General features: G+C 43.7%; 2 protein-coding genes across 2 annotated transcripts; one reads left to right on the top strand and one right to left on the bottom strand.

Moving 5' to 3' along the window:
• Positions 1–38,421: 38,421 nt before the first annotated feature.
• Positions 38,422–40,382, top strand: LOC138366929 (baculoviral IAP repeat-containing protein 8-like). Its single transcript, XM_069328199.1, has 3 exons — positions 38,422–39,068; positions 39,197–39,361; positions 39,473–40,382. Exons 1-3 carry the CDS (start codon positions 38,702–38,704, stop codon positions 40,156–40,158), a joined length of 1,218 nt encoding a protein of 405 aa, XP_069184300.1. The 5' UTR covers positions 38,422–38,701; the 3' UTR covers positions 40,159–40,382.
• Positions 40,383–44,762: 4,380 nt separating this feature from the next.
• Positions 44,763–60,018, bottom strand: LOC123760807 (uncharacterized). Its single transcript, XM_069328469.1, has 6 exons — positions 59,950–60,018; positions 48,164–48,559; positions 47,775–48,035; positions 47,190–47,642; positions 45,592–45,885; positions 44,763–45,557 (listed from the first exon to the last, which is right to left on the bottom strand). Exons 1-6 carry the CDS (start codon positions 60,016–60,018, stop codon positions 44,763–44,765), a joined length of 2,268 nt encoding a protein of 755 aa, XP_069184570.1.
• Positions 60,019–72,089: the final 12,071 nt, after the last annotated feature.

A 72,089-nucleotide genomic window follows, 5' to 3' on the forward strand; every position in this document is an offset into this window, starting at 1 on the left:
AACACAAAACAATGAGTATAAATGAGCGTTAGTAACAAGACACTGGATGACTAAGTTAATTCCCCAAATTAGAAGAGGATGACTAAGTTAATTCCCCAAATTAGAAATCTTTCATATGAAGAAAGATTAACAAAGCTTAAGTTGCATTCACTGAAAAGGCGAAGAGTTAGGGGTGACATGATAGAGGTTTACAAGTGGATGAATGGACATAACCGGGGGGATATTAATAGGGTATTAAAAGTATCAACACAGGACAGAACACGAAACAATGGATATAAATTGGATAAGTTTAGATTTAGGAAAGACTTGGGTAAATACTGGTTCAGTAACAGGGTTGTTGATTTGTGGAACCAATTGCCGCGTAACATTGTGGAGGTGGGGTCCCTCGATTGTTTCAAGCACGGGTTGGACAAGTATATGAGTGGGATTGGGTGGTTATAGAATAGGAGCTGCCTCGTATGGGCCAATAGGCCTTCTGCAGTTACCTTTGTTCTTATGTTATGTTCTTATGTTCTAAATTGGATAAGTTCAGATTTAGGAAAGACTTGGGTAAATACTGGTTTGGAAACCGGGTTGTTGATTTGTGGAACCAATTACCGCGTAACGTGATGGAGGTGGGGTCCCTCGATTGTTTTAAGTGTGGGTTGGACATGTTTATGAGTGGGACTGGGTGGTTATAAATAGGAGCTGCCTCGTATGGGCCAATATGCCTTCTGCAGTTACCTTGTTCTTATGTTCTAGACGTGAACCCAGCGATAGGTGACGTAAAAGGGGTTTTTGATGTGGATTCATAACATGCCCTATTTAAAAATATTCTAACCAAAGCCCAGGAATGTGGTATACTATATAAATTGAATAGATCGAATACTACTGATCCAAAGTGGATAACAAAGGATCTGAAGAACCTTATAGGTAAAAAGAGAGCGTGGTACAAAATGATTAAGAATGGGGAAGTCTGTTTTGAAAAGAAATTCGTACAACCGGTTAGAAATACTAAAAAAGAGATAAGGAAAGCAAAAAGAAACTATTAAGTTCGCATAGCAGAACAAGCAAAAACAAATCCTAAAGGGTTTTTCCAATTACACCAGACAAAGATTAGGGAAAGGATAGGTCCATTAAAAACTGAGACAGGTCAAATAACAGATAGTGATGAAGAGATGAGTAGTATTTTTACTAAATATTTTATATCTGTATTTACTAAAGAGGAACTTGTTACGAACCAAAATTTCTCACCCGAGCACGAAGCTGTGAAGTCTTTCACGGGTTTAGACTTTCCAATCTATTTGACCCAAAAAATTTCTTAGGCTATTGAAATCAGCTTTTCGAAAATCAGGCACTTTAACAGAAATTTCTTCTACAGATCTATTCCATTGAATGCTAAATCTGATTTCTGTATGATCACTGTTCCCTAGTTCACTCCCTATTTCGATGTCCTTAATTTGTGTTTCCCTGTTAGTTAACACTAAGTCTAAAATATTATTTCCCCGCGTTGGTTCCTTAATGTGTTGCGTAAGAAAGCAATCGTCAATTAATTCTAGAAAATCTTCTGCTTCATTATTCCCTGTTTTGTTCAACCAGTTTATTCCACTAAAATTAAAGTCACCCATGACATAAATACTGCTAGATCTAGATGCTCTAGATATTTCATCCCATAGATGCTTTGCTTCCATTCTGTCTAAATTTGGTGGCTTATGTATAACTCCTATTATAATGTTATTTGCTTTTTCGTTTAGTTCTATCCAGCATAGTTGAGGCAGTTGATAGTGGTAAGGATTGTGATGTTGTGTACCTTGACTTTAGCAAAGCTTTTGATACAGTGCCACATGAAAGACTAATAAAAAAAATAGAAGCTCATGGTATTGGGGGTACTATATTAACTTGGATTAGGGCATGGCTATTCCAAAGGAAACAGAGAGTTAGTATAAATGGGGTTAAGTCAGAGTGGGAAAATGTTGTTAGTGGAGCACCTCAGGGCTCTGTCCTGGGACCTCTGTTGTTTATAATATATATAAATGATTTAGATTCAGGTTTGAGTAGCAACATTTGCAAATTTGCCGATGATACGAAAATCGGTAGGGAAATTAATTCGGAGGAGGACTCACTATCACTTCAAGTTGATCTAGATAGGGTTTTGAAATGGTCAAAGGATTGGCAAATGCAATTTAATGCTGATAAATGTAAAGTTCTGAGGCTAGGTAATGATGATAGAGTTAGAAGATACGAGCTAGATAGTTGAAAGAACAACGAGAAGTAACGAAGGAGGAGACCAGTAGTAAAGGGACCTCTTCTTGGAGAGTTGTGAAAGACAGGGGCCTTAAGAAGACTTTGATAAAGCCGCCTTCAAACGCCATAGCAACTTCTAATTCATTTGACGTTTTGGAGGACGAGTGCTGTGGTGAGACTGCGGATCGCGCAAAAGCAACGAAGAGCAAGGAAGCGCAGGCCCCTCAGAGAGTAAAGGAAGTACCTAAGCAAACCTTAGTTGTGGGAGATTCCCAGATAAGGTATTTGGATAGAACGTTTTGTGCTAGAGATAGGGGGAACAGGTTAAGGGTTTGCTATCCCGGAGCTGGTATTTGTGATATTATAAACAACATGAATGATATTATGGCTGGAAATGGGAACAATCCCATTATTTGCATTAGCGTGGGAGGAAATGATGTTGGTGAGTTAGGAGTGAGGAACTGATTCAGAGGTATAAAACAGCCATAGAATTAGTTAGGAGCAAGGGAGGAATCCCGATCATATGTGGCATTCTTCCAAGAAAGGAAGTGGGCAATGAATGGATATCGAGGGCACTTTGTGTCAATTGCCGGCTGGAAAGATATTGCAAATCAAATGCAATATCTTTCATAGACAACTGAAAACACTACTATGGAAGAAATGAAATGTTAGCTCGTGATGGGGTGCATCAATCGAGAGCTGGGGTTGTTGCTGTTGCGAACTCGTTGGAAGAAGTGGTTAGAGGTGTTTGTTTGGGTTTAAACTGTTAGTAGATAGAGGTATGGGAATTGATTTGGAGGAAGGAGGTAATAAAAGTATGTGTTTGTGGGAGAAAGGAATTGGCAATATGATCAGGGAAAGAGAAGGGCCTCAAAATAACAATTCACTTAGGGTATATTACACTAACAGTAGAAGTCTAAGAAATAAAATTAACGAATTAAATGCTCTTGTCTGCACAGAAAAAATAGATATTATTGCACTTACCGAAACGTGGATGAATGTAGAAAATAGAGAACTATTAGCTGAATATTAAATAAATGGATTTAAACTATTTCACACAGATAGATATATTAGACGAGGAGGTGGAGTAGCCATATATGTTAGGGACAATTTGAAATGTAGTCTCAAAGAGGGAATCAAAACTGAGCCACACACAGAAACTATTTGGATAGAATTAAACGAAAAAGCTAATAATATTATAATAGGAGTTATATATAGGCCACCAAATTTAGACAGAATGGAAGCAAAGCACCTATGGGATGAAATATCTAGAGCATCTAGATCTAACAGTATTTATGTCATGGGTGACTTTAATTTTAGCGGAATAAACTGGTTGAACAAAACAGGGAATAGTGAAGCAGAAGATTTTCTAGAATTAATTGACGATTGCTTTTTTACGCAACACATTAAGGAACCAACACGGGAAAATAATATTTTAGATTTAGTGTTAACTAACAGGGAAACACAGATTAATGACATCGAAATAGGGAGTGAGCTAGGGAACAGTGATCACAAAGAAATCAGATTTAGCATAGAATGGAATAGACCAGTAGGAGAAAATTCTGTTAAAGTGCCAGATTTTCGAAAAGCTGATTTTAATAGCCTAAGAAATTTTTTGGGTCAAATTGATTGGAAAGTCTTGGGTATGGGGTGTGGGCCGGTCTTGGAGCGAGACATGAACCCAGCGATAGGTGACTTAAATGGGGATTTCGATGTGGATTCAATATATAACTTATTTAAGAATATTCTAAACAAATCACAGTAACGTAGTATACCATACAAATTGAATAGATCGAATACTAATGACCCAAAGTGGATAACAAAGAATTTGAAGAACCTTATAGGTAAAAAGAGAGCTTGGTACAAAAGGATTAAAAATGGGGAGGTCACTTTAGAACAGTAATTCATACAACTGGTTAGAAATGTTAAAAAAGAGATATGGAAAGCAAAAAGAAACTATGAAGTTCGCATAGCAGGGCAAGCAAAGACAAATCCTAAAGGGTTTTTTCAGTTATATCGTACTAAGACTAGGGAAAGGATAGGTCCATTAAAAACTGAGACAGGTCAAATAACAGATACTGATGAAGAGATGGGTAGTATTTTTAATAAATATTTTGTGTCTGTATTTACTAAAGAGGAACTTAACAATATGCCTTCAGCCGTGCAAGTCTATGTGGGTGGGGACGAGGACAGGTTGACGAGTTTAGCAGTTACCTGGGAGGATGTTCTTAATCAAATAGTAAAACTCAAACCAAACAAATCCCCAGGGCCGGATGAAGTGTTTGCCAGGGTGCTTAAAGAATGCAAAGAGGAGCTTTGTGACCCACTGTCAACCATATTTAATAAATCAATAGAGTCAGGCAGAGTGCCAGAGTTTTGGAAAGTTGCTAATGTGATACCAGTTTTTAAGAAAGGAGATAGATCACTTGCGTCTATCTATCGACCAATTAGCCTAACGTCTAGTGTGGGAAAGTTACTCGAATCTATAATAGCAAATAAAATTCGTCTTCATCTTGAAAAACATAAATTAATAATTGAGTCGCAACATGGTTTTATAAATGGCCGTTCATGTTTAACAAATTTGTTATCTTTTTATTCTAGCATAGTTGAGGCAGTTGATAGTGGTAAGGATTGTGATGTTGTGTACCTTGACTTTAGGAAAGCTTTTGATACAGTGCCACATGAAAGACTGATTAAAAAGATAGAGTCTCATGGTATTGGGGGTGCTATATTCAGCTGGATTAGGGCATGGCTATACCAAAGGAAACAGAGAGTTAGTATAAATGGAATCAAGTCAGAGTGGGAAAATGTTGTAAGTGGAGTGCCTCAAGGCTCTTTCCTGGGACATCTGTTGTTTATAATATATATAAATGATTTAGATTCAGGTTTGAATAGCAACATTTGCAAATTTGCCGATGATACGAAAATAGGTAGGGAAATTAATTCGGAGGAGGACTCACTATCACTTCAAGTTGATCTAGATAGGGTTTTGAAATGGTCAAAGGATTGTCAGATGCAGTTTAATGCTGATAAATGTAAAGTTCTGAGGCTAGGTAATGATGATAGAGTTACAAGATACGAGCTAGACGGTGTTGAGACTGCGAAGTCGGATTGCGAAAGGGATCTGGGAGTTATGATTAGTAAGAATTTAAAACAAAAGGACCAATGCATGAATGTTCGTAATAAGGCGAATAGGACACTGGGATTTATTAATCGAAGCGTTAGTAACAAGACACCTGGTGTGGTTCTTAAGCTATATCTTGCTCTGGTTAGGCCCCATTTAGATTATGCAGTTCAGTTTTGGTCGCTGTATTATAGAATGGATATAAATTCACTTGAATGTGTCCAACGTAGGATGACTAAGTTAATTCCCCAAATTAGAAATCTTTCATATGAAGAAAGATTAACAAAGCTTAAGTTGCATTCACTGGAGAGGCGAAGAGTTAGGGGTGACATGATAGAAGTTTACAAGTGGATGAATGGACATAACAGGGGGGATATTAATAGGGTATTAAAAATATCAACACAAGACAGAACACAAAACAATGGGTATAAATTAAATAAGTTTAGATTTAGGAAAGACTTGGGTAAATACTGGTTCAGTAACAGGGTTGTTGATTTGTGGAACCAATTCCCGCATAACGTGGTGGAGGTGGGGTCCCTCGATTGTTTCAAGCGCGGGTTGGATAAGTATATGAGTGGGATTGGGTGGTTATAGATAGGAGCTGCCTCGTATGGGCCAATAGGCCTTCTGCAGGTATCTTTGTTCTTATTTTCTTATGTTCTTTGTTGCTTTCACAGGTTGCAAATTATTTGACACTTGTTCTATTAAACCTTTTAACATTTTACTCTTTCTCTCCCTCTGGGAGATGTAGGAAATTCCACTCATCATGTTAATATTATTATTATCTAAGGAATGTATTATTTCATATCATATCTATATAGCAGAATCCTGTTAGATTCATTATCTATTGATCACATGTACTGTATCTACATCAGCTTCCTTCATGACCATTAGTAAAATACTCCATTGGGCTTAATGTCTATATAATATTGTAGATGTGATCACAAGAATCTAGAAATTTCCATATAATCAAAAACATTATTGGATACAAAATAAAAGCTTCCAATGACGTATTTTCAAAATCCTTAATAATGAACAAATTGTACTACTCCTGTACTGTTAATAATCTTCAAATCCACTAGGCAATTATCATGTGATAGAACTTTATCACAATAATCAGTCTAAATAATGAAATTAATCAATTTACAAACATTGCTAGCACCTTGACTAACGCCGGTGGGGCAGAAACGCCCAGAATCGAAAAGTACCTGTTCATCTTGACACCGGAGTGTCGTGCAAGTGTGCAGTGTTGATAACATTTCAACGGACATTATCGCACTGACTACTTATCTAATTACCAGTGTTAACTTTCTGGATACCAGGGAAGCCATTGATCTATAATCTGCTCAGTAATCTGATATTAAGAACTTTTATCAAGTGGAGTAAAGCGAACTCATGTATCCAGAGTCTTGCCACGTTTTCTCCATTAAAATCCTCATCCTAGCAACCGCTATAGGAAGCCTTCCCACAGCAAACGCTACCAGAGACATAACCAACATCAAGGCTGCCAAATTACCCTAAAAAATATAGAATCTGGTCTCAGCAAGAGACATCATTTGGCTACTATCAGATAGCCTGTGGGTCTCAATTTCAGGATAAATTATTAAGTGATTAAGAGTGTAGATTGGCCAATTAGCATGCTTTATAACATTAATACATCCATATATAAATTGAGAATCGTTAGGCAGCGAGGCAACGCCTCATCATCTAGTAAGTGCTGACATAATCTTTTCAGTGAATGAACATCTTTTATTGCTGAATATTTGTATAATTTTTTAATGCAAATTTACATACACCTTGTGTAATTATACTTTGTGTGCAACAGCACAGATGAACAAATCCACATGGACCATGACGAGGGTTCGATACTGCATTCGAGAGCATCCCAGACGCTGCCTTAATCGGCTGAGCTATGACACGGTCAAAAGGAGTTGAAACCGAAGATCTACTGAACTTACTGGATCCTGCAGCCTCTCCGAGGCACAAACCAGGGTTTTACACAACTCCCCCATGCACTCGAGCTATGTTAATAGGCCGTTCTCCCTCTTCGCCCTTACTTCATTACATACAGAAATCACAATTGCGTGATGCATCAAATGAACAAATCCACAAGGGCTGTGACGAGGATTCGAACATGCATTCGAGAGCATCCCAGACGCTTCCTTAAACGACCGAGCTACGACATGGTCAAGAGGAGTTGAAACCGAAGATCTACTGAACTTACTGGATCCTGCAGCCTCTCCGAGGCACAAACCAGGGTTTTACACAACTCCCCCATGCACTCGAGCTATGTTAATAGGCCGTTCTCCCTCTTCGCCCTTACTTCATTACATACAGAAATCACAATTGCGTGATGCATCAAATGAACAAATCCACAAGGGCTGTGACGAGGATTCGAACCTGCGTCCGAGAGCATCCCAGATGCTGCCTTAATCGACTGAGCTGTAACTTAATCGACTGTGTAATGAAGTAAGGGCGAAGAGGGAGAACAGCCTATTGACATAGCATTGACAGAGAACACAAAGGCACACACAGAGCAGCTACAAATATAACAAGCCAGCAGCACAAAAAAAAAAATGTAAAATAACACAAGGGAAAAATATACATGAAGCAAGACTGATAAAAGTACCCAAAAGGGCAACACACACAAGGCATAAGCCCACACAAACAGGAGCACAGAACCGGAGCACAGGAACCGGTGAAACAAATGAAAAGATACACACGCAGACACATCACAACACAAGGACTGGCGCACACAGGAGTCAGATGCAACAAAACACCCCACACACACAAACAGGATGAAACACCAGAACGCACGGGAACTGGGAAACAAGGTCCAGAACCACAGCCAAGCACACACACAAAGAAAAAACACTGGAACACACAGGATCCAGCAAATGAACACAAAACACACACAAACCCAAACAACAAGGACACATACGCAAGGAGCAACACAAAAACACAACACAGGCAAACACACAAAACTCACAGCCGAGGAAGCCCTCAGGTGGGCAGGGGGAATACATACAACCCAAACGCCCAAATGACCCAACAAGCCCTCCCTCCAAATCCACCGACACCTCACCAATACACTAAACAAACCCCCGACCCCCCACCAACCCCAAAGCATCACCCTGAACATAAGCGTCAGTGAACCAATCGGCAAACTTCACTGGACGCCTCAACCACCACCACGTGAAACACAAACGCCCCCGCAGAAAACCCAGAATCCGGCAAACCCCGTAGCTCTCCAAACGCCCAACCCACACGCAAAACACATAATCTACAATCAAGACACTCAGGGTGTTCCGAAGCCGCCTGGAGCCCTGAGGAAACGAAAGAAACAGGAACCGTAAAATATCCCCCCGAAACCCGGGCCCACAAAACACCGCAATCACATCACGCAACCAAGCAACTAAGCCCTATACCCTCTCACAAAAATAAAACACATGTAACTGCGTCTCAACCAATCCACAATGTGCACACATCGTGGAAGAACGCAACCCAAGCATACACAAACGATCATTCAACGGCAAGGACTCGTGCATCATACGAAAGAGAAACTCCCGCTGCTGCAGAAAATGCCGCCCACCCAAGACCGACCAAATCCCCCCCCCCCCAATCCTAACATGGAAACAAACCCTCAACCCGATGGCTCACACAACGAAGGAGAGCCCCATAACCCCCCCCCCCCCCGACACGACAGGGACAAAAGCCCAGGAACACAACATAGTTCCCGCAGAATTCCAACCGCCCACGAATACACAGCATGCGTACAAAAGGCGACCTCACACCCAGCCCCTAACTCAAGCAAATAGCTAAACCGAACTGAACAGAAATAAACCCCAAGCGCATTGAGGACCCCCCCCCCCAAATACTGACGCAACGACACCCAAAACAAAACCAACGCCTTGGTAAAAACATCAGGGATGCCAACATCCCCCTCCTCAACCCGCAAAACCATGGAGAAGCGACGAACCGGATGATACTTCCCACACCACACATACCGATAGACTTTGCACTCCAACCTTTGAGCACGCCGCCGATCCAGAGGGAAGCACCGAGCCAAAAACCACACCCTCGAAAGAACTTTACTAGTAACAACAATCGCCCCCTGATAAACCGTCAACGGACGCGAGGATAACAAACCAACCGCTAACCTTAACTGACCAAGACACCACATCTCAATTCCACTCCAAGGAATGGTCATACGAGCTAAACCAAGTAATACCAAGAACCCGAAGCGACCTGACCACCGGAAAACACGACCCTGCCCACACTGAACGGGAGGCCCAGCTCCCCAGCCCCATTAGACAGGAATTATCCCTATTAACAAGGGCCCCAGTGGCCAGCTCAAAACGCCAAACAAGGTCCTGAACCGCAACCACAGAGCCATCGGTCGTCACAAACAGAACCGTATCGTTAGCATACTCACAGATCGGTAAACAGAGACCTGCGGGCAGCCTCGGAGGAACCACCAAAGCACAGGACTTAACCGCACGAAACAAAGGCTCCTGAAAAAGAACATAAAGGAGCATAGATAAGGGACACCCCTGCCTCACCGATCGGCGAACAGCAAAAGGGGCACTAAAAAAAACATTAATGCACACACGATTATGACAGCAGGCATACAACATACGTACCCAAGAAATAAACAACAGAGGAAACCCGAACCTCTCCATAGCCTGCAACACAAAGCCTATCGACTCACGGTCGAATGCCTTCAACCAATCTAAGCTGAGCATCGCCGCAGGCAGGCGAAGCTCAGAGACACACAGAATCACATTATGTAAAAGAGCATTGCAATGAAGCAAAGACTTACCTGGAATGCCACAAAATTGCTCAACTGAAACCACAGAACCTAAAACATCCCGACACCAACCCGCCAGCAACTTCGAGACAACCTTATAATCAACATTTAACAGGGTGATCGGCCTCCAATTTGACAGAAAACGCAAATCACCTGGCTTCGGAAGCAATCTCACAACCCCATCATAATGTGACGCGTGTAAACAACAGGTCTGGAAACAAAACCGCACCACCTCCAAAAAAGCCTCACCAAGCACATCCCAAAACGTCACATAAAATTCCACAGGGAGCCCATCCGAGCCAAGGACCCTCCCAGAACGGAAAGACCGCACCACACCCCAAAGCTTAGCCGATGACACGTCCCTCACCAAAGCGGAACAACCCGCATCCAACAAACCAGGCGAGCAGTGACGCAAAAAGATAGCAGCCAAATCCTCATCCACCCCTACCTCCTCATACAGCGCCCCCAACTCCTGCTGCACATGCAACAGGACACCATCCTTGTTATACAAAACAGAACCGTCCGGACGCTGGAGACCAGGGAAAAGAACCGAGTCCTGAAGGGCTTTCTCCTTCATCAAACGAAAAGGAGAAAGCCGTTCACCAGACACGCGCTCGTCAACATGAGCCCGCATCCGAACCCGCTCTGCCAACTCCTCCCGCAAACCACAAATGCTCTTCTTACACACAGAAATAGCAGCAAAACAATCAGCCCCACTATTAAGCAATACATACAACCGAGACAACCGCGCTGGAAGAAAGCGCAACAAACCAAAATGCCCCGCTGCCTCACGCTTCGCAACCACAACAAAAAAAGACTTGCATTCCACCTTGCACCACTCCCACCAGTCTAACAGAGACGAAAACTCGCACTTGCGAGCAACAAGCCCCACCCACGAAGCGCCTCACGCACCCAAGGACAATGCAACAACCGACAATTCAACTTCCACCAACCTCTCCCCACACGAACCTGACTACGACGCAACACGCACCACAACCAAACAATGATCAGAAAAGGCAACAGGAACCGTACAAAACGCAAAAACAGAGCCCTCCCGCCCATGAATATAAAAACAATCCAGCCTGGAACACGCCCCTCGCGCAGCAAAGGTGAACTCCAAAGCTCCTCCAAACATGAGAGCAGCATCACGAAACCCACAATTCTGTAAGGTGGAGAAAAATGCCCGAGAAACATTCTGCAGATGCGCACTATTGCAATCCCGTGCTTGAGTGACACAATTAAAATCGCCCCCAAAAACCATGTCCCTTGTGTCATGACGCAAGAAGTGTAACAGCCCACCCTGGAAGAACTCCTCCCTCTCCCTGTGACGCGCCGTGCCAGAAAGAGCATACACAGTCAATAAGGGAATCTCCACCCCGAGGTAGCGCACATGAGCGAACAACACCCGGCCATCTTCATCCATCTCCATGTGAAGCACGGAAATGGACACCCTCTGGGAGAACAGCATCAGCGTGCCCCCAAAGGACATCCTCGGCGGATTAAGCACTACATGAAAATCATCAGTCAACCAAGACAAAGCACTCAAGTCACGTACATTATGCTCCTGAATAAAGGCTACATCTACACGTTGCTCACGAAGCACAGCCACCAAGCCCATCTGCACTGCCAAGTCACGCAACCCACGCACATTCAGCGTCGCACAAGTCAGAGAGGGCCCCATCAGGAAGGCAATGAGGACCCCACCAACCCCACAGTCCCCTTAGAAGGTGGACCAGAGCCCCCCACAGGGAAGGCAATAGGAACAGTAGGCGCACCATCCGGCAACCCTGCAGTGGAGGGCCCCACAGGAACGTTGGTGCTTGCACTCTTCGTAGACTTCGTAAACTTCATAGTCAGCTCATCCCGTCCAGGACCTTCCACACCAAAGGACACCATCCACTGATCAACCACAACCGCTTCTGGGGCGTCACTGCCCCCAGAGGGAGCCCCGGGAGCAACAGACCGCAGCAGGCCACCAGAGGGAGGAGGAGGAGGGGTGCCTGCCACAGCAGCCCCAGTCTTAGGCCCCCCTCGCTTAATGGGAAGACCTTTGTCAGAGGAACGCGTCCGTGCCTCCCGCTTACGACGGGGCAGGTCCGACGTCGCGACTGGGGAAGGCCCTCTAGAGCCACGAGAGGATCGCAGCGCCTCCAGAGCAGCAGCAACTACGTCGGATGCACGGCCACCAGATGAAGGAGCAACACCACACAAAGGACCCGCAGGATCGCCACTCCCACCTGCACACGATGGAGTAGCTTCCACAGACAAAACCCGTCTCCATGTCAGCAATAGCTGAAGCCCGATGAACCTCCACAGTGACGACGTGCACAGGAAGCGAGGGCACCGCATCAGACACCAACGAGCCAGGTGGGTAAAATTGCTGAACAGCCGGAGTAGGACCAGTCGAATCAGACGGCACCATCGACGGGGAGGAGTCGCAGGGGACAATCTCGGTCTCCGCAACACCTGGCTTGGCCTCCCCTACCCCCAAGGGGGGAAAATCACCCTCCTGGAAGAGGGCTGGTTCCCCCATCCCGGAAGCAGTGCAACCGGCCGCAAGATGCCCTCGCAAGCCACGCTGAAAACAGGTGCGTGATTGATCCTCATAGAATACCCGCATGTTAAAGCCGTAGAACTTGACCTGAGAAGGAATATCACATGTCAAGCGCATGCCAAGGGTCCGCACATTGGTCCTCAAGCCCGACAGGCAGCCTGAGCGGAGACAAGTTATACGGTGAGTGAACACAATACCGTACCGAGAGAAGCAGGTGTGAAGGACCTCCTCGGGAAAATCCAAGGGAACTCCATGGATGCTGACAAACGTCGGCGTCACACACCGGTCCGACACCTCCACAGTACCAGCAGAGCCCGGGAGCTGGTGAGAACGCCCAGCAAAATCACTCACAAAGCGCTGTGAGTGATTCTGGAAAACATCCAAAAGCGCCACTTCCACCAACGCCCAATCAGCAGTCGCTGAGAACTCCAATCCTGCGGAATCCACCCTCCGAAACCGCGTCACCGACGACGCCATAACGCCAGCTGCCCCCACAGGCTAGCCAGCACACCACACACCAACAACAGCGACCTGCTCGCACCAGACGTCAGCCAACAACTGAGAGAGCGCCAACGCCGTGACCACACCCTGCAACAAGCAAGCAGCTAATCCTCCTATTATATGTTATGACTGAAAATGGCCACTGAGATCTGGCCCAAATCACATAACTAATTAGCACTAACTACACAAGCATGAGTGGACCACGAGCTGCCGTGGAATGTGGACGTGTTGCCTGACTTCTCCGGCAGTTGGTGGTTGTTTGCCAGTTTGGCCGGTTGGGGGTGTGTGTGTGTCTCTGCCCGCCTGTGCTGACGTGGAGTTCAAGATGGGGGTCCCTCTTCCCCCTGTTGTGCGGGCTCAGTCTATGGGCCTCGAATTTTCCGGACAGGCTGGATACCCGGAGATAGCGCTGGTGTGTGATTTGCTAAATGTCCCTGTGATGGACATTTATGGTGTCGAGTTGGTGACAGCACGTCGGGCGATCATGAAGTTTACGGAGGAGTTGGCAAATCGGGAATTTGTCTGTTGCTACGAGGGGCGGACCTTACCCCTGCCGGATGGTGCGGGCACTGTGACCCTCTCTGATCGAAGTGGTGCCCTCACTTACGTCAGTATCCATGGGGCGCCCTTTGAGTTTCCGGAGGGTGTGCTACGGCGGTACTTCGACCGGTTTGGCGCCATAGTTAGTGTGCATTTGCACATGATTTCTTCCAGTCTGCTCAAGGGTGTGAGAACTAACATTTGCACCCTGGGCACGCGGCTCCGGGCAGACATTTTGTCCTCTGTGCGACTTATGGGATACCACGTTCGGGTGTTTTACGCCCGCCAGCCTCAGACGTGTTATCGTTGTGGTCTCTTGGGCCATCAGGCTGCTGGATGTTCTGCACCTGCCGATGCACCCGTGAACCTATTTAATGAGGAGGATTTTCCGCCACTTCCTGTGGAGGAGGACTTCCACTTCGGTGGAAGTGGACGTCTCTTCAGCTGCGGATGTGCCTCTTGTGTCGACTGTTGCGCCCCCTGTTGTTGTCGCCTCTCCTCCGGAGGTTGTGTCGTCGCCTCGTGATCGTCCTGCTACGGCTGGTGTCCCTGGCGTTTTTCCGGCTGCCTTCTGCTCGGATCCCCCATTTTCCCGTTCTTCATCTGCTGCGTCTGACCCTGTCCCTGCACCCTCGCCATCTGTTCCGGCAGTGTTGAGTGCTGGGGTGGATTCAGCACTTCCTCATGTGCCTGGCCTGGTGCCCCATGTGGTTGAAGATGCTGCCGTTCAACGACGTGCATCGGTTCGCCTGGCTTGTGTTGCGCATGTCTCTGAGTCGGCCTCCGGATCTGATGATGTGCGGCCGGAGCCTAAGAGTTCCCGGCGTTCTTCTTCTGCATGGGCTGACGTTGGTGACTACGACGGTTGTGGATCTTCCGGCGACGGCGGGGTAGCTCCGGTTGCGGTGCATACTACGGTGGTGGCAGAGGTGCATTTGCCTGTGGATGCCGGTGCCGGTGTTTCGGCCTCCCCTTCTGGTGTGTTGTCTGCGGATCCTGCTTCGGGTGCGTCGCCTGCATCGAATGGCTCCGGTTCTTCGTGGGGGGTGGGTCCCCCAGCTGAGGTTCATGGTGAGCGTGGTGGCCTAGTGGTGTTAAAAAAGGCTGCTCGCTCTGGGAGTTCTGTAACCCCTTTCCTCGTTCCCCGTTTCATCGGCGGCGGTCTCGACGCATCTTCCATCTCTGGTCGTCTCTTATGTTTCTCCTGCGGTCTCGGTGGAGGTATTACCATCTCGTCAGCCGTCCCCTGCTCCTGTGCGTTCGGCTGCGCGGCCATCTCGGCGGCCCTCGTATGCTTCTTCGGCGTCGCCTATTTCCTCAGAGGACCTGGTTTGCTCTCCACAGCCTCGTTATGCGACTTGCGTCGGTGAGCTTCGGCAGTGGCCGTTTCCACCTGATTTGGTGATTCCTGAGTTTATGACGGGCCCATGGCAGCAGGGGGGTCCTTCCCCTACCAACATGGAGTATTTGATTGGGGAGGCCTATAAGCGAAAGTGTCCAATGGATTTGTTCCCTGAGAAATATGTTCCTGTCTCTGAGCAATGTATTCCTCGCCCTAATTCCTTTGTATATTGTATCTTATGGGTTGTTTCATTTTGTGTGCATGGTTGTAAGGTGCAGGTCGTGTGTGTGTGTGTGTGTGGGTGGGGCAGGGTTGTTTCCCGGTTCCTGCATGCTCCGGTTTGTTGTTGTGGGTTTATTTGTGTGGAGAGCGTGCAGAGATCCTTTACTGCTAGAATCCACTCAGTAAAACATCTAAATTACTGGGACCGACTAAAGAGCCTAAATCTGTACTACCTTGAGCGCAGGCGGGAGAGATACATAATAATTTACACGTGGAAAATAGTAAAGGGGCTGGTCCCAAACCTGCACACAGAAATAACATCACATGAGACCAAAAGACATGGCAAGATATGCAGAATACCCCTGTTGAAAGCAGAGGTGCAACAGGTACTCTGAGAGAACTCTATCAACATCAGAGGCCCGAGACTGTTCAACACGCTTCCACTACACATAAGGGGCATAACTGGCCGACCCCTCACAGTGTTCAAGAGAGAACTGGATAAGCACCTCCAAAGGATACCTGATCAACCAGGCTGTGACTCATATGTCAGGCTGCGAGCAGCCGCGTCTAACAGCCTGGTTGATCAGTCCAGCAACTAGGATGCCTGGTCGACGACCGGGCCGCGGGGACGCTAAGCCCCGGAAGCACCTCCAGGTAACCTCAAGGTAAGGTGGCTTGTTTGTGTATGTCCGGCTCCTGTGCGGTCCGGGTTTTGTTAGTGTCTGTCTGGTTGTGGATGGCATGCTATTATATTATGTTTTTATGGTTTTGTATTTTTTATGGTACTGATTGTGCGCTTGTTTGTGTCGTGTTGAGTGCCCTTCAGGCTGTTGGCGTGGCCCGGCTTGGGTTTGTTTTCATTATCATGTTTTGCAATTGTGCTTTTCTTTTTGTTTGTTATATAATTGTATTTCCTTTCTTGTTATTTTGTGTTGGTGCATCTCCGTGTGTGGTTGAGGTGCCGGTAGACTTGTTCTGTATATTTATGTATCAGATGTTTTCTTTCTGTATTGTATTCCGCAGTGTTTATACTTTTTGTTGTGTTTTGTTTGTAATTATTGTTGTTTTGTGGTCGGCCCTTCCGGCCGGCGTTTTTGTGTTTAGTAATTTTGTTCCATTGTACTTTTGCATGTTTGTGCTTTGTCATTTTGTACTTTTGCACTCTGTTGTATTTGTTTTGCTTTTATTGTACTTATAAGCATGCTTGCATGTAAAAAAAAATACACAAGCTATAATCCTATCCCTATTTACAGGTAACATTCTTTACATCCTGGTGAGTACTGAGGTGACTGAGTTGTAGTCACCGAATATAAGCATGCGAATAGTCGACAGTACAATTTCTACAGTCAAGAATGTAGCACTCGGCGTATCTTCGACACAGAACAGACAGCAGACTAGGACCGCATCGAGCTACAACGCTCTCCCACATAGAGCTCCGCGACTCCTGCCTCATTCAGCTCTCTGCTCTGCTCCAAGCTCCGTCTCATTGCCTACAACACTGATGTATCCAAGACTAATAAATAAATATGAAAACCCACTAAACACTGTGTATCTAATCCACTCAAAAACGTAACATAATCGTACGTTATGGCTTATTTCCAGTATCAAGGTCACAGAGGAGTGGACTTACATTCCAGCATAGAAACTTTGCATTCCGCTAAGAGCATTTATTTTCCCCTCTTTAACAATAACAGTAATTATTTAATTTTAAATTCATGGTTCTAGTAACCACATTCTTGTTCCTATGGAATTCTCCTTATTTTATCAATCCTGGTATATTCCTCACACAAGTGATGACGACTACGATACTGCCATACAATTGTTAGAAGTCAATTATAGTAACAAAGAGATTGTATCTACTAATAGTTAACCTCTATTATAAACCGAGAGCAATACTAACACCAGAAGGTCTTCAATAATTTAGACTCCAAGTGGAGTCTCAAGTCAAAGCTCTTGCTGCCGAGGCAGATGTGTCTAGAGCAGAATGGATGTTAAATTAGATTCAGAAAGAAAATTCCACAAAGAAATTCTTGCCTCCATCTGTTCTCATTACTGAACAGACATACACTCTGGATGAAATATTTGATGGGTTGATGATAACGGTGACCCAAATGAGACCACACGAGACAATAGTACCAACAACGAGTTCTTCAACTGACAAGTATAAACAGACGAGGTTTGTGCAGGACCCAAATAATAATAGTTATAAAACCAAGAATATAACAAGTATTCCAATTTACTTCTAAACAATCCGCTTCTACGCCAAAGTGGAACCAAGGCAGTGTGGGCACTTACACAGTGGGACACTCCAATCCTACAGTTACTGTGCCACCCAAGGCGGTGACTCCATAGGGTGCTCTTAGCTATGGAACATGTTTGTTCTGCTAAGAGAAACGCTCCATGTACCACTGCACCAATTATTCTAATCGTGACACACGTGTTAAGCGACTCAGAGAATTGCGAAATTGCAAGAGATGCCTCAGAAAACACAACACTAATGAATGTGAGACCCAACTAATCACCTGCAAAAGGTGTAACAAGGGTCAGCGTCATGCAGCATTGTGTGGGAATACGAAAATAAAGTCTCCAAACCCCAAGGTGGAATAAAACATTCCTACTATAGTACAGAACTGCAAGGAGCAACAGAAAATCAGTGTCCTATCGACAAAGTCAAGATATCATACGACTTTACCTACTTCTCAACTTACCATCAAAACTAATGAGGCCAGGGTCCAAACCCGCTGGCTGTTTGACCAAGGGTCTCAGAGAACATTTGTCACTAAACAGGTGGCAGATGATCTAAAATTAAAGCCTGTTACCCCAGGTGACATTAAATATATCGGGATTCCTGACAAATTCAGGACCTCAGGTCTACCAGGTGGTACAACCATTAGTACGTTTAGGCGGCATCATCCGTCTAGTATAAGCCTTGTGGAAGATACAACCCCAACAGACCTACATGTAAAGGGTCCAAAAACTACTGCCACATTTCTAAGAAAATAAGGAATCAAATTAGCAGATAAAATTAAATTTGATCACCTCTCCCGACATAGGAATCCTTGTAGGTGTAGATTACTACAATAAATTCATCTCTAGTCAAACTAAATATCAGGGAATAAACTTGTTGAATTCTGCAGGAGACAAATTACTCACAGGCCCAGTATAAAGCCTGAGAAGGCCTATGCCTGCAAATAAAACATTCAAATAACAAATTTTAATTTGTCAGCTGATAATAAATCTCCAGTAAAAATTATTAGAGAATACAGCTGACTATATAAACAGAGGTTAATCTCTGTTTAAATGATATCATATAAAGCTGAAGATGAGCTCATGAAGCCTCAGTTTCAAATCGGTGACTAGTAGCGTAATCAACTACAAGTCACTACGACCAATGTCACTGATCCCACTGCAGTTTCTGAGCCATCTGTGACTTTAAAGATTGAATACATTCAATCTTCTGAATTAATTAAACCAAAATAAATTACTAATTTTATCAGCAAATAAACGCCAGCATATAAGCACAAGGGAGCATAGCCGACTTCATAAATCTGACGACCGATTTTGATACAAATATTATTTAACCGAGATGTAAATAACATGGGCCACAATGGTTAATCGGTGACCAGTAACCTAAAAAAGCTACAAATCCCTATGACCAATGTAACTGATCCCACTGCAGTTCCAGAAGCATACTTGACTGTAATGATTGATCACATTCAGTCCTCTGGATTAAATAAAATTTAATTAGGCTAGAAATTTAGTCTCACAGCAGGTAGCAGGAAATGAAGTGTCCAGCTAACCCCCCCTGCTTCTCGATCATCTAGCTTCCAACCTTCCAACCCCTGTAAGTCTAGTATGGGACAGCTGTCCTGTACAAACTGATGCACAAATGTGCAATAAACCACTAACATCAAAGTAATATATTAATTCTGCGGAGGAGTATCAGTGTTCGACAATTCTAAACAGTACCTTCGTCCATAAATGGGCAGAAAATTGAACCGGTTTCTAGTGGCATCACTAGGTCCTGGGAGGGAGGAGGAGGACGCCATTGTATATCCAGCAAATCTCTCGTGAGGAAGCATTCTAGGCAGCTATGTAAATACTCGTAACCCGAGCCATCTTTTCGTTCTTCAGCCTCGACATTACGGGAATACCCTGTTTCCGGTTGTCAAATAAATAATATTTTATTACAGAGCTCTCTAATATTATACAAGACAACAGGTAATGAGGCGGACGAACACCGAAAATCGTGAGAAGGTCTCACAATTACTTAACAAACAATAATATTCCATATCTATGATTAGGAGGATATTTGCAGTAGCTGTTTTGTATCCTTCCGGCAGATCTTCTGTGGCAACCTGAACAAATTGACGACATCTACCTGTTGCAACACGTGAGGACGTATGGACACCATAGCCACGAGGCTCAGGCCTGTCTCATTCCCCACGTGTTCCACACTAGTGACTAAATTGAAGCCTTCAAACCAGATAAGGCTATTAGGTATTCAAATTAACCCAAGTAGAATAACCTACTAATCAATTAGAACATTTTTTCCTGTCAATCTATAATTTTCGATTGATAGCTACAACTAATAAGTCCCCTAACTGGTGTTGGGATATGACTTGTGGAAGAATTTAATATCATACAGTCCACTCAATTATTCATACAGTTCATTTAATTAAACTTACAGTCCACAAAGTTAACGTAAGAAATACAAAATAATTATATTATATATTATAAATTTGAATTCATTAAAATAGCTAATTAAATCCCACGAGTCAGAATTCCACACAGGAGTGGCATGAGCACTCAACACACACACCACCAGCAAGGTTATCTTGAGATAATTTCGGGTCTTAGCGTCCCCGCGGCCCGGTCCTCGACCAGGCCTCCGTTTTGTTACACACCCCCAGGCAGCAGCCCATAACAGCTGTCTAACTCTCAGGTACCTATTTACTGCTAGGTAACAGGGGTATCAGGGTGAAAGAAACATTTTGCCTATTTGTCTCCGCCTCCACCGGGGATCGAGCCCGGAACCTCAGCACCACGAATCTGAAGCGCTGTCCATTCGGCTGTCAGGCGCCCCTGACAGCTGGGGTGCCTGACAGGTAATCCCACATGGGAGATGTGTGAGCACTCAACACTCAACACCAGCATGGTAGCCAATACAGGGTGTGGTTGCATACCCCCGCCCCCACCTTTTGAACCCTACTTGGAAATATATATGTATTCTATATCTTCCTAGTGGACTGATTACTACCTATGGCCTCGCTTCGTGCATGGTCGCCGATTAATCCCCAATGGTCCAACTTGTTTGGAACCGCACCTTCATTCCGTTCCCTTATCCCAGCTCCTTGTAATTTTACCCCATATCCCACACCTTGTAATTTTACCCCATATCCCACTCTTTGTAATTTTACCCCCATATCCCGCTCCTTGTAATTTTACCCCATGTCCCAGCTCCTTGTAATTTTATCCAATCCATTTTCTATATGTCCATAAGGCTTTTTCTCTTCATAATGACATAACTTTTAAGTTTTCATGGGTTGATAAAAAATGTCCATGCTACAAGCGGTGTATCGTCTTCTTATATTTACAAAATGATGAAGAGATGCCGTTTCAGTCCGTCCTGGATCACTGTCAAGTCATGATAATGTCCTCACGACTTGATAATGGTTTAGGAGGTACTGAAACGCTTCTCCTCTTCTGAGTTGTGGTTTGATCATCATTTCTTCAGCCACGTTATTGTGACTTATCGTCTGCATACTTTCAATTGAAAGATGTCATAATTAGCATAATATGATGTGTTGCAGTATCACAGCTATACTGGGCAGATGAAATGTGGCTTACACTTTCATCGAATAAAAAAAAAATGCTGCTTAGACTGCAGCACTTAGACTGCACTAAAAGCACTGCTTAGGCACCTGTGACAGGAAAAAAACATGTTTTTGAAAAACAGCACCATCTTTTGGACACAAGAGCAACACACTATTCTAAATATGTTACGATTCCATTTCAATGATTCCGATTGCATTGATAAATTGAATTTTCATAGATTTCTATTTATTTTAATTTTGACTTAATTATTTTGAGTGACGTTGCATTGGAATTGAGCTGTGTTGTTTACCATACCGTTTCTTTCATTATGTCATGTCAGTGACAGGTAAAAACATGCTTTAAAAAAAAAGTGCTATCCATTGAATGTAAACACAACACACACTATCTATCTATATAAATTAAAACGTAAATGTACGTTTGTACAAAGTCGCTAATCTCCAAAAGTTCTTCGCCAATTGCGTTGAAATTTTCACACAACGTTCCATTTGCATCTGAGCGAGTTTTTATATACATACTATATATATGTCACGTCTGTGATGGGTAACAACAAGTTCTATTGAAAATCTGTGTTTTTCAAGTGAGGGAAATCTTCAAAACCTCTTTACCAATTGCTTTGAAATTTTGACACAACATTTCATTTGAATAGGTGCATGCTTTTTTATACCTACTATATACATTCCTCACCTGTGACCGGAAAAAACACGCTTTTTGGAAAAAGAGCACCATCTGTTACGCGCAATAGCAACACATGCTATACTAAATATGTTACGATTCCATTTCATTGTTCCCGATTGCATTGATAAATTGAATTTTCATAGATTTTGGTTTATTTTCATTTTGATTTAATCATTTTGTGTGACATTGCATTAGAATTGAGCTGTGTTGTTTATCATACCATTCATTTCGTAGGTATAAGTACAGATGCCACACATGTGACAGGTAAAAACTTTTTTTTTTTTTTTAAGAAACAGCGCCATCTGTTACACGTAAGAGCAACACACGTTATACTAAATATGTTATAATTCCATTTAAATGTTTCCATTTGCATTGACAAATTGAATTTTCATAGATTTCGATTTATTTTTATTTAAATTTATTTATTTTGTGTGACATTGGGTTGGAATTGAACTGTGTTGTTTACCATACCGTTTATTGTGTGAGTATAAGTATAGATGCCACACACCTGTCACAAGGTATAAACATGCTTTTTTTTAATAACAGTACCATCTGTTGCATGTAACAGCAACACACACTATACTAAATATGTTACGATTCCATTTCAATGTTTCCGATTTCATTGGTCAATTGAATTTTGATAATTTCTATATATTTTCATTTTGATTTAATTATTTTGTGTGACATTGCATTGAAATTGAGCCGTGTTGTTTACCATATTGTTCATTTCATGAGTTCAGTTTATTTTTATATTTTTTCATTGCTTTTCATTTCGTTTTTTAACTGTTTTTCTTATATTTCAGTTATGGGAACATCAGATCATTAGATGGTCCCAATTTTCTGATGGGAATGTCAGATCATTTGGGAATGCATCAGATGAGGGAGTGGCGAATGGTGGGGAGGATGAAGGGACAGGAGTGGGGAATGGTGGGGAGGAACGGGGGGGGACAGGGGAGGGGGTAATGGTGGGGAGGACGAGGGGATGGGAGAGTTGGGGATAGTGGGGACGAGGGAGATAGAGGAATGGAAAATGGTTGGGAGGACAACGGAACAAGGGTGTGGGAGATGGTGGGGAGGACGAGGGAACAGGGGAGAGTGGGTATGGTAGGGAGGACGAGAGGACAGGGGAGTGGGAGATAGTGGGGAGGACGAGGGGATGGTGGAGTGGAGAATGGTTAGGAGGACGAGGGGGAAGGGGGAATGGTGGGGAAGACTGGGAGGCAGGGGAAGGTTGCTGTGGCTCAGAAATGTACATGCATTGCTGAGCCACAGCAACACGTGGACGGGTACAGCTAGTTGCACATAAAAATACAAGAAAAAAATATGATCAACGTTACATTACTTACACTAATAATGGTTTAGTTGGTGTACAATAATAATGGTACAGTATTTTCACATATCCACCAAGACTACCATCACTCAACGAAGCAGGAAGCTGGCGGCGAGTGAAGGAAGCAGTGAAAAATTTCCCAGGAGCACCAGAAGAGAGACTGACTTTTGTAGGCAACAGCAGGACTATATATACGGCTGCTGGTCACGTCACGTCTGATGGTAATTCGATGGTTGACGAGGAACCAGCAAACTAACAAGTAGTTAGGGGCCGTAACAGCTCACCAGCGAGCTGCACTTGACTGAGGGTCACGGGGCTTCTGGGGTGTGACCGGATGGAGGGTATTCAGGTAGATGTCTCGGCGATTGTCTGGTTTTATGGTGTCATAGAGATGGATTGCAGAATGAAGGCAGTGAAGGTGGTAGGAAGAGGTTGCTTTCGACGGCTATGCAGAGGAATTACGTGACAGCTCCTCCCCGAAGCCTCTTTCCATTGCCTGAGATGTTGATGCTTGTAGGATGGTTGAAGTGAAAGGTTCCACTTCATGGTCACCAGATAATGCATCTCCAACTATATTGTCCAAACCTTTGATATAGTAAATCTTGAGATTGTAGTTCTGCAGGTACAGGGCCAACAGAGTAAGCATTGGTTGGAGAAGTGAGCTTGTTGCAGGAACTGAAGAGGATGATGGTCTGAGTTGATCATGATGGGTTGGTATCCTTGAAGATTAGGTTCATTTTGCTGTAAGCACAGTACAATGGTGAGAAGCCTCTTTTCTATAGTGCTATAATTCAGCTAGTGAAGTTTCATTTTGTAGCTGGAATAGCTGACTGGTAAGACGACTCCTTCTCACTGTTGCATCAGGACACCCCCAATGCCAGTGCTATGGCATCGACATTAAAGATGAAGGGTCATTTCACACCTGGCAAGGCGAGAATAGGATTAGAACAAAGTAAAGTTTTTAGTTGTTCGAAGGCAATGGATTGGTATGAGGTCCAAACGTACATTTTGTTAGGGCTGGTAAGGTTGAATAGAGGTGTGGCAACGGTACTAAAATTCTTGCAAAAACGACGGTAATAGGAAGCCAGGCCTAAAAACCGCATAAGTTGTTTACGTGAAGTAGGTTGTGGATATTGTTGGATGGCTTGAAGATGAACGTTACGAGGTGCTATGCACCTACTGCTTATTACATGAACAAGATAGTGCACTCTACCTTTGGCAAAGGTGGACTTGCCCAAATTAATGGTGAGGCCGGCCTGGAGAAGCTTGTAGAACAGACGTTGAAACTGGTGTAGGTGTTCTTCCCAGGTATTGGGAAGAACACTACAACGATGTTATCGAGGTAGGCGTAGGTATCGTCAAGGATATGGATGACGATGCTGAGAAATTGATGGAAGGTAGATGGGGCATTGCAGAGTCCAACGGCAATCGTTTATATCTAAGAGGCCAAAAGGAGTTGTGAAAGCAGAGATGTCTTTAGCACGCTCTGTAAGACTGATCTGGTAATAGCCCTTTAAGGAATCTACTTGAGACAAGAATTAGGCGTTACCGATTGCATCTAAGGTGTCGTCGATGCAAGGCAAGGGGTAAGAATCCTTAACTGTGACAGAATTTACCTTGTGGTAATCGGTGCACTGTCGTTCCTTTCCGTGTGGTTTGGGCAACAGCATACACGGTGAAGCCCAAGGAGACTCACAAGGTGTAGCCAGTCCATTGCTGCGGAGGTACTGTACTTCGGCGAACATGGCTTCCCATTTCTGCGAACTGATTAGGTAGTAAGGCTGACTGATGGGCATCGTATCAGCAGCTGGATGTTGTGTTGCACTAGAGTACATTCCTGAGGAGTGTTTAGAAATAGGTCTTTATGGGTAGGGATTAGTTTGATCATCGGAGCATTATTACAAGAAAGTTGAAGGTACTTGGGGAGATCTTTTAATATTTCACCTTTGGAGATCGCTGACTGAGAGTTATTGCATTCAGGTACAGAGATAGCAGGGTATGTGTTACTGTTGGAATAACTATATGCAAAAGCGGATAGAGACAAAAATACAGGTGGTGGATTACCTAATATGCTTTGAGGAGGTTGACGTGCCAGAGTTGTGTCTTACTCCGCCGATCAGAGTCTCTATAATGTAGTTATTGTTGGTTTTGCATTCTTTAATGTCGTATGAATCTGAAAATTTACTCTGGAAATGAGAGCTTGGGATAGGAAAATATGCCTGGACAAAGTCTCCTACATTTAATTTTCTGACTTTAGTATGCTTATCAAAGTGTCCTTTCATCATACGTTGGGAATTCACTAAATTAGCACTGGCAAACTTATGCACTTGTTCAAGGGTGTGTCTCAAGTTTTTAAGAAACTGAGATACATTAAGAGTATCACTGAAGGTGTTTGACGGCAAAGAATCCTTATAGGTTTTGAGGGGACTACGGCACTTCCGACCATAGAGCATCTCATGAGGAGATACTCAAAGGGACTCATTAGGAAGTCTTCTGAAAATGAGCATGAGAAGGTATAATTGCTTATCCCAATCTTTCTCTGTACTAATACAAAATTTCCTTAGTAGTGACCTAATGGTTTGATGGCTACGTTCTAGAGGTCTCTGTGAAGCAGGATGATATGTGCTACACAAGACTTGGGTGATGTTGAACTCCTGAAGAGTTTTCTTAAATGACTTACTGGGGAAATTTGTACCACAGTCGCTTGGAATCTTCTTTGGAAATCAATACTGAGTGAAGATCTTCAGTAGGTGCTTGACAACTGTAGCAGCTGTGATGTTCTTGATGGGAATTGCTATAGGGAACCTGGTGGTTGAACACATAATTGTGATGATGTATATGTTACCGGATCTAGTTCTAGGTAGAGGCCCAACGCAGTCGATGATGAGCTTTGAGAAGGGTTCTGAAGGCACAGGAATAGGAACCATTGGTGCCTTAGGAATAGGTGCATTAGTTTTACCTGCCATTTGACATGTATGGCAAGTATTATTAACAAAATTCTTTACATCTCGTGCCATGCCTGACCAAAAGTTGCCCTGGAGAAGAGCATGGTATGTCTTGTTGATGCCATAACGAGACATCGGGACATGGGCTAACATTAGAATCAGGGTTCTTAAAGATGTGAGAACTGATTCACGTTAGCCCAGTCATCCTCTGCCTTAAGTTTACTGGGTCTGAATCTATGATACAATAATTGATTATTGTGGATATAGAATCTGGGGATGGAATCAGTCATAATCTAAGCCTGGAAAAATAAGGGAGTTAAAGACGTGTCAGCTTGTTGCAACTTACGGAACTTCAACAGGTTGAGATTCAGTGGGAGGCCTCGCACATCTCGAGGGACAGCGGTGGCTACTGGTGGTGGCTGAGCGGCTTGAACACAGGTAGTCACTTGAAAAGGCTGTGAGATGTCGGCTGGTTCTTCTGTCACCGTTAATTCTTCCTCTGCTGCACACGTCATTGCAGGGTCTTCTTCCGTGTCTGAGTCACATACCTGGGGTTTGACATAGATGATTAGGTTGCAGGAGTCTTGTTGGTTAGCCAAGTCGTTGCCCAGGAGAAGTTGAATTCCCAGCAAGGGGAAAGGTTACTCCAGAATAACGACTTGGACTTCTCCACTAATGAATGAACACTCCACGTAGTGGCGAGCGGGAAAGGTGTGGTTGCAGTGAGGTCGGTGATCAGGACGGTTTCTCCAGTGTAGGTGACTATGGGTGCAGCGGCTTTGAGTAGAATACTCTGTAGCGAAGGTACCTCAAGATGCTCACTTGAATCTTTCATCAGAATCTCTGCCGTCGGCAGAGACAGTTCCTATATACACATGTCTGTTAAATAAAGATCAGTAGCTGGAACATTTACATGTAACACAGGCATAGTAAACTTAGGAGGTTGAGGTTTAGGCTCATGTGATTCAGTGGTAGCTTTACAATGGGGACTGGTACATTTGTCGATGGTGTGTCCTTATGTTTTACAATGCCTACAGTAGAGTGCATAGTTAACATCTTTATGACTTACTTTAGCTGGAGAATACCTGGCTCAAGATGGTTTACTGGAATCTGAATAAAAAGATTTATGAATTAGACTATAAGTATCAGTCAACTGTGCACGTTTAATGAGGTTCGTCTCTCCCTTATCTGCATGATGAAGGCGCATTGGGTTAGGTATACGTCGTATAAATTCTCCCAATAACACATGTTTAATTAAATCAACAAAGGTTGTGATTTGGCCTGATTCCAACCACTACATGAAATACCTAGTCTAAATGTGCACATATTCCACGTAGGTAATAGCACTACTTTTGACATTGTCCCTGAAACGTCGTCGATAACTTTCTGTGGATAGTAGACATGCATCAAGGGTAGCTTGTTTTAATATATCTTAATCAGTCTCAGTGGCAAGAGTACTGAGAGTCAAGGCAGTTCTTCCTGTAAGATGAGCTATGAGAAGTACTGACCATTGGTTCCTAGGCCAGTTGAGTTGATTGGTCAAAGCCTCAAATGAAGTGAAAAATGAATCCACCTTTGCCTCTAATAAAAGTGGCATCATTTGGACACAATGAGAAGAATTTAAACGTACCGGTAAGTTGGCGTCTGCTTCCTGGCGTTGAAAGATGTGGGTAGCTTCAAGTTCCAACTCCTGACGACGGTAATCGAGTGCGGAAGCAGCTTACTCTTGTTCTAAGCGCAGTGCGATGGCAGTTTCACTTTCTCCATATTCTCTCTGTATAGTTGAAATTCTTACGCTAAGTTCTGGAGTCTTTCTGCTCCTCGTTGACGTTGTAAAGCAGCTTCTTGCTCCCGGAGCTTGATTCTACGTTGCTCGTGTGTACGTTGCTCTGCAGTGGCGTCCTGTCTTCTCATTTTCGTTCATCATTCTCGGCTTCTAAACGGGTTAACTCGATCTTAAGCTTCATGAGGGTGAGTGTAGATTTATCAGCTACATTATGTTATTCTGAAGTGATAAGACCATTTTCAGCTAAATAGTCTAGAATCATGTCATGCAGTTCGCTTTTAGTGACCCCATGGGGAGGAGAGAGGTGATACTCTGTGGTTAATGTGAGTAGTTCGGCTTTCGTAGCACGGACTAAGGTAGCAATTACCTGCTCTGGGCTGGAACGGAAACCGGCTAAGCGAAACATGACGGAAATACAAATGCAAATAATAAAATAATGGAAGAAAAATGTAGATGCCTGACAGCTGAGTGGACAGCGCTCGGGATTCGTAGTCCTGAGGTTCCAGGTTTGATTCCCGGTGTAGGCGGAAACAAATGGGCAGAGATTCTTTCACCCTGATGTCCCTGCTCACCTCGCAGTAAATAGGTACCTGGGAGTTAGACAGCTGCTACGGGCTGCTTCCTGGGGGTGTGTAACAAAAAGGAGGCCTGGTCAAGGACCGGGCCGCGTGGACGCTAAGCCCCGAAATCACCTCAAGATGTGCCCTGTAGGCGAAACAATTAGTGAGGATTACCAGGTTGACTAAATGTGATGTGGCAACATGCACGAAAATGGTTGTATATAACTGGCAACACTATACGATCGTAACTTTCCTATAAAGCAACAATAAATTTACAAGATAAATTACTGAAATATATATGATCAATTGAAATAAAAATAAGTTTTGAACCTTAGTAAGGACTTGGAGAAACAAAATAAACGACTGTTTTGAGGTAGTAAAAAATAAAAAAGGTGTAGGGATGTTTATACACTGGTCTCTACTATTGATAAGGGAAAGGGCAAGAGGTGTCCTATTGGAATCCAGGAAACTAACTAGAGAGTTAACATGCCTTGTGCTTTGTAAAAGAACAGTTAACTCCCTACGTGAGTGAGCAGTTAATCGCAGACTTTGAACGAAGGCTTAAGGGTTCGGAGGATGTCAACACTGTGCCGAGAACGGCTGTACGAATCCTGAACGTTCAACACAGACCTGAATGAGAAAAGAACTTTGGCCCCATACTGCCTCCTAAGTTCGTACTGCAAAGTGGAACGTAATAGTTAGATAACAAACCAAAGTGTTAGTACCATTAGTACCAGACGAGGTGATCTGTCTGAATGAGCTACTTCTGCAGGGACACAATTAATATGGGGTAAATAAGATATAGCAAACGTTTAGAAGACTAACTATTACGAGAATGAATTTGCCCATAAAACCTCATGTAACCAAAAGTCAATCTAATAAACAAATCACAAATTTCTACACCTGTAATTTAAATACAGTTAGTCACCAAAAAGAAAATCTCAAATTAGGCTATGAAACGCAAACAAGTATAAAAGCCAAGTAAAACAGCTGAACGCAACATTCAGCAAAGGTTGTTAGGAACAACCCAAATCAACGTGACGTGTTGCAGCATCGCAGCTATACTGGACAGGTGTAATGTGGCTCACACTCTCATCGAATAAAGAAAGTGCTGCTTAGACTGCACTTTGCAGAGTGAAAATTGCAAGATTAAACAATAAACTGACGAACAATTAAACCACTTTACTTTAATCTTAAACATTAATAAACATAAACAAAGGTACTTGAAAATTACTTGGCAATTAAACATAAAAATACAAGAAAAGAAAATATGACCAACGTTACATTACATATATTAATAATAATGGTGACTATGAACAGTGTTTACAACATCACACGTATCTACCAGGACCACCGTCACACGTATCCACCAGGACCACCGTCACACGTATCCACCAGGACCACCGTCACACGTATCCACCAGGACCACCGTCACACGTATCCACCAGGACCACCGTCACACATATCCACCAAGACCACCGTCACACGTATCCACCAGGACCACCGTCACACATATCCACCAGGACCACCGTCACACGTATCCACCAGGACCACCGTCACACGTATCTACCAGGACCACCGTCACACGTATCCACCAGGACCACCGTCACACGTATCCACCAAGACTACCGTCACACATATCCACCAGGACCACCGTCACACGTATCCACCAGGACCACCGTCACACGTATCTACCAGGACCACCGTCACACGTATCCACCAGGACCACCGTCACACGTATCCACCAAGACTACCGTCACACATATCCACCAGGACCACCGTCACACGTATCCACCAGGACCACCGTCACACGTATCCACCAGGACCACCGTCACACATATCCACCAGGACCACCGTCACACGTATCCACCAGGACCACCGTCACACGTATCCACCAGGACCACCGTCACACATATCCACCAGGACCATCGTCACACGTATCCACCAGGACCACCGTCACACATATCCACCAGGACCACCGTCACACGTATCCACCAGGACCACCGTCACACGTATCCACCAGGACCACCGTCACACATATCCACCAGGACCACCATCACACGTATCCACCAGGACCACCGTCACACGTATCCACCAGGACCACCGTCACACATATCCACCAGGACCACCGTCACACGTATCCACCAGGACCACCGTCACACGTATCCACCAGGACCACCGTCACACGTATCTACCAGAGTAGTAGGGAGTAAGAGCCACAGGCAACTTTTTTTTTTGGCGAGAGGACCCCTGTGGACTGTAAGAGCCACAGGCAACTTTTTTTTTTGGGGAGCGGACCCCTGTGGACTGTAAGATCCACAGGCAACTTTTTTTTTTTTTTTTCTGGAAATTCATGTGTAGCGCTTTAGGGTTTTCAGGTGAATTTGGGGAGTCACAGATTTGGAATTAAGGAATTCTTATGAGGAAAATAATTATTGAGATTTTAGAAGTTTGTTAAAGTTCTTATGAGAAAAATAATTTCCGAGACATAGAAGTTTGTTAAGGCCTTATGGGACAAATTCAAGTAACGTATGTAGCTCTTTAGGGCTTCCAGGAGAACTCTACGGACATGATTTACATGTTTTCAACTTACAAAATCGTCTATGTAAGCCTTAGTTATTCATATAAATTTAGAAAAACACCTGTGTAAGTCATGGTTTTCAGGGTTTCGTACATCACACCCCCCTCCCTCCCCCCTTACCTCGCAATCTCTCGCGTCACCTTTATTTACCTTACGCCCGGCCAGCCAGACCTCTTATCTTATCTTCTCCATAATAATATCTGGACCGTCCCTCCTCTCTCTCTCTCTCTCCTTTCATTCAGTTCAACTATTTTCCAACATCGTATGTTTGCTCCTTTTCATTAAGCAAGTCAGTTTTACACAAATAAATCATGTTAGTAAGCATGTTCTAGCTCACGTTCCCCCACCTTAGTCCCCTGTCGTATAATGAATACTATCATTCCAATCCCTCTAAAATTTAAAAATAATCATATTTCAAATGTAGTTCAATACAGTAATTTAGTTACCAAGCTCCAGCGCTTGTCCTCCGCCTTAGCTCTCTCTCGTATCTTCGTTAGTATCAGTCCAATTTCCCTGAAATTTTTACCCTCTGTATTTCGGGCACCGTAAATAAGATCAAAACAGTTACCAAGCTCCAGCTCTTGTCCTCCGCCTTAGCTCTCTCTCGTATCTTCGTTAGTATCAGTCCAATTTCCCTGAAATTTCTACCCTCTGTATTTCAGGCACCGTAAATAAGATCAAAACAGTTACCAAGCTCCAGCGCTTGTCCTCCGCCTTAGTTCTCTTTCGTATCTTTGTAAATAAACCATCAATTTCCCTTAAATTGTTACCCTCTGTATTTCAGACACCGTAAATAAAATCAAGTCAGTTATCGAGCTCCAGCTCTCGTCCCCGCCTTAATTCTCTTTCGTATCTTTGTAAATAACCCATCAATTTCCCTAAAATTAAAAGCAGACATACTTCAAAGTTAGTAAATAAGATCAAGTCAGTTACTGAGCTCCAGCTCTCGTCCCCCACCCTCTTCCACCCTCAAGTCTTTGTAAATAAACCATCAATTTCCCTTAAATTTTTACCCTCTGTATTTCAGACACCGTAAATAAAATCAAGTCAGTTATCGAGCTCCAGCTCTCGTCCCCGCCTTAATTCTCTTTCGTATCTTTGTAAATAACCCATCAATTTCCCTAAAATTAAAAGCAGACATACTTCAAAGTTAGTAAATAAGATCAAGTCAGTTACTGAGCTCCAGCTCTCGTCCCCCACCCTCTTCCACCCTCAAGTCTTTGTAAATAAAACATCAATTTCCCTTAAATTTTTACCCTCTGTATTTCAGACATAGTAAATATGATGAAAACAATTATAAAACTCTAGCTCTTGTCCTCTGTCCAAGTTCACTCCTGTAAATTCATTACTATCAATCCAAATCCCCCTGAGATTTAAACACCCAACTACATTTTCAGACATAGTAAATAAAAACCAGTTCAGTTATCAAGTTACAACTCTTGTGCCCCAGCTTAGTTCATTTGTGCAAGTTCTTTATTTTCCAACTAAATCACCCTGAGATTTAAGATCACCTTATTTTCTAACGTAGTAAAATTAATCTGGACATTAGCCTTAGATCATCAGACATAAATATATTCGATCAAGTCCGTCTCCAGCGTATCTCTTATCCGAGTATACACATAACCCCAACCTGTTTAATTATCTTTCACCCCCTCCCACCTTCCTCCATCTCATCCAAGTCTCATAAATTTAAATGTAGCTGTTAATTTGCGTTCTTTCCCCATTCATAGCATATTCTCTGTAAGTTCAGATCTGTACTTAGTCTTACATATTCTCTAGTTCTTTCCCATTTATACAAGACTTAAACAACTATTACCGTCTCCTCTATCTTATTTAAACATGAGTCATATGTAAATATACTCGACTCTTTCCATCCATTACAAGTCCTAGCTTGTTCACCGCCCAACTCACTACGCTATTTCTACTCTACATGTTATAGCATGTTTTCCGCTCATCTTGGTACCAACCCTTACAATCTCTCTCTCATTCCTTTACATGTCTCAGCATGTTCGCCTCGCATCTTACTACGCTGTCTACTTTACATGTCGTAGCGTGTATTACTGTGTCCCATATCTTATTTAAACATGAGTCATATGTAAATATACCCGACTCCTTCCATCCATTACAAGTCCTAGCTTGTTCACCGCCCAACTCACTACACTGTCTACTTTACATGTTGTAGCATGTTTTCCGCACATCTTGATACCATCCCTTACAATCTCTCAATCCTTTACACATCCCAACTTTCAACCCTTTCTTACAATTTTCCTCCATCCCTCCGCTACATGTTCTTACCCGTTCATTACAGTCCACTACATATTCTCTAATCATCTCTGTACTAATTCTCAAAACTAGTTGTTTCTGTCATTTTAGTAAGTAAGTAAGTAAGTAGATCATCGTTATTAACAACGACAACAACAACAACAACAGTAACATTACTAATTCACAGTAAGTTACTACTGAGCATTTGGTAGTTATCCATTTTCAAATAAGGTCAATATAAATCATTCTAAGACATCTTCGTACAATTAAAGATACTTGCCTGTGCACTAAGTCATTACTTACAGTAGCATCTTAAGGCATTGTTTTCGTAACTCAGTTTTATTAAACATACACCTTCATTAGTCAAAGGAAAACTTTTCAAGTCATTGTATTCAATATTTCCGTTAAACTTACTACATCATGTCATTATTCTGTTTCATAATTAAGTACTTGTTTCAGTCCTCCAATGTAATAAGCAAATTATTCTATTAAGGATAAAGAAATCTTATTTAGAAGAGACATTAAGTTTATTACAACATTTAACGCATACAAGTGTTTTTAGTAGTTATACAGGTATTCAAGAAATCATAAGTGTTCTTAGTAGTTTTACAAGTGTTCAAGAAAATCATATACAAGTAAGTGTTCTTAGTAGTTATACAGGTATTTCAAGAAATCATAAGTGTTCAAGAAGCAATCATATACAAGTGTTCTTAGTAGTTATACAAGTGTTCAAGAAAATCATATACAAGTGTTCTTAGTAGTTATACAAGTGTTCAAGAAATCATAAACACTATAGTCTTATATAGAAATAAACATTTGAATTTATAAAAGAATTATAAGTAAAACATGTATTTGATTTCACACAATGAAACTCACTATCCAGCAAGTTAAAAAATCCATCACATGCACAGCATCCCCCTTCCCCTTCTCCAAAATAGATTAGTTTTTGTCCCTTAAATTCCTTTAAAACATAGAAAGCATCGCTATAAACATTATCATCACAAATCAATTCAGGCCAGGACATTAGAAGTACTTCTCTGTCATTACAATAAGTCCTAACTGCTTCTACAGCATCCATTTGTTCAACCTCCATCCACTTACTCTCACCCATATTCGAGTAATTATCTGTAGCTCGTACCACATTAGTATGTCTTATCCTAATAAGATTTTCAATAAAGGCCATACCAGAGAAAACACCAAGTACAGGATCCTGTCCTATAAATCTCATCACTGCCTCTATTTCTATCTTTTGGGGGGTATGATATCCTATTTCTGGTCTCATCTTTATTAAATTTAACGGAAAAGATGGAAAGCTCTCCTCCATATAATCAATTAAACTCCAATGTTCATCTTCTTCTGTTTTAGGGTGAATAATACTAAGCTCTTTCACAGTCTTACTATTTACCTGCTGTTGCAGTTCATCCTGGCTCATTATAGTATACACTTCTCGTTCTTCAGAACTCAACTTATTAATAAACCAGTTTGCAGCATTTGGAGAACCAATTTCATCCACAAATTTTCTTATAAAAAATTTATCCTTTAAGTTACATCCTATAGGCACTTCTTCAAATTCTGGAAATATGTATTTAAAACGGGGTTTAGGTCTAAAAGTGCAAATTATTTTATCGCCTTTAAATAACAAAGAAATTTTCTTCATCTCGGCCTTACTAGGAATTTTCGTCAGCAACAACACTTGACAATTCTCATGTTTCTTGAGTACATCTGTAACACTCTCTTTTAAGCTAAATAAGACTATGTCACATTTTATCAATGGAAGTTCTTCTTTCAACTTTATAAAATCACGACCAATCAGTATCATTAAAACATTTTCACTTTTGCTAATAAACTTTGCTAGAGCTGGAACAATGTTCTCATGCGTACATTTATCAGTATGTGTCATCACTTTATAAGTCTGTTTTTCCGCCAGGGGCATATTCTTCCACAAAACAGTCGAAGCTGGACTTTGCCATATAGTTTCTGACACAAGATCAGGCATGCTTCCAAACCCTGGTAGACTCTTCACATCCATCACATGGGGTAAATCTTTAAACAAAGAAAAATACAATATTTAACACAGGGACTATTAAATAATCATAATATTTCAAAACTAAAAGATATTCAATAATAAGCAAAATTATATCACAACAAATATAACGAGTACTGTAAGTACATCATACAATAAGCACTTACTGTATACAGCAGCCATCGATCCGAGTATGTCTTCTCACTGTTGGACCGAGATGGGGAGTTTATGGCAAGATATATCCCGACCTAGCTTATCACATCGGAGATTGTTACGCTCCGCCCCTCTCTCTTAGCTGTAGTTTCCAAATTAGTTATATGTATTATTTTAGATCTACTAGTTTTAACTATGACATTCTCTTCCGTTTATTAGATCCACCCTCTACTTGTTTCTTCTCTCTCCCAGTCCCCGTAACATCTTCTCCAAGAGGTATACGAACCATTAATAATTCTTTTTTATTATTCTTTAAAACATAAGCTAAATGGGCTAGTCCTGGAAAATAGTGTGTCTCCCATTCTTCTTGTTCTTCTTTACTCCATCCTATTCCGTCATTAAACCCAATACCATATGGAATAATTATACGCTGGATTAAATTATTATTTCTTGCCTGACAACAAATTTGTCTTATTGCAGATTTAAAACTCCAACGTTTAATAATATCTTTCTGTAATCCTAGATCTTCATTAGAGCTACTGTATTGAAGTCCTATAATATGAGGTTTTATTTCTGGTTCTGGAGATAAAGCAAGTACTATACCACCAGGAGTTATATTATTCTGTACCACTTCACACTCGGAAACTTTACTGTAAGGATATTTTTCCCATAACAGTTGTGCAAATCCACCAGATAAATTATGAGAATCGTAGACAAGACAGTCTCCAGGTTTTAGAATTTCATCACTAGTAAAATCAGCATCTATAATACACTTATTCAAACGCTTAAGCTTCACTTGCATGTACATAGAACAATCCATCTTGAAGTAAGACAGAAAAAGTTTCGTACCTCTTCCTATATACTCAGAAAAGTAGAGTTGACATTTAGACATTAAAAAAGGGAGAAAATAAACACACGAGTTTCTATTTTGTTATTTAATGTGTAAAAATGTACAATGTATTTAATTTGTAAAAATGTACAAAGTATAAATTATTTACAGACATTATTATTCCCAATCCATCTTCTCTTCTAAATTTGTAAAACTACTACTAACACACATTGTAACATTAGTATCAACAGACGTAGTAACATTAACAGGTGTTGAATTAATTGTATCAGACAACTTAGTGTTGATAGAAGGTGAACTAGCATCAGCGGTAGCAGGCGTAGCATCATCTTCAGGTGTCCTAGCAGCATCAGTAGCATTAGTTGTGGGTCCATTTTGAAGAACAGCAATGTATGGAATCTTATTTTCAAAGATGCCGTGGGTGGATGACTGAGGAGGAACGATGTTTTCAGGACGTACTATGAAGAGTACAATACCTCGTTTTCGTAGTTTTTGTCCTATTTTCTCAAGTATAGGCAAATATTTACTTTCCCATACTGCGCAGTTGTCCAAATAACTTGACATGCCAAACCCATATGGAATAATAATTCTCTTAACACATCTTTTAAGAATGAAAACAAGGGCTTCCTTCAGAGCATTTTCAAACCAGCGCCATCTCTGATATTCTGTATCTTTTTCAAGTCCATCGTAAAAATGTTCATCTAAACTTCGTACTTCACACGGAGGATTTTCATATGCTGGTAAAGTTGCAGGTCTACTAGCAAACTGAGTCACTAAACCAATAATAAGGGGTAGATGGGGATCTTCATCCATCCTGTTGTTAAATTCAGGTGGTTCTCCAATATGTATACTGCCAGGGTTACTGCGATAAGATACAACAGCCCTGTTTTTGTAAGGAAAGTTTTCACGATGTAATCTCGCATATGGGTAACGATCCCACAATCCTTGCACAATTTTACACATTTGTACACTCGTAGCATCAAGATCGTACAATAAACAGTCGTGATTATTGTAGACGGACAGGGAGGCAAAGTCTCCAATAATAGTCTTGATCTCCATAGCCTTGAATATCCAAGCTTGAAGTAGATTCTGACATCCAAGAAGAGGAGGACACCGTAAGAGATCACTCCGGGGGAAGCATATATACATCTTTAGGCTGCGCGTAGAAACACTGCGCACACAAAAGGTTGCCAAGTGTTACTTGCTCTTCCTCTGCATAATCTCCTCGTTAAACAGTAATTTAACTTCCACTCCGTAGGGTTTTAACTGTTTATACATATCTTCAATAACAGGAAGATAAGTATTTTCCCAAACTTTATCTCTTCGAACACATGTAATCCCAATTCCTGTTGGTATTATAACTCTCATAATTTGAGGAGAGCCCTTGATAAAGTTAAATAAATCTTTCATACCATTCTTGAAGTAGACGAGACGATTAATGGATGTATCTTCGTTTAATCCAGAGAGCATGTTTCTGTCTTTTGAGTTTTCTATAATTCCCTGAGCAATGTTATTACTTTCTATAGGTAATCCAATACCGTATTGTGTGGTTATAGCAACAATATACGGAAGATTTTCTCCTTTAGAGATATGAATTGTTCCTGGTACTGGACGATCTTCAGGGATACATCTCTTAAGACTGTACAAGGGTCGGCGAACATTATAAGCATCAGCATGAGAATATTTCTTGGCTAAGTCTAGGGCCATTCCTCTGGGAACACAGGATATACAGTTCACTCCGTACACAATACAGGTTTCATTATTACAAAATGAATCGTCGGTTAAATAACCCTGACAAGTTGTCAGAACAGTATCCATGGTGAATTTTCTTTCTCGTAAGGTAGTAGATACGATCCAGATAGTCGTAATAATATCCCTAATGTGAGGTCCGCGCTCTTATATTGGGGGAAATGTAAAAGTTACCACTTATTTGAATATATTAATAAGGATTTTTGTTACCTTAGAGTGATATTATATATTACATTATAACTAATAGTATATTTCATTTTAGGATATAGATGCTTTAAGCATATATTTTAATTAGATTAAATAAGAATTTACTACTAAATTATATATATATATATATCTATCATTATGTACGGCAGCTACGAATAATGACGTAACAGTATACTTTTAGCGAGATTGCCAAAGTGATGTATTTTTCTAATAAGTCTAATAAATAATGAAAGTAGTTTACTAAGTATTTATATAAGAGCTTTATTTAATTATGAAACTTTAAGGATTTTTAAATAGAGAAGTATTTAGAGGAGATTACTGTCTATTATAAATGAGGAAACTGTTAAATATGTAGCGATGTACGATACTTATTTTAGGGATATATATACTTGCTTATCCTACTCTAATAGTTAGTGCTGCCCTCACACGATGGATCCTTTGTGTGCCAGGAAGTTTTACAGTATAGAAAGCCTTAAATGTGCAGGAGTTAGACTACAAACATTTGTGGATTGGCCCATTAAGTGGTTAAACCCTATTGACTTAGTTGAAGATGGGTTCTATTACCTTCGCAATAGTGATTACTGTTTGTGTGCATTTTGTTATTGTATAGTAGGTGCATGGATTGTTGGTGATACCCCCAGAAGACGTCATAAGATCATTAATCAAGACTGTGCCTTTATTAGAGGCGAGAGGAGTGACAATGTTTCTTTAGAGGTGTCTGAGATAGCTTTCAAATATGGACTGGAATTTGTTTCCCATAAAATAGAATTGGGAAATAAGAAAATAAGTGGTAGTAGTAAGTATATATTCTTATGATGTATTCTTATACCAGTCTTATATACTCTGTACAAAACTTGATTGCTTAAATAGATACTTCTTATTCTTCTAAAGAATAATTTACGTAACTACGTTATATTTTTTTAGGTGGTGCTCCTCCTAAGGAAGATCTGGGATTGATAAAATTTAGGAAATCGCTGAATCCAGGATTGGTAACTTATAAATGTCGCCTAGAGACATTTGATATGACATGGCCTGGAAGCGTCAAGCAAACTTCTCATGAGCTGGCAGAAGCTGGTTTTTTTTACTGTGGTATGAAGTGTTTTAACTATTTTAAACTTAATAGAGTTATAAGTAAAGAAATAATGAATATTAGTTAAAAGATAGTAACGAGATAATGCTGGATTGTTTTATGGTTTTCAGGTATAAGTGACCACGTCTGCTGCTATCACTGCGCCTGTGGAATACGAAATTGGAGACCAGAAGATGATCCTTGGACTTTACATGCGAGATGTAGTCCAGAATGTGCTTACATTATTCTTGCAAGGGGCAAGGAATTTGTTAAGAATGCTAGATTGACAATGCCATTACCTATAAAACCTATAGACAATGATTTAATTAATATCTTAATGGAGGGTATGGATAAGTTCAAACATCTGATTCATAAAAAATTAATACCTGTGGAGAGTATAAGATATGCTTTAAGTGAGTACCTTAAGGAATCCAGAGATTTGTTGCCTTTTATTATACAAAGTAGATGTCTAGAAATCGTGTTGAGGTATATGCAAGAGGGAACAGATATTTATTTACGGGTACGGGACTTAATTTATGAAGCAGTTGATGATAAAAAGGAACAAGAAGTTACGCTTGAAGATCTGGGATTGAAAACTTTACCGGAGACTTGTACTAACACTGATGAAAACAAGGACTGTATAGAACAATCTTGGGAAGAAGATATTTTATGCAGAGTTTGTATGGATAAAAATATAAATATTGTAATACTACCATGTAAACATATGGTGACATGCAGTGGTTGTCTTTTAGCTCTGAAATGCTGTCCAATTTGTAGAGGAAATATTTTATATATAATAAATCCAATTGCTTCTTGAACACTTGTATATGATTTTCTTGAACATTTGTATAACTACTAAGAACACTTGTATATGATTTTCTTGAACACTTGTATAACTACTAAGAACACTTGTATATGATTTTCTTGAACACTTATGATTTCTTGAAATACCTGTATAACTACTAAGAACACTTACTTGTATATGATTTTCTTGAACACTTGTAAAACTACTAAGAACACTTATGATTTCTTGAATACCTGTATAACTACTAAAAACACTTGTATGCGTTAAATGTTGTAATAAACTTAATGTCTCTTCTAAATAAGATTTCTTTATCCTTAATAGAATAATTTGCTTATTACATTGGAGGACTGAAACAAGTACTTAATTATGAAACAGAATAATGACATGATGTAGTAAGTTTAACGGAAATATTGAATACAATGACTTGAAAAGTTTTCCTTTGACTAATGAAGGTGTATGTTTAATAAAACTGAGTTACGAAAACAATGCCTTAAGATGCTACTGTAAGTAATGACTTAGTGCACAGGCAAGTATCTTTAATTGTACGAAGATGTCTTAGAATGATTTATATTGACCTTATTTGAAAATGGATAACTACCAAATGCTCAGTAGTAACTTACTGTGAATTAGTAATGTTACTGTTGTTGTTGTTGTTGTCGTTGTTAATAACGATGATCTACTTACTTACTTACTTACTAAAATGACAGAAACAACTAGTTTTGAGAATTAGTACAGAGATGATTAGAGAATATGTAGTGGACTGTAATGAACGGGTAAGAACATGTAGCGGAGGGATGGAGGAAAATTGTAAGAAAGGGTTGAAAGTTGGGATGTGTAAAGGATTGAGAGATTGTAAGGGATGGTATCAAGATGTGCGGAAAACATGCTACAACATGTAAAGTAGACAGTGTAGTGAGTTGGGCGGTGAACAAGCTAGGACTTGTAATGGATGGAAGGAGTCGGGTATATTTACATATGACTCATGTTTAAATAAGATATGGGACACAGTAATACACGCTACAACATGTAAAGTAGACAGCGTAGTAAGATGCGAGGCGAACATGCTGAGACATGTAAAGGAATGAGAGAGAGATTGTAAGGGTTGGTACCAAGATGAGCGGAAAACATGCTATAACATGTAGAGTAGAAATAGCGTAGTGAGTTGGGCGGTGAACAAGCTAGGACTTGTAATGGATGGAAAGAGTCGGGTATATTTACATATGACTCATGTTTAAATAAGATAGAGGAGACGGTAATAGTTGTTTAAGTCTTGTATAAATGGGAAAGAACTAGAGAATATGTAAGACTAAGTACAGATCTGAACTTACAGAGAATATGCTATGAATGGGGAAAGAACGCAAATTAACAGCTACATTTAAATTTATGAGACTTGGATGAGATGGAGGAAGGTGGGAGGGGGTGAAAGATAATTAAACAGGTTGGGGTTATGTGTATACTCGGATAAGAGATACGCTGGAGACGGACTTGATCGAATATATTTATGTCTGATGATCTAAGGCTAATGTCCAGATTAATTTTACTACGTTAGAAAATAAGGTGATCTTAAATCTCAGGGTGATTTAGTTGGAAAATAAAGAACTTGCACAAATGAACTAAGCTGGGGCACAAGAGTTGTAACTTGATAACTGAACTGGTTTTTATTTACTATGTCTGAAAATGTAGTTGGGTGTTTAAATCTCAGGGGGATTTGGATTGATAGTAATGAATTTACAGGAGTGAACTTGGACAGAGGACAAGAGCTAGAGTTTTATAATTGTTTTCATCATATTTACTATGTCTGAAATACAGAGGGTAAAAATTTAAGGGAAATTGATGGTTTATTTACAAAGACTTGAGGGTGGAAGAGGGTGGGGGACGAGAGCTGGAGCTCAGTAACTGACATGATCTTATTTACTAACTTTGAAGTATGTCTGCTTTTAATTTTAGGGAAATTGATGGGTTATTTACAAAGATACGAAAGAGAATTAAGGCGGGGACGAGAGCTGGAGCTCGATAACTGACTTGATTTTATTTACGGTGTCTGAAATACAGAGGGTAAAAATTTAAGGGAAATTGATGGTTTATTTACAAAGACTTGAGGGTGGAAGAGGGTGGGGGACGAGAGCTGGAGCTCAGTAACTGACTTGATCTTATTTACTAACTTTGAAGTATGTCTGCTTTTAATTTTAGGGAAATTGATGGGTTATTTACAAAGATACGAAAGAGAATTAAGGCGGGGACGAGAGCTGGAGCTCGATAACTGACTTGATTTTATTTACGGTGTCTGAAATACAGAGGGTAACAATTTAAGGGAAATTGATGGTTTATTTACAAAGATACGAAAGAGAACTAAGGCGGAGGACAAGCGCTGGAGCTTGGTAACTGTTTTGATCTTATTTACGGTGCCTGAAATACAGAGGGTAGAAATTTCAGGGAAATTGGACTGATACTAACGAAGATACGAGAGAGAGCTAAGGCGGAGGACAAGAGCTGGAGCTTGGTAACTGTTTTGATCTTATTTACGGTGCCCGAAATACAGAGGGTAAAAATTTCAGGGAAATTGGACTGATACTAACGAAGATACGAGAGAGAGCTAAGGCGGAGGACAAGCGCTGGAGCTTGGTAACTAAATTACTGTATTGAACTACATTTGAAATATGATTATTTTTAAATTTTAGAGGGATTGGAATGATAGTATTCATTATACGACAGGGGACTAAGGTGGGGGAACGTGAGCTAGAACATGCTTACTAACATGATTTATTTGTGTAAAACTGACTTGCTTAATGAAAAGGAGCAAACATACGATGTTGGAAAATAGTTGAACTGAATGAAAGGAGAGAGAGAGAGAGAGGAGGGACGGTCCAGATATTATTATGGAGAAGATAAGATAAGAGGTCTGGCTGGCCGGGCGTAAGGTAAATAAAGGTGACGCGAGAGATTGCGAGGTAAGGGGGGAGGGAGGGGGGTGTGATGTACGAAACCCTGAAAACCATGACTTACACAGGTGTTTTTCTAAATTTATATGAATAACTAAGGCTTACATAGACGATTTTGTAAGTTGAAAACATGTAAAACATGTCCGTAGAGTTCTCCTGGAAGCCCTAAAGAGCTACATACGTTACTTGAATTTGTCCCATAAGGCCTTAACAAACTTCTATGTCTCGGAAATTATTTTTCTCATAAGAACTTTAACAAACTTCTAAAATCTCAATAATTATTTTCCTCATAAGAATTCCTTAATTCCAAATCTGTGACTCCCCAAATTCACCTGAAAACCCTAAAGCGCTACACATGAATTTCCAGAAAAAAAAAAAAAAAAGTTGCCTGTGGATCTTACAGTCCACAGGGGTCCGCTCCCCAAAAAAAAAAAGTTGCCTGTGGCTCTTACAGTCCACAGGGGTCCTCTCGCCAAAAAAAAAAGTTGCCTGTGGCTCTTACTCCCTACTACTTACCAGGACCACCGTCACACGTATCCACCCAGGACCACCGTCACACGTATCTACCAGGACCACCGTCACACGTATCCACCAGGACCTCTGTCACACGTATCCACCAGGACCACCGCCACACGTATCCACCAGGACCACCGTCACACGTATCCACTAGGACCACCGTCACACGTATCTACCAGGACCACCGTCACACGTATCCACCAGGACCACCGTCACACGTATCCACCAGGACCACCGTCACACGTATCCACCAGGACCTCTGTCACACGTATCCACCAGGACCACCGTCACACGTATCCACCAGGACCACCGTCACACATATCCACCAAGACCACCGTCACACATATCCAACAGGACCACCGTCACACATATCCACCAAGCCCACCGTCACACATATCCAACAGGACCACCGTCACACATATCCACCAAGCCCACCGTCACACATATCCAACAGGACCACCGTCACACATATCCACCAAGCCCACCGTCACACATATCCACCAGGACCACCGTCACACATATCCACCAAGACCACCGTCACACGTATCCACCAGGACCTCTGTCACACGTATCCACCAAGACCACCGTCACACATATCCACCAAGACCACCGTCACACGTATCCACCAGGACCTCTGTCACACGTATCCACCAAGACCACCGTCACACGTATCCACCAGAACCACCGTCACACATATCCACCAAGCCCACCGTCACACATATCCACCAAGCCCACCGTCACACATATCCACCAAGACCACCGTCACACATATCCAACAGGACCACCGTCACACATATCCACCAGGACCACCGTCACACATATCCAACAGGACCACCGTCACACATATCCACCAAGCCCACCGTCACACATATCCACCAGGACCACCGTCACACATATCCAACAGGACCACCGTCACACATATCCACCAAGCCCACCGTCACACATATCCAACAGGACCACCGTCACACATATCCACCAGGACCACCGTCACACATATCCACCAAGACCACCGTCACACGTATCCACCAGGACCTCTGTCACACGTATCCACCAAGACCACCGTCACACATTACACCAAGACCACCGTCACACGTATCCACCAGGACCACCGTCACACGTATCCACCAAGACCACCGTCACACATATCCACCAAGACCACCGTCACACGTATCCACCAGGACCACCGTCACACGTATCCACCAAAAACACCATCACACGTATCTTCTCACACTGTGAAGGGATGAGGTAGGGGCTCTCTTCACACTGTGGAGGGAAGAGGTAGGGGCTCTCTTCACATTGTCGAGGGAAGAGGTAGGGGCTCTCTTCACACTGTGGAGGGAAGAGGTGGGGGCTCTCTTCACACTGTGGAGGGATGAGGTAGGTGCTCTCTTCACACTGTGGAGGGAAGAGGTGGGGGCTCTCTTCACACTGTGGAGGGATGAGGTAGGTGCTCTCTTCACACTGTGGAGGGAAGAGGTGGGGGCTCTCTTCACACTGTGGAGGGATGAGGTAGGTGCTCTCTTCACACTGTGGAGGGATGAGGTAGGTGCTCTCTTCACACTGTGGAGGGAAGAGGTAGGGGCTCTCTTCACACTGTGGAGGGAAGAGGTAGGGGCTCTCTTCACACTGTGGAGGGATGAGGTAGGTGCTCTCTTCACACTGTGGAGGGATGAGGTAGGTGCTCTCTTCACACTGTGGAGGGAAGAGGTGGGGGCTCTCTTCACACTGTGGAGGGATGAGGTAGGTGCTCTCTTCACACTGTGGAGGGATGAGGTAGGTGCTCTCTTCACACTGTGGAGGGAAGAGGTAGGGGCTCTCTTCACACTGTGGAGGGATGAGGTAGGTGCTCTCTTCACACTGTGGAGGGATGAGGTAGGTTCTCTCTTCACACTGTGGAGGGATGAGGTAGGGGCTCTCTTCACACTGTGGAGGAATGAGGTAGGTGCTCTCTTCACACTGTGGAGGGATGAGGTAGGGGCTCTCTTCACACTGGAGGGAAGAGGTAGGTGCTCTCTTCACACTGTGGAGGGATGAGGTAGGTGCTCTCTTCACACTGTGGAGGGATGAGGTTGGTGCTCTCTTTACACTGTGGAGGGATGATGTAGGGGTTCTGTTCACACTGTGGAGGGAAGAGGTAGGTGCTCTCTTCACACTGTGGAGGGAAGAGGTAGGTGCTCTCTTCACACTGTGGACGTATGAGGTAGGGGCTCTCTTCACACTGTGGAGGGAAGAGGTAGGTGCTCTCTTCACACTGTGGAGGGAAGAGGTAGGTGCTCTCTTCACACTGTGGAGGGAAGAGGTAGGTGCTCTCTTCACACTGTGGAGGGATGATGTAACAAGGGGGGGGGGGTGTTCTCGAATTATCTTTCCATCTTTTTCCCCCTCTACCCGTATTCTTACTTTTTATTCTCTACAAGGGACTCCAAAACTTTTACTAAAGCCGACTCCACGCCTCGTGGTCCTAAGACGATTGACCGACTTAGGATTCTACAACCCGTATGACGTGACATAGGCTTTGAGCAAAACCCTAGAGTCGCCTCCGCCGCCACCACCAGACCAGTAACACAGAGCAATGATCGAGGTCTGGATCTATCATGCTAATTAATCATCCTTGGGGCTTGATGCCCCTATAACCGGTACCCTTTAAGATCTTAAGTGTGGAATTAATTAAACGGGAATGATGAATTCCGATTCGATGTTAGAATCGGCGCCCAATTCAACTCTGCCTCGTGTGGACCACGTGACCAGGACAAATTCATATACATATAACATACACATGGAAATAATGAAAATGCAAATTTACTAGCTATTAATTTATTAAAAGAAAAACTAAAACAAAATCTAAATGGTTATCACTCCCTGTCCCGTTAACACTCCCTACTTGACCTGAACGGCAATGAATTGACTATCCCTATAAGAACTCATAAAGCAACTCTACCTTGGGCGACCAGCTCAGATGTTGGGGCTGGTCTTGGGGGAGAGGTAAGATGGTTGACCTCTCCCAGTTGATCTCGAGTCCACACTACTGTCCTCTCTCTGGTCTTCCCCAGACTAGAGCATTGTATTGTTCCGCATCGCTTACCAAGTTACTTAGCAAGGTTTAAGTTATAACAATTAACCTCTGTTGTACTTAATTGATCCAGACTGGTTGAATTATTTTACTGAAGTTAACTTACACAAGCATCTAACTGCAGAGCTGTTCCCGATCACCAAATGGCTATTTGACCCTTGAGAAATAGTGGAAATGTCAACTCTGATGACCTTATGACCGCCAGGTCACTCCGCCTTACAACTTAGATCTGATTCGTGACGTCACTGATGGTGACTTAACTCAATAATTAACTCTTGATATTATAACTAATAATACTCTATAATACAATTTGAATGCAACCTGAATAAAGACTATTTTCTCTAAATTACTGAATACTATAGAATGATTCATTATACGCAACTATGGATAAGGCGTCAATTATTTTCACCGCGAATTCCCTGGGGTCAGGTCCCGGGTCACCACGCGGGTCCAGCTTCCCATTTTCCCTTGTCGATAAACCATTCTGGATAATTCTTACAAACAGCCTAGTTTGTTACAATGAGGTAGGTGCTCTTTTCACACTGTGGAGGGATGAGGTAGGGGCTCTCTTCACACTGTGGAGGGATGAGGTAGGGGCTCTCTTCACACTGTGGAGGGATGAGGTAGGGGCTCTCTTCACACTGTGGAGGGAAGAGGTAGGTGCTCTCTTCACACTGTGGAGGGATGAGGTAGAGGCTCTCTTCACACTGTGGAGGGAAGAGGTAGGTGCTCTCTTCACACTGTGGAGGGATGAGGTAGGGGCTCTCTTCACACTGTGGAGGGAAGAGGTAGGTGCTCTCTTCACACTGTGGAGGGATGAGGTAGGGGCTCTCTTCACACTGTGGAGGGAAGAGGTAGGGGCTCTCTTCACACTGTGGAGGGATGAGGTAGGGGCTTTCTTCACACTGTGGAGGGATGAGGTAGGGGCTCTCTTCACACTGTGGAGGGATGAGGTAGGGGCTCTCTTCACACTGTGGAGGGAAGAGGTAGGTGCTCTTTTCACACTGTGGAGGGATGAGGTAGGGCTCTCTTCACACTGTGGATGGATGAGGTAGGGGCTCTCTTCACCCTGTGGAGGGATGAGGTAGGGGCTCTCTTCACACTGGAGGAAAGAGGTAGGCGCTCTCTTCACACTGTGGAGGGATGAGGTAGGGGCTCTCTTCACACTGTGGAGGGAAGAGGTAGGTGCTCTCTTCACACTGTGGAGGGATGAGGTAGGGGCTCTCTTCACACTGTGGAGGGAAGAGGTAGGGGCTCTCTTCACACTGTGGAGGGATGAGGTAGGGGCTTTCTTCACACTGTGGAGGGATGAGGTAGGGGCTCTCTTCACACTGTGGAGGGAAGAGGTAGGTGCTCTCTTCACACTGTGGAGGAATGAGGTAGGGCTCTCTTCACACTGTGGATGGATGAGGTAGGGGCTCTCTTCACCCTGTGGAGGGATGAGGTAGGGGCTCTCTTCACACTGGAGGAAAGAGGTAGGTGCTCTCTTCACACTGTGGCGGGATGAGGTAGGGGCTCTCTTCACACTGTGGTGGAAGAGGTAGGTGCTCTCTTCACACTGTGGAGGGATGAGGTAGGGGCTCTCTTCACACTGTGGAGGGATGAGGTAGGGGCACTCTTCACACTTTGGAGGGATGAGGTAGGGGCTTTCCTCACACTGTGGAGGAAAGAGGTACGAGCTTTTCTCGCACTGAGGAGGAAAGAGGTAGGTGCTTTCCTCACACTGTCGAGGGAAGAGGTAGGGGCTCTCTTCACACAGTGGAGAGACGAGGTAGTGGCTTATCTCACACTGTGGAGGAACCAGGTAGAGGCTCTCCTCACACTGTGGAGGGATGTGGTAGGGGCTCTCCTCACACTGTGGAGGGATCAGGTAGGCGCTCTCCTCACGCTGTCAAGGGATGAGGTAGGTGCTCTCCTAACCCTGAGGAGGGATAAAGTAGGGGCTCTCCTCACATTGTGGAGGGATGAGGTAGGGGCTCTCCTCACATTGTGGAGGGATGAGGTAGGGGCTCTCCTAACACTTTGGAGGGATGTGGGAGGGGCTCTCCTCACACTGTGGAGAGATGAGGTAGGGGCTCTCCTCACATTGTGGAGGGATGAGGTAGGGGCTCTCCTCACACTGTGGAGAGATGAGGTAGGGGCTCTCCTCACATTGTGGAGGGATGAGGTAGGGGCTCTCCTCACACTGTGGAGAGATGAGGTAGGGGCTCTACTCATGCTGAGGAGGGATGAGGTAGGGGTTCACCTCACACTGTGGAGGGATGAGGTAGGGGCTCTCCTCACACTATGGAGGGACGAGCTAGTGGCTCTCCACTCACTGTGGAGAGATGATGTAGGAGCTCTCCTAACACTACGGAGGGATGAGGAAGAGGCTCTGCTCACGCTGTCAAGGGATGAGGTAGGGGCTCTGCTCACGCTGTCAAGGGATGAGGTAGGGGCTCTCCTCACACGGTGGAGGGATGAGGTAAATACCTATTTGATATTAAATAACAATTATTTAATTATTCTTATTCTTTATTTTACTATTTTTAGGGTACATGAAATTTCAAACTTATTTATACACAATAATATAAATGCATTGTCATACCCATATATAGTATGGGAAATATGATGCCATGAACGAAGTCAAAGTCATTCGCCGAACGTATTAGTCATTATTTTCTCACAAACGATAGGGGATAACAAAACCACATAGAATATAAGTGTACAGTAAAGTCAATTTTATTCAGGAAAGTACATACATAGTTGATTTACAAACATAATGTTGGATTTATAGATAGAGCTAGTGCATACAATACCTAAAGCCACTATAGTAGGCATAGCATTTCAGGCAACCGGGCAGTATATATGTAACTTTACTCAAATCTCTGAATATGTTAGATATTAAGTCCCTGCACATCCTCTCATGTATATTTTATATATATAAAACGCTGAACTGTAATGTCAATCCTGATCTTAAAAGCTTCCTAGAAGGTTGTAACAGATCCCATGAGCACCACACCAGAAACAAATACCTATTTGATATTCCAAGAGTACGACTTAATCAAACTAGAAATGCTTTACAAATCAAGGGACCTCGAATGTGGAATGACCTTCCCAATTACGTTAAAGACTGTACCTCTCCCAACCAGTTTAAGATAAAAACTAAGTACTACCTAATTAACTCAATGTAACCTACCTCACCCCCAAAATGTCAATCCATATCTTCTATTTTAAACAATGCTGTTTTGTTGACCAAATTGTATTTTTACTCTTTTTCTGCCATGTTTACCCCCCCCCCTTTTTCCATTTTTTTTCTTATTTTTTCTCAACAAAATTTATACTTTAATTATGCGGATCAGGACATCACCTGGAGTCCTGTTTGCCTAACCGCTTCCGCAATGTGTACATAAAATGATGTCCTCAAAAAAATAGTTGTATAAAATTCAATTTTAATCCGATTTACTTTGGGTTTGTTTCAAACTGCGCGCCATGAGGTTCTCTTTCTCACCACTAGGCTGCATGGTACAATAAGTTTATGAAAGGTGTGTACCACTTCGATCAAATGGTATTACCATTTTACCAGGAAAACTCACAAGTGGACCAAAAAGATAACGTTTATTTCCTGCAAATGGCATTGCATAATGCCTTTGTTTTGCACAAATACAACACAATTGATCAAAAAAAGCTAACATTGCTACAGTTCCATGAGGTGGCAATTTGGGCCCTATTGTGCTGGGACCCGGAAGATTGGCCTCAAACAGCAACAGTATCTCAACACTTGCGGCACGCTCCAGACATAAATGATGACAGGTCCTGCCTATGCTGACGCCATGCAAACTCCTGGACCATCTGGTGTGAGGCGGCCTTTGTTCACTTCAACACCTCAAGCTGAAGCAGCAACCGAATCAGAACCCGAGATGTCTGACACACTGCCACTTGACGAGACGGTTTTGTCAGATGACTCTGACTCTGACTCAAATGTTGAACCTCCAGCGATTCAGTTGATTCTGAAAATCGCATGGACTACAAACTGAAACGAGTATTTTAATACCAGAATGAACACTGTATCACATAAACTGCCGTAAGTAGACTCGAACCTTCATAGATTTTTTTTGGGTGTAGCGTGTGTCTGCATGAGTGTCCCAAACGGGTTGCAGGTGGGTGACTTTTAGCCGTTTATACTGGTAATGCTTCCCCCATATCATGTATTATATGCATAAGTCTGTTTAGGGAATTTTATTCCGAATAATGTACAACCAAAAATAACTGTGTGCAACAAGTATAAACTTGACAAATATAACAACAGTAAAAACATTTCGAGTGTGTTTGACGCTCACTGATATGTTCCAGCGTTTTATATTTGGTGCTATTCTATCTTACGCTTTGTTGCTCTTTTTTACCTACGGGCTCATAGAACATTCTATTGCGAACACATTGGCATAAAAATGAATGACGTACATAGAATAATAATGTCAGGACAGTGAAATAATTATAAACTTTCAAAGCGCTGTATCGCACATGTGTCGTCGCCTCACTGATACTGGGTAACAGTTCCGCCACTTCCCACACTCTTGCGGGTGGGCCGCGACCATTATTCTACATTTATATTCATATCACCGTGTTGGGAATTTTATTGCGAGTCCATTGATACCAAAATTAACGCTGTAGAACAAGTGTGGAAGTGATAACAATCCCAAGTGTAAAAACATTTTGTTGCTATTGGGCGCTCACGGCGAGTCATCTACGTAGTTATTTATTTGGTGCTGGTATCCCTATACCTTTCGTGACTTTTTTTACTAATGTTCTTCTAGAGACTTTTATTGCGAACACGTTGGTACCAAAATGAAATACGTAGCTCGAGAACTAAGATCAGGAGAGTAAAAAGAGTATACACCTTTTTGTTTTGACGCTTAAGTGACATCCCTTCGTCATCCCTTCACCTTCTAGTGTGTGGTCTGGTCAACATACTTTAGCCAGGTTATTGTGACTCATCGCCTGCATAGAAACTGTAATTGTGGTTGATCTTGAACCCATTGATAATGTGACGACTTATACTGAATTTTGTAACTATATCATCAAGATTGTAACCAGCTTAGCTAAATGTATTGTGGGGTTCAGTCCCTAAGCCCATATATGTGCCTCTAACCATTTAGGTTACAGGGCAAAAACATAAGAACAAAGGTAGAAGCAGAAGGCAGAATAGCAGAAGGCATATTGGCCCATACCAGGCAGCTCCTATCTATAACCACCCAATTCTACTAATATACATGGCTAACCCGCGCTTGAAACAATCGAGGCAGCCCACCTCCACTACTATGAAGTTCGAAAAATAATTCCTCCACCACTATGAAGTTGAAAAAAAAGAAACTCTGAAGTTCGTATAGCAGGTTAAGCAAAGGCAAATCCTAAGGGGTTTTTTCAGTTATATCGAACAAAGGTTAGGGAAAGGATAGGTCCATTAAAGACCGAGACAGATCATTTATTGAATTTTCGATTTTTGATATTTTGATATTTTTTGATATTCGATTTTTGTATCATCGGCAAATTTGCAAATGCTGCTACTCAAACCTTAATCTAAAATATTTATATTTATTATAAAAAACAGAGGTCCCAGTCCAGAGGCTTGAGGCACTCAGCTTACAACATTTTTCCACTCTTATAACCACCCAAGCCCACTCATATACATGTTGAACCCAGGTTTGAAACAATCATTGGACTCCACCACGTTTGGCGGTAATTTGTTCCACAAATCAACAACCCTGTTACCGAACCAGTATTTTCCCAGGTCTTTCCTAAATCTAAACTTATGCAATTTATACCCATTATTTTGTCTGGTGCTGATACTTTTAATATCCCATTTGTTATGTCCATTCATCAACTTGTAAACCTCTATCATGTCACACCTAACTCTTCGCCTTTTCAGTGAATGCAATTGGGGAATTAACTTTGTCATTCTATGCTGGATACGTTCAAGTGAATTTATGTCACTTTTATAGTACGGCGACCAAAACTGAACGGCATAATCAAAATGGGGCCTAACTAGAGCAACAAATTGATTGATTGATAAAAATTAAGCCACCCGAGAAACGGCACGGGAATGAATAGTGTCAAAGAGCAAGATATAGCTGAAGAACAAAACCAGGTGTCTTGTTATTAACCCTTCGATTAATAAATCCTAGTGTACTATTTGCCTTATTACGAACATTCATGCACTGATGTTTTGGTTTTAAATTCTTACTAATCATAACTCCAAGTTCCCTTTCGAAATACTCGACTTCGCAATCACAACACTATCTATCTCGTATCTTGTAACTCTATCATATCATTACCTAACCTCAAGACTTTACATTTATCAGCATTGAACTGCATCTGTCAACCTTTTGCCCATTTCAAATCTCTATTTAGATCAACTTGAAGAGATAGTGAGTTTTCTTCTGTGTTATTTCCCTACCGATTTTTGTATCATCGGCAAATTTGCAAATGTTGTTACTCAAACCTGAATCTAAATCATTTATATATACAGTATTATAAACAACAGAGGTCCCAGGACAGAGCCTTGAGGTACTCAACCTACAACATTTTCCAACTCTGACTTAACCCCATTTATACTAACTCTGTTGAGCGTTGACCATTTATACATCAACTCTGTTGATGTGAGCACTTAATTGGCGGTCAGTGGTGGCGCTTAATTCTTAAAAAGCAATATATACTCTCGATCGTGATTTAGTTTAGTATGCGGTTTAAAGAAAAAAAGAGCATATCAATGTTATATCACAGAAAACAAATTTATCGTAAACTCATATACTTGTCTTATTATATGGAAATGCACTCATATTTTTAATAGATAACAATATGAATAGCCAAATTTCTGTAAATCCCCTACCATGTTGGAATCTGTGGAAATGAATGAGCAAATGTGCTGGCTGAAGGCGCTGAAGGAAACCACATTGGTTTCATTTTGGATACAAATGTCCATGGAGATTCAGAATGGAAATTAATTATAGTTGAACCTGCAGAGAGGAGTTTAAGAATCTGTGGTGAGAGTGATGGACACAGCCTTCACAATTATACTTCAGAGAATGTAAACATCTAGGAGTCATTAGAAATATGTGTAGAATAATAAACCCTACATTGTTTGAGTTCGGGAAAACACCATTTGTCATATATACTAGCTGTTCTTAAAGATTCACCCATTTTGCACCAGCAAGATAACATATAAGATTTTAAGGGTTGACGAATGTTAATCTTCTTGTTTGATAAACTGTGCACTTGAGACATAGTTAATAAGAACACGCCAATATAAGACAACAAAACGTTTTCAGATTCTTTCACACCACTTTCCAGCAACTTTTATAATTTATATAAATTATTTTAGGGAATAATGCATAAATTATATATTTAAACATGATATTAGTGTTTAGTGGAATGCATAAGGATTCAAATTGTGTTAAAAAGAGCGATTTTTAGACAATTTGGAAAATACTTTTTTCTGATCATATTATAACTAAATGGATTTTGAAGGTTTCACTCAGCCAATAAATATCATTCACAATTTATTAATGAATTTCACAAAAAACACCATAAATTTTATATTTAAACATGTAAAAACTATTTGTAATACATAAGGAACAAAATAGTTGTTGAAAAACAATTTATTATAAAACCTTTGTGTTTGGATTTTTTGATTAAAAGTTTCTCAAAGGCTCTCCTGCACCATTCTCAATGCAAATCATTCCCACACCTATGGGAAGGGTTAGACGAACGTTTTCTAGATGATTTGTGTTTGCTGGCTATCACCCAAGAGTGGCCATCACCCCAGAGTGGCTATCATCCTAGAGTGGTCATCACCCCAGAGTGGCAATCATGTCCAGAGTGACAATCACCCTAGAGTGGGCAACACCCCAGAGTGGGTATCATCCTAGAGTGGTCATCACCCCAGAGTGGCCATCACCCCAGAGTGGTCATCACCTCAGAGTGGTCATCATGTCCAGCGTGGTCATCACCCCAGAGTGGCCATCACCCCAGAGTGGCCATCACCCCAGAGTGGCAATCATGTCCAGAGTGTCCATCACCCCAGATTGGCCATCACCCCAGAGTGGTCATCACTCCAGAGTGGCCATCACCCCAGAGTGGTCATCACCCCAGAGTGGCAATCATGTCCAGAGTGGTCCACACATACTACACTCCCCAACTACACAGAGACTACCACACTCCCCAGTTTCACTTCCAAAACTGGACAAACCATTGCCAAAACAACACACCCCTGGGTCAGGGTAGAGAGGAGTGAGAACTACCAAAACCTTCCAGAAGTGACACACAATATGGACAATCATTCATATTTGCAAACATTCAAGGTTTAAAGCCAAAGTCAAGAAATAAAGTTAAGTTCATAAATGGCCTCCTATTAGAGTCAAACTCAATATTTGGGGCATTCACGGAAACTCATACAAAAGATTACATGGATGGTGAAATCTGGATTCCAAATTATAATTTATATAGATGTGATAGAGAAACTAGGTCAAATGGAGGAATAGGTCTGAATATTAAAGAAGACCTGGTATGCACAGAACTACTAAACTCAACTAATGAGGAGGTAGAGGTACTTGGAATTAAGGTAGAGAAACTAAACCTAATTATTATTCTAATATATAAACCGCCAGATACAACGATTAAGGAATTCACAGAGCAGATGCACAAAATAGAGAACATACTTGACAACCTAGCAAACCCAGCTCCAGTTATTATCTTCCTTGGAGATTTAAATTTACCGAGTCTAAGATGGAGAATGGCAAACACAAATATCATAGCAGGGAATGACCCGGGAAATAACCAACCACAGGTCAGAGAACTTTTGAGATTCTGTGACAAAGTCTCGCTCAATCAACAGATTACAGAACCAACTAGGAACGAAAACACACTAGACTTGTTATTCACAAACAATGATGAACTAATCAGAGACATAACAATCTCAGATACTTCATACTCAGACCAAAAGCTCATTGAAGTGTGAACTAGTATAAATAACGGTAGTAGGTCTAAGAGACCCAACAAGCAAGAAGGAATATTCAATCAATTCAATTTCAACAATAAGAGGATTGACTGGGAAAAAATAAATGTAGACCTTGCAACCATTCATTGGGAGACGGTCTTAAGCGACAAAACTCCCATACAGGGAATAGCTCAACTGACAGCTGAAGCTTACAAGGTCTGCTTGAAGCACGTACCTGTGAGGAGGGGCAGAAAGAGGACCACTCTAGAAAGAGAACGCAGACGACTGTACAGGAGAAGGAAAAAAATAACGGAAATGCTTCGGCAGACACAACTATCACAAGCAAGGAAAACAAACCTAAGCAGGGAGATCGAAGAAATAGAACAAACGGTGAAGCGATCATATGAGTCTGAGGAAATGGAATTGGAACAGAAAGCTATACAAGAGATAAGGAAAAATCCGAAATATTTTTTCACATACGTAAAATCAAAATCCAAAACCTCGACCAGTATTAAACCGTTAATTACAAATGAAGGTACGTACACAGAGGACAACAAAGAGATTAGTGAAATTCTAAGAAGCCAGTATGAGGCTATGTTTAGCACACCAATAAACAACATGAAAGTTGATGACCCAGACAGCTTCTTTATGAATGACATTCAAGCTGCAGATAATATAACGGATATTACCACAAACTCGGAAGACTTTGAAAGAGAAATTGACAATATGCCTATGCACTCAGCTCCTGGGCCTGACTCATGGAATTCAATATTCATAAAGAAATGTAAACTACCAGTAGCGAGAGCACTCAGCGTAATATGGAGAAAGAGCCTGGATACAGGGGAGATACCAGCAGCACTTAAATCTACAGATATAGCTCCGTTGCACAATATGGGGAGTAAAGCCTTGGCAAAAAATTATAGGCCAGTTGCACTAACATCACACATAATAAAAGTGTCTGAAAGAGTGATTAGGAATCAAATTTCTAGTTTTATGGAAAACAATGAATTGCACAATCCAGGACAACATGGATTTAGAATAGGAAGATCCTGTCTGTCACAGTTACTCAACCACTATGACAAAATCACAGAAGCCCTAGAAGAAAAGCAAAATGCAGATGTTGTATACACAGACTTTGCAAAGGCAAAGAATTTGCCAGAATACAAAGAAAGAATACACAGAACTTGCAAAGGGAATAACTGAAAAAGTAGAATGCTGGATACTCAATTTCCTGTCGAACAGAACACAAAGAGTAACAGTCAATCAGATAAAATCGAGTCCAAACGATGTTAAAAGCTCTGTACCTCAAGGTACAGTCCTTGCACCACTACTGTTCCTTATTCTCAAATCTGATATAGACAAAAATACACGTCACAGCTTCGTGTCTTCCGTTGCAGATGACACAAAAATCAGCATGAAAATTACCTCTGCTGAAGACATTGAAAAACTACAAGTAGATGTCAACAAAGTTTTCGATTGGGCAGCGGAAAATAACATGATGTTTAACAGTGATAAATTTCAGGTACTCAGGTACGGCAAAAATGAGGATCTGAAACATAATACAGGGTACAAAACACAATCGAATCTTCCCATAGTAGAAAAACAGCATGTCAAGGATTTGGGAATAATGATGTCCGACGATCTAACGTTTAGGGAGCATAACCAAGCAAATATCGCCTCAGCCAGAAAAATGATCGGATGGATTACGAGAACTTTCAAATCCAGGGATCCCATCACAATGGTTGTACTCTTCAAGTCACTTGTGTTGTCCCGTCTCGAGTACTGCTCAGTACTCACTTCCCCTTTCAGAGCAGGAGAGATTGCTGAAATAGAGGGAATACAGAGAACATATACGGCACGCATAGACGAGATAAAATACCTAATTTATTGGGATCGTCTCAAAGCTCTCCAAATGTATCTCGTCTCTAGAAAGGAGACGAAAGAGATACCAAATAATATACACATGGAAAATACTGGAGGGTCAGGTCCCAAATCTACACAGTAAAATAACAACGTACTGGAGTGAACGATATGGAAGAAAATGCAAGATTGAACCAGTGAAGAGCAGAGGTGCCATAGGCACAATCAGAGAGCACTGTATAAACATCAGAGGTCCGCGGTTGTTCAACGTCCTCCCAGCGACTATAAGAAATATTGCCAGAACAACCGTGGACATCTTCAAGGGAAAATTGGACGGTTTTCTAGGAGAAGTTCCGGATCAACCGGGCTGTGGTGCGTACGTGGCCCTGCAGGCCGCTCCAAGCAACAGCCTGGTGAACCAAACTCTCACAAGTCGAGCCTGGCTTGGGGAGTAGAAGAACTCCCAGAACCCCATCAACCAGGTATCAACCAGTGGTCATCACCCCACAGTGGCCATCACCCCAGAGTGGGCATCACCTCAGAGTGGCCATCACCCCAGAAAGGTCATCACCCCAGAGTGGTCATCATGTCCAGAGTGGTCATCACTTCAGAGTGACAATCACCCCAGAGTGGTCATCATGTCCAGAGTGGTCATTACCTCAGAGTGGTCATCATGTCCAGAGTGATCATCTCCCCAGAGTGGTCATCATGTCCAGAGTGGTCTTCACCCCAGAGTGGCCATCACCCCAGAGTGGTCATCACCCCAGAGTGGTCATCATGTTCAGAGTGATCATCACTCCAGAGTAGTCATTATGTCCAGAGTGGTCATCACCTCAGATTGGTCATCACCCTAGAATGGGCATCACCCCACAGTGGTCATCACCCTAGAGTGGCCATCACGCCAGAGTGACCATCACCCCAGAGTGGCCATCATCCCAAAGTGGCCACCACACCAGAGTGGCCATCATGTCCAGAGTGGCCTTACCCCAGAGTGGCCATCACCCCAGGGTGGCATCACCCCAGAGTGGCCATCACCCTAGAGTAGCCTTCATGTCCAGAGTTGTAATCATCCCAGAGTGGCCATCAAACTAAAGTGGCCTTTACCCCAGAGTGGCCATCATGTGCAGAGTGGCCATCACCCCAAAGTGGTCATCACCCCAGAGTATCCATCACCCAAGAGTGGCCATCACCCCAGAGTGGCCATCATCCCAGAGTTGCCATCATGTCCAGAGTGGCCATCATCCTAAAGTGGCCAACACCCTAGAGTGGCTATCACCCCACAGTGGCCATCATACATGAGTAGCCTTCACCCCAGAATGGTCATTACCCCAGTGTGGTCATCACCCCAGAGTGGCCATCACCCCAAAGTGGCCGTAAATCCAGAGATGCAATAACTCCAGAGTGGCTATCACCCCAGATTGGCCATCACCTCAGAGTTGCCATCACCCAAGAGTGACCATCACCCCAAAGTGACCATAACCCCAGAGTAGCTATCACCCCAGAGTGGCCATAACCCCAAAGTGACCATTATCTTAGAGTGGTAATAACCCCAAAGTGGCTATCACCCCAGAGTGGCCATCACCCCAGAGTGGCCATCGCCCCAGAGTGGCCATCACCCCAGAGTGTCCTTCACCCCAGAGTGGCCATCACCCTACCGTGGCCATCACCCTAGAGTGGCCATCACCTCAGAGTGGCTATTGTTGGAAATTTCCAACACTAATACACTACTATTGTATTATAATAAATCATTATTATTATATACTAACTACAGTAGTCACTAAATTTACTAACAGTAATGTTAACATAAACTAACCATTATATCTGCGTATTGATGCTAGAATTCTTTCGAAATAAAGCACTAACATTGCGTCAGATTATATCTAGTTAAACACATTTATTGCCAATGTGCTAGAGAATTGAATGTGGTTCTCTAAAATCATCAGTATTCCGTGTGATAATTATTTACGGATAACATAACTCCCAAATAATTCTAAATCGAGAGTTTTTAATTACAATTGTTATCATGTAATAGTTTTTCTGTCACGCGTGAATGCCATGGAGAAAACTATAATCTTCTCCATTTCTCGTTTACCACCATAAGACGAGAAAGCAATAATATTTAAATCCCTAGAATCACAACCCAGTCCTTATTAAAGTATTTCAACCACAATTGCGCGAAATAGTATTATTCGTGATAAATAATTTCTGTGGTGAATGCGGGACGCCGCTAGTTGGAGGAGAAGGAGACGCCATTGTGGATTGAGCAGCCAGCATGCGCACTTGGACAGAGGAAAGTCGTGGCGTCAGAGTCGGAGACACGTGGCGTTGGGATTATCAGCAAGAATTTCACTGATACCCAACTAATAACAAAGAATTATTCTTCCACGTGCTCCATAGTGCTCGGCCAATCAATAACGCGTCGAGAATCAAGCCAAACTCTCAATCACGTGTACAACATCGTGGAACTTTGAGACTGAGACGCGATATCGGCAGACTTCAGCATTTACTGCTCTCATGCTAAGTATATTTTCTTTCTTGATGCATCATTAGAGATTGTATATTTCGTGGGTAGTGTGTCGTTACATAGCGGGACGACAACAAATCCAACGTTAGTACCGCATTAATATTCATTCTCTATTCTCATAAATTTTGAGATTTAAGTAGCCTAGTTCAATGCTACGTAATATCCTTTAAATTACAGCTCGTATGTGAGGAGTCAACGAGTCGTTAACTACATTCATGTTATTCACCTCTAATGGCTTCTGTGTGGAGATCCTGAGATCACGAGGACGAAGCGCGAACGATGTCATAGAAATCGTCTTAAAGCTAAGACTTTTTGTACACATTTAATTATTCCATTTTATTATACATATCCATAATATTATCATATCGAATATTTACCATATGAGTTTTGGAAATTGATGTGTTTACTTAGATGATTGCTCTTTAATTCTAACAATCATTAATATTCTCTATTTGAATTTACCTATTGATTCTATAATATTTTTGGTCATAATATTCTTTACTCAACAATGAACTGGTGACGAACCACACTAGTTCCTAGACGTATATGAAGTTCTAGCAATACCCCCACAATGTAGGTGTTTGAGGCTCTGACTTTAGTTAATTAATCATACAGTCCATTATTTATTTAAGTGATTATTCTTTCTAATATTTATCCATAGACACTGGTTCTTCCTGGTGTTTCTAATGATCACTTTTTATTAGTTTCCCTCTTTTCTCAAAAGTGGGTGGTCCTTCGTTATTATATAAAATATGTAAGTAATTAAATAATTGAGTCAAGCCCCCAGATATCCCACAGCTATCACCCCAATGTGGCCATCACCCCAGATTTGCCATAACCCATGAGTGGCCATCACCCCAGAGTTGCTATAACCCCAGGGTGGCCATCACCCCAGAGTGGCCATCATGTCCAGAGTTGTAATCATCCCAGAGTGCCATCAAACTAAAACGGCCATCACACCAGAGTGGCTATCACCCCAGAGTGACCATCATCCCAGAGTGACCATTATGTCCAGAGTGGCCATCACCCCAGAGTGGTCATCACCCCCAGAGTATCCATCACACAAGAGTTTCCATCATCCCAGAGTATCCATCATCTCAGAGTGGCCGTCATGTCCAGAGAGGCCATTAACCCAGAGTGGTCATCACCCCAGAGTATCTATCACCCAAGACCGGCCATCACCCCAGATTGGCCATCATCCAAGAGTAGCCTTCACCCCAGAGTGGTCATGACCACAGAGTGGTCATCACCCCAGAGTGGTCATCACCACAAAGTGGCCATAACCCCAGAGATGCAATAACTCCAGAGTGGCTATCACCTCAGAGTGGCCATCACCCCAGAGTGGCCATCACCTCATAGTGACAATCAGCCCAGACTGGTCATCACCCCAGAGTTGCAATCACCCCAGAGTGACCATCACCCCAGAATAGTCATCACCCCAGGGTGGCCATCACCCCAGAGTGGCCGTCACCCCAGAGTGGCCATCATGTCAAGAGTGACAATCACCCTAGAGTGGCCAACACCCCAGAGTGGCTATCATCCCAGAGTGGTCATCACCCTAGAGTGGCCATCACCCCAGATTGACCATCACCTCAGAGGGGTCATCACCCCAGAGTGGCCCTCACTCCAGAGTGGTCATCACCTCAGAGTGGTCATCATGTCCAGTGTGGTCATCACTCCAGAGTGGCCATCACCCCAGAGTGGCAATCATGTCCAGAGTGGTCATCACCCCAGTGTGGCCAACACCCCAGAGTGGCCATCATATCCAGAGTGGTCATCTCCACAGAGTGGCCATCACCCCAGAGTGGTCATCATGTCCAGAGTGGTTATCACCCCAGAGTGGCCATCACCCCAGATTGGCCATCACCCCAGATTGGCTATCGCCCCAGAGTGGCCATCGGTTCAGAGTGGCCATCACCCCAGAGTGGTCATCACCCCAGAGTATCCATCACCCAAGAGTGGACATCACCCAAAGTGGCCATCATATCAGAGTGGCCATCATGTCCAGGTAGGCCATTACACCAGAGTGGCCATCGCTCCAGAGAATCCATCACCCCAGAGTGGCCATCACCCTAAAATGGCCATCACCCTAGAGTGGCCATCACCCCAGAGTGGCTATCAACCATGAGAAGCCTTCACCCCAGAGTGGTCATGACCCCAGAGTGGTCATCACCCTAGAGTGGCCTTCGCCCCAAAGTGGCCATAACCCCAAAGTGACCATTACCTTAGAGTGGTAATAACCCCAATATGGCTATCACCCCAGAGTGGCCATCACCCTACCATAGCCATCACTCTAGAGTGGCCATCACCCCAGAGTGCCTATCACCCCAATGTGGCCATCACCCCAGAGTGGCTATTATGCCCAGAGTGGCCATCACCCCAGAGTGGCCATCATCCTATAGTGGCTATCATTCCAGAGTGGTCATCACCCCTGAGTAGCCGTCATGTCCAGAGTGTCCATCACCCCAGAGTGGCCATATCACCCTAGAGTGGCCCGTACCCCAGAGTGGCTATCATCCCAGAATGGTCATCACCCCAGAGTGGCCATCACCCCAGAGTGGCCATCGCCCCAGTGGTCATCACTTCAGAGTGTCCTTCACCCCAGAGTGGCCATCACCCTACCGTGTCCATCACCCTAGAGTGGCCATCACCCCAGAGTGCCTATCACCCCAATGTGGCCATCACCCCAGAGTGCCTATCACCCCAATGTGGCCATCACCCCAGAGTGGCCATCACCCTATAGTGGCTATCATCCCAGAGTGGTCATCACCCCTGAGTGGCCATCATGTCCAGAGTGTCCATCACCCCAGAGTGGCCATCACCCCAGAGTGGCCAGTACCCCAGAGTGGCTATCATCCCAGAATGATCATCACCCCAGAGTGGCCATCACCCCAGAGTGGCCATCACCCCAGAGTGGCCATCACCCCAGAGTGGCCAACACCCCAGAGTGGCTGTCATCCCAGAGTGGTCATCATCCCAGAGTGGCCATCATGTCCAGAGTGGCCATCACCCCAGATTGGCCATCACGTCAGAGTGGTCATCACCCCAGAGTGGTCATCACCTCAGAGTGGTCATCATGTCCAGTGTGGTCATCACCCCAGAGTGTCCATCACGTCCAGAGTGGTCATCACCCCAGAGTGGTCATTATGTCCAGAGTGGTCATCACCCCAGATTGGTCATCACCCCAGAGTGCCATCACCCCAGAGTGGCCATAAAATCCAGAGTGGTCATCACCCCAGAATGGCCATCACCCCAGAGTGGTCATCACCCCATAGTGGCCATCACCCCAGAGTGACCATCACCCCAGAGTAGCCATCACCCCAAAGTGGCCATCACCCCAGAGTGGCCATCATGTCCATTACCCCAGAGTGGCTATCACCCCAGGGTGGCATTTTCCCAGAGTGGCCATCATGTCAAAAGTTGTAATAATCCCAGAGTGGCCATCAAACTAAAGTGGCCATCACACCAGAGTGGCTATCACCCATGAGTGACCATCATCTCAGAGTGGCCATCACCCCAGAGTGGTCATCACCCCAGAGTATCCATCACCTAAGAGTGGCCATTACCCCAGAGTGGCCATCATCTCAGAGTGGCCATCATGTCCAGAGAGGCCATTACCCCAGAGTGGTTATCACCCCAGAGTATCCATCACCCAAGAGTTACCATCACCCCAGAGTGGCCATTATCTCAGAGTGGCCATCACCCCAGTGTAACATCGGTTGATGTTAGGTTGTTGTTGACCGAGGATTGTCGAAGGTTACTCGGTAATGGGCAGGAATTGCAGTACCAAACGTCCACTGCTTTGTCTTAGTTTATTATAAAAATATATATATATCTTCTACACTGGGCCACGAACTAGCTCGGAGAGTGTGAGGGAGCATGTGCAGAGGCTCCATTGCCCAGGCTGTCTCTGAAGATCTGAGGGCTGCAGGCTCAGAGCTTGCTACATTCAAATCTGCTGACAACGTTGTTGATACCTATTAAGTTGTTTAGCTTAGCGCCGGCCATCATAAGAGGGTATTAGGTCATCTTATGTGTATGGCGCCTAACTGGCGTCCAACACCGCTCGGCACGCTGTCATCTGCGTCCTTGACGATCTGCTTGACAAATTTGACAACCCTTGGGCGTGTACCTAACTGACATTATATACAGGAAAACATTTACCTATAGTGGCCGTAAACAAACAAGCTTATTTTTTGAGACTTTTGTACAGCTTCAGCATTATGAGGGACTGGAAAGTTCTTGACAGCTTCTATCTTTGAATCTAGAGAGATGCCTTGTGAGGTGACATTATGGCCGAGAAACTGTATTTTTCTCTCATGAAGGCGCATTTGCTAAGTTTGATTTTCAGATTGGCTTCAGCTAGTTTCTGAAGGACTCGATCCAAACTTTGAAGATGTGACGGTACATCCTTGGACATGATAATGAGGTCATCGAGGTAGACCATGAGGGTATTTCCTATCATTTGTCGGAACAGGTCTGTCATAAGCCTTGAAAAGGTAATAGGGCTGCTGCGTGAGCCAAAAGGCATGCGGGTGTGCTGGTAATGATCATTAGGGACGGGAAAATGCCGTCAGTTCTCGACTTTCTGGGTCGAGCGATATCTGTCAAAATCCTTGTAATAAATCAAGTGTGGAAAAGACCTTATTCTGACCTATGTTCTGCAATAAGTCAGTAAGCACGGGAAGTGGAAATCGATCAGGAATCGTAACTTGATTAAGTTTCCTGAAATCAACGACAGGACGCCAAGAGCCATCCTTCCTGGGTACTAAGATCAACGGAGCATTCCATGGTGAAGTACTTTCTTCAATAACGCCGTCGTGTAACATCTCGTCAATGAGTCTGTCTGCAACAGCTCATTGAGAATGAGGCAATCTGTATGCGGGTACAAAAATTGCGCGAGTACCTGGTTCCAGTGGAATTTTGTGAGTAATGAGGTGTGTCAGTCCAAGTTGTTCACCTGTCAGTGCAACAACGTTGCGATGTGGTAAGGTGTGGTGGCACTACTACAACGTGGTGTAGTGGTAAGACACTCGCCTGGCGTTCCGCGAGCGCTATGTCATGGGTTCGTATCCTGGCCAGGGAGGATTTACTGGGCGCAATTCCTTAACTGTAGCCTCTGTTTAACGCAACAGTAAAATGTGTACTTGGATGAAAAAACGATTCTTCGCGGCAGGGGATCGTATTCCAGGGACCTGCCCGAAACGCTACGCGTACTAGTGGCTGTACAAGAATGTAACAGTTCTTGTATATATCTCAAAAAAAAAAAAATGCTTGTTGAGGACGGTCAATAACTGAGATTGGGCGTCAGGGAAGTCAGGAGGACTAAGGTGCACAGGTGAGATCGCGATTTGAGCTCGATTTGTTGTGTGAGAGAATGAATGTACTATTTGGTCAGTAGAGACCTCATCCACTACTCGCACCGGTAACGAATAATGGGCAAAGTCAACAATGTGTGTGCCTGATGCAAGATGAATGTTGGCATTGGTGACGTTGGCAACATAAACAGCAGTAGTGTTATTCTGCACCTGATGTAAGGACGGTTCTATGTAGGTACCATTGATTTGACATGTGTCACTGTCAGCTATTACGTGTTCTAGGTCAGATACACCAGGTATTTTGACAATAACCTTTGTTAGTGCATGAGAATGTAGGACTGTGTCTTGGTGTAAGATACCTCTGACCTGACTGATGTTAGACTCCAGGCAAGTAAGGTAATGACCAATCGCTGGGGCCCCTTGCAAAGATTCATTGACCTCACCGACCTGCGAGACTGTGGAAACGTGCGTTGGTCTGGTGTCAGTAAGTGACTGAGTGACGGGTTTGTTTGGGCGTGACTGGTTAAGTGTACCCTGGTCTTCCCTGGTTTGTATGTACCTGACATAGTCCCAATGGTTGGTGAACTCATGTCCCATGGTGTACACACTGCAAAGAGGTACCACTGTATCACCAGTTGTTGCTTCCCAACGGTAAGCATCGATAGTAACTCGGTAGTCTCTCATGGTGTTTAATCCGAGTAGGATGTCTCCAGGGAATCGTACTGCACCAGCTATTACACATGGCACGGTGAGTGATCTGTCATTAACTATTAACTCTATGTCTGCTTCTGACTCCTAACGCCGGAGTCATTCCTCCAGTAAGTCCACCAAGGTTGGAAACAGACGACTGTCGTATATCGAGTCGATCGCGTAGGCCATGAAGGGCATCTTGTTTAATGATGTTGACTCGAGCTCCTGTGTCTAGGAAAATCTTAACATGTCGACCCATCAGAGTGGCTGAAATCAGAGGACCTTCTGTGTCCTTGATAGGCATCCTGTTAAACATGTTATTACGAGACTGACACGGTCGATGTGGTGTCTGGAGTACATGTACACGAGTACCGTCAGTGTGTAGTTCGTCCATGTTATCCTCCTCTGCTAAGGTACAGTACCTGTTACAGGTAGGCACTGAGTATACAGGGAGGTCGTCTCGCTTCCCTACATCATACCGTTTACCCAGGCTGCTATACCTTCCCCCGACTGAGAGTCATAGGGCTGATCTGAGTGTCCGTAGATCGTGTCTGCATTATCCTTGACGGCCGTGGCGCCGTTTGCCACGTGCGAGTCACGGTGTCCATCTGTGTCGCGACTGTCAGTTGTTGCATACCTAACATGGGCAGTTGGTCGGATTGCAGGGCTACATATAGGGCTCGGTCGGCGCTGGTTAGTTGTTGCAGCCTGCGGTTGCTTACGAGAAGGAGGAGTAAGACTAGAACGGTTAGCCTGGTTAGTACCGTGGCGGGCTCTACAGTCAGCAGTGTCATGTCCAGGTCGGCGGTGATATGTGCAATAAGAACGGGTCTGATCATGAGATCGGCCTGTGTAGTTATGTCTAGCATGCTGTTGGTAACGAGTGTTAGTTGATGTACACTTTGCCTTACGGTGTCCTGGTTTGCCACAGCTAAAACATTCTGGCGTTCGAGGTCGCCGAGGGTATTGAGGGGAGCCTGTCCTAGAATATGACCTGGGGCTATACGAAGGCGGAGGAGACCTAGCACGAGTCTGAACACGTCTCGGGGTAGAACGCGTGACAACGTTCACAGTGGTATGGGGACTGTTTGCACGAAAAACGGCAGAAAGCTAGGCAGAATCCCGGGACTTTAGCCTGTCTGTGAACTCTACCATGATGTCCATCAAGTCCCAAAGTGTGTGGGCAGGACCAAAATTCTTAGCATCAATGTCTTTCAGTATGGCCTCGGGGGCATGACTCTGCATGGCACCGAATGCCAATAGTTTACCCACATTCTGTATAGTGAGGCTTCCACTAGCGTCCCATCTAGAACCCATCAAGGCTTTCTCCAGTGAGTCCTGTAGCGTAGCTAGAAGCGTGGCAAAAGCGTTGCGTGTTTCATCAGGACGCATTACCGCAGTAGCTAATTGGCGAGCAATGCCAAAGGGATCACGATCAACTACCGATATATATCTCCTTCGAAAGAATTTCTTAAATTCTTCCCAGTTTACAATTTTCTTTAAGTCAGGTGTTTCTGCTACGAGATATGCATCTCCAGATTTATAGTCAAGTGTGGACGTCGCCATACTGATATAGTCCGCGTCTGTGACAGCAGTACCCATGCTCTTTGCTCTAGCCTCTACACTAGCGAACCACGTCTCCAAGAGGGTTAGATCCTTTCCACTAAACGGGCGAATGTCAACAGACTGTGTAAGCACTGTAACGGTGTTCGAGTTAGATCCCGCAGTATTCGGGGCTTGAGTCATGATTACTGAGTCGCTGCTGGTTGTAGAGGTTAATGAGGATAAGCTACCGAGAGCTGAGGTTGGGAGTTCACTGGCTAAGGGTAAGTGAGCGAGCGTAGGTAGCTCACTAGTTAAGAGTAAGTTACTCTCCGATAGTGAACGAGACCGTAGACTGTAGGGGTAAGTGCGCGAGCGAGGCCTGAGCGAGTATCGGTTATCCATAATGTAAGTTTACATTGTGCCCACGTAAGTCCACAGTTTACTCTACAACACAAATAACAAAGGGTACTTAACTTAAGCTGAAGGCTGCTGGGGCTGCAATCCATTCAACGGGGCAGAGATGATCTGGTCGTCACAGGTCCGGCGTCGTGCTGCGGCGGCGTCGGCGTCGTGCTGCGGCGTCGTCGGCGTCGGGAGGCGGCAAAAATCGTCGGGCGGCAGGTGCGGCAGGAGACGTCAGGTGCGGCAGGAGACGTCAGGCGCGGCAGAAGTCGTCAGGCCAGACAGCTGGGGGTGGTAAGGTGACGTCAGGAAGGCCCCAATGCTCGTTGAGTCACGGCGAGTCAGCTGGTGGCATGCGGTGAGTCAGGCACGGGCGCACGCTGAACTGTTGCGATGCTGGCTGCTGTGCGCTGCTGTGCTTATGTGTTGCTGTGCGCTGTTGTGTGGTTGTGCTGCTGCGCAGCTGTGCTGCTGTGAGCTGCTCTGTTGCTGTGCGCTGCTGTGCTGCTGTGCTGCTGGAGTACAAGGGGTGAGTCCCAGTAAGCTGCCACCAGTGTAACATCGGTTGATGTTAGGTTGTTGTTGACTGGGGATGGTCGAAGGTTACTCGGTAGTGGGCAGGAATTGGAGTACCAAACATCCACTGCTTTTTCTTAGTTTATTATAAATATATATATATATATATATATATATATATATATATATATATATATATATATATATATATATATATATATATATATATATAAATATATATATATATATATATATATATATATATATATATATATATATATATATATATATATATATATATATATCTTCTGCACTGGGCCACGAACTAGCTCGGAGAGTGTGAGGGAGCATGTGCAGAGGCTCTGTTGCCCAGGCTGTCTCTGAAGGTCTGAGGGCTGCAGGCTCAGAGCTTGCTACATTCAAATCTGCTGACAATGTTGTTGATACCTATTAAGTTGTTAAGCTTAGCGCCAGCCATCATAACAGGGCATTAGGTCATCTTATGTGTATGGCACCTAACTGGTGTCCAACACCAGAGTGGCCATCATCCAAAAGTAGCCTTCACCCCAGAGTGGTCATCACCCCAGAGTGGTCATCACCCCAGAGTGGCCATCACCACAAAGTGGCCATAACCCCAGAGGTACCATAACTCCAGAGTAGCTATCACCCCAGAGTGGCCATCACCCCAGAGTATCCATCACACCAGAGTGACCATCACCCCAGAGGGGCCATAACCCAAAAGTGGCTATCACCCAAGAGTGGCCATCACCCCAAATTGGCTATCATTCCAGAGTGGACATCACCCCAGAGTGGCCATCACCCCAGAGTGGCCATCACCCCAGAGTTGGCATCACCCCAGAGTGGCCATCATGTCCAAAGTGACAATCACCCTAGAGTGGCCAACACCCCAGAGTGCCTATCATCCCAGAGCGGTCATCACCCCAGAGTGGCCATCATGTTCAGAGTGGCCATCACCCCAGATTGGCATCACCCCACAGTGGTCATCACCCCAGAGTGGCCATCACCCCAGAGTGGTTATCACCTCAGAGTGGTCATCACCCAAGAGTGGCCAACACCCCAGAGTGGTCATCATGTCCAGAGTGGTCATCACCCTAGAGTGGCCATCACCCCAGAGTGGTCATCATGTCCAGAGTGGTCATCACCCCAGAATGGCCATCACCCCAGATTGGCAATCACCCCAGAGTTGTCATCACCTCAAAGTGGCCATCATCCCAGAGTGGTCATCACCCCAGAATTGTCAACACCCCAGAGTGACGTTCTCCCCAGAGTGGCCATCACCCCAGAGTAGCCATCACCCCAGAGGGGATATCACCCCAGAGTGACCATCTTCCCAGAGTGGCCATCGTGTCCAGAGTGGCCATCACCCCAGAGCGGTCGTCATCCCAGAGTATCCATAACCCCAGACTGGTCATCATCCCAGAGTGGTCATCACCCCAGAGTGGCCATCATGTCCAGATGACCATCACCCCAGAGTGGCCATGACCCCAGAGTGGTTATCACCTCAGAGTGGTCATCACCCAAGAGTGGCCAACACCCCAGAGTGGTCATCATGTCCAGAGTGGTCATCACCCCAGAATGGCCATCACCCCAGAGTGGCCATCACCCAAGAGTGACCATCATGTCCAGAGTTGCCATCACTCCACAGTGATCATTATGTACAGAGTGGTCATCACCTCAGAGTAGCCATCATGTCTAGAGTGGCCATCACCTCAGATTGGCCGTCACCCCACAGTGGCCATCACCCCAGAGTGGCCATCATGTCCAGAGTAGTCATCTCCCCAGAGTGGCCATCACCCAAGAGTGGCCATCATGTCCAGAGTGGCCATCACTCCACAGTGATCATCATGTCCAGAGTGGTCATCACCCCAGAGTGGCCATCACCCCAGAGTGGCCATCATGCCCAGAATGGTCATCTCCCCAGAGTGGCCATCACCCCAGAATGACCATCATGTCCAGAGTGTCCGTCACCCCACAGTGGTCATCATGTCCAGAATGGTCATCACCCCAGCGTGGTCATCATGTACAGAGTGGTCATCACCCCAGAGTAATCATCACCCCAGAGTGGCAATAACCCCAAAGTAGCTATCACCCCAGAGGGGCCATAACCCCAGAGTGACGATAACCCCAGAGTGGCCATAACCCCAGAGTGGTATCACCCCAGAGTGGTCATAACCCCAGAGTGACCATCACTCCAGAGTGGCTATCATCCCAGAGTGACCATCACCCCAGACTGGCCATCACCCCAGAGTGGCTATCATCCCAGAGTGGTCATCACCCCAGGGTGGCCATCATGTCCAGAGTGACCATCACCCCAGAGTGGTCATAACCCCAGAGTATCCATCTCCCCAGAAAGGCCATCACCCCAGAGTGGCAATCACCCCAGAGTGGGCATCAACCCATAGTGGCCATCACCCAAGAGTGGCTATCACCCCAGAATGGCCATCACCCCAGAGTGGCCATCATGTCCAGAGTGGCCATCACCCCAGAGTGGCCATCATCCCAGATTGGCCATCATGTCCAAAGTGGCCATCACCCCAGAATGGCCATCACCCCAGAGTGGTCATCACCCTTAGTGGCCATCACCCCAGAGTGACCATCGCCCCAAAATGGCCATCACCCCAGAGTGGCCATCATGTCCAGAGTGGCCATCACCCCAGAGTGGCCATCTTGTCCAGAGGGGTAATCATCCCAGAGTGGCCATCACCCCAAAGTGGCCATCATGTCCAGATTGGCCATCACCCCAGAGTGGTCATCACCCCAGAGTATCCATCACCCCAAAGTGGCCATCACCCCAAGAGGCCATCATCCCAGAGTGGCCAACATGTCCAGAGTGGCCATTACCCCAGAGTAGTCATATCATGTCCCGAGTGGCCATCACCCCAGAGTGGCCATTACCCCAGAGTATCCATCACCCCAGAGTGGCCATCACCCCAGAGTGGCAATTATCCCAGAGTGGCCAACATGACCAGAGTGGCCATCACCCCAGAGTGGCAATTATCCCAGAGTGGCCAACATGACCAGAGTGTCCATTACCCCAGAGTGGCCGTCACCCCGGAGTGGCTATCATCCCAAAGTGGTCATCACTCCAGAGTGTGGTCATCACTAGAAAGTGGTCATCACTTACCGGAGTGGCCACCATCCCACAGTGGCCACCACCTCACAGGGGCCACCATCCCACAGTAGCCACCACCCTACAGTGGCCACCACCTCACAGTGGCCACCACCTCAAAATGGCCACCATCCCACAGTGACCACTACCCCACAGTGGCCGCCACCTCACAGTGACCATCACCCCACAGAAGCCACCATCCCACATTGGCCACTACCTCACAGTGGCCACCACCTTACAGTGGCCGCCACCTTACAGTGGCCACCACCCCACAGTGGCCACCATCCCACAGTGGCCACCATCCCACAGTGGTCACCACCCCACAGTGGCCACCACCTCACAGTGGCCATCACCCCACAGTGGCCACCATGTCACAGAAGCCACCACCCCACATTGGCTACTACCTTACAGGGGCCACCACCCCACAGTGGCCACCATCCCACAGTAGCAACCATGCCACAG

The sequence above is a fragment of the Procambarus clarkii genome, chromosome 21 (genome assembly GCF_040958095.1).
Source record: "Procambarus clarkii isolate CNS0578487 chromosome 21, FALCON_Pclarkii_2.0, whole genome shotgun sequence".
In the NCBI taxonomy this organism is placed as follows: Eukaryota; Metazoa; Arthropoda; class Malacostraca; order Decapoda; family Cambaridae; genus Procambarus; species Procambarus clarkii.

What these genes read in the sequence shown, in the direction of transcription:
- LOC138366929 (XM_069328199.1), top strand. Translation starts at nt 38,702, where the DNA reads ATGGATCCTTTGTGTGCCAGGAAGTTTTACAGTATAGAAAGCCTTAAA. An exon ending in TAAGAAAATAAGTGGTAGTA is followed by an intron (nt 39,069 to 39,196) that starts GTAAGTATATAT and finishes ATATTTTTTTAG; the next exon opens with GTGGTGCTCCTCCTAAGGAA. An exon ending in AGCTGGTTTTTTTTACTGTG is followed by an intron (nt 39,362 to 39,472) that starts GTATGAAGTGTT and finishes TATGGTTTTCAG; the next exon opens with GTATAAGTGACCACGTCTGC.
- LOC123760807 (XM_069328469.1), bottom strand. Translation starts at nt 60,018, where the DNA reads ATGAGAGCAGTAAATGCTGAAGTCTGCCGATATCGCGTCTCAGTCTCA. An exon ending in GCGCCTACCTCTTTCCTCCA is followed by an intron (nt 47,643 to 47,774) that starts GTGTGAAGAGAG and finishes TTCCCTCCACAG; the next exon opens with TGTGAAGAGAGCCCCTACCT. An exon ending in GCACCTACCTCTTCCCTCCA is followed by an intron (nt 45,558 to 45,591) that starts GTGTGAAGAGAG and finishes ATCCCTCCACAG; the next exon opens with TGTGAAGAGAGCACCTACCT.